Here is a 52,294-nt window from a genome sequence, read left to right as displayed (position 1 = left end):
ACTGCAGCATGCCAGGCTTCCCTGTCCTTCACCATCTCTCAGAGCTTGCTCAAACTCATGTCCATTGCGTTGGTGATGCCATCCAACCATCTCATCCTCTGTCATTGCCTTCTTCTGCCTTCAGTCTTTCCCAGCATCAGGGTCTTTTCCAATGAATTTTCTCTTCGCATCAGGTGGCCAAAGTATTGGAGCTTCAGCATCAGTCCTTCTAATGAAAATTCATGATTGATTTCCTCTAGGATTGACTGGGTTGATCTTCTTGTAGTCCAAGGTACTCTCAAGAGTCTTCTCCAACACCACAGTTCCAAAGCACTCAGCACTCAGCCTTCTTTATGGTCCAACTCTCACATCCATACATGACTACTGGAAAAACCATAGTTTTGAATATATGGACCTCTGTTGGCAAAGTAATGTCTGATTTTTAATACACTGTCTAGTTTTGCCAAAACACACATGAAAAAATGTTCAATATCATTAGTCATTAAGGAAATGCAAATCACACCTACAATTAGATACCTTTCATATCCCTTAGGATTGTTAAAAAACAGAAACCATGAAAAATAGCAAATATTGGCAAGGATGTGGAGGGATTTGAACCCTTGACATTGCTATTGGGGAGGTAAATGGATGCAGGACCTGTTGAATATTCTGGTAGCTTCCCAATAAGTTGAGCTAAGAATTCCACTCTTAGTTATATACCTAAGAGAATTTAAAGCAAGTGTTCAAATAAAAATGTGCACACAAATGTTCATAGCAGCACTATTCACAATAGCTAAAAGGTTGAAACCATCCAAATTCCCATCATTACACTGATTCATATACAAAGAAAGTATTATACATCAAATGATGATATATTTAGCTATAAAAAGGAATTCTTGCTACAGTATGAATGAACCTTGAAACATTAAGTGAAAAGAAGCCAAACATAAAAAGTCACATTTTATATGATTCCACTGATATGAAGAACTTCCCTGGTGGCTCAGTGGTAAAGAATCCACCTCCTACTGCAGGAGACTCAGGTTTGATCCGTGGGTCAGGAAAATCCCCTGGAGGAGGAAATGACAACTCACTCCAGAATTCTTCCCTGGGAAATCACATGGACAGGGGAGTCTGGCAAGCTACAGTCAATGGGGTCACGAAAGAGTCAGACATGACTTAGCAACTAACCAAAAGTTGATATAAAACATCCAAAATAAGCAAATCCATAGAGTCTGGATACAGACCAATAGCTGCCAGAAGTAGGAGGGGAGTGGGGAAGGGGGAGATAGGGGTTAATGGATAGAGAATTTCCTTTTGGAGTGACAAGAATATTTTGGAATGAGATAGATAAGATGGTTACATAATATTGAACACACTAAATATCACTGACACACATGGCACTTTAAAATGGTCAGTTTTATGTTATGTGATTTTCATCTCAATAAAAGTAAATGCAGCCAATTTCAACGACATGGATGATCTCACAAACATAATGGTTATTATACAAAGCTAGACACAAAAATAAACAGTTGATTATTCCTTTTATATAAAGTTCAAAAACAGGCAAAACTTCGGTTAGAGATCAAAATAGAGCTAACACAGGAGACAATGACTGGAAGGGGCATGAGAGGCTTCTGGGTAGGTAGTAATGTTTGCTTCTTTATCTGTGGGCTCATTTATGTGGATTTGTTCTTTGGAAGGAATGATACTAAAGCTGAAACTCCAGTACTTTGGCCACCTCATGCGAAGAGTTGACTCATTGGAAAAGACTCTGATGCTGGGGGGATTGGGGGCAGGAGGAGAAGGGGACAACAGAGGATGAGATGGCTGGATGGCATCACCGACTCGATGGACGTGAGTCTGAGTGAACTCCGGGAATTGGTGATGGACAGGGAGGCCTGGCATGCTGCACTTCACGGGGTCACAAAGAGTCGGACGCGACTGAGTGACTGAACTGAACTGAACTGTTCATTTTTAAAAAATTCATTGGTGCAAGGCCTGCCATTGCTATCTTGATTTGCAGTGCCATGCACAGTGCTTCAGCACACACCCAAACTGCATGGGTCAGCCTCGGCCCTTCACACTCGTGGTCTGAGCACAAGGTGGAGGTCACTGCATGCAGCACCCTATGAGCAAGTGAAACTACAAGAAGCACAAAGGAAAAGTTGGAAAAAAACAAAGGAAAACTGGATAAGAAAAGAGGTTTTGCTAATAAACCCAGGTCATCTTGTTGAAGATCCCCTGAATTTCAATCTCAGAAGATACAGAACAGTCAAACCTCAGACATCACAGAACTAAACTCTTCTTGAGAAATCAAGCCCTGAGCCTTTGGAGTGGGACCACTGACTCCAAGACCCGAGATTACCAGAGAACCAACCCTAGGGGGTATCAAATAGTGAAAACTCACACAAAGGAAATCACTAGAATACAAGACCCAGCAACACCCAACCACCAGTAGCGCCCTGTGCAGGATGCCTCATCTAAGCAATAAACAAAACAAAAATACAAACACAATCATCAGGAGAAAGGATTAGCACCTCAAAAAAGCCTTGTCCATCAAAGGAAAAACAAACAAAAAAAACTCAGCACAAATCTCACCCTATAGGAAGCTTAATAAAAACCACTGGACCAAACTTAGGAGGGAAGAAACCAAAAGGAAGAAAGAATTCAGTCTTGAAGCCTGGGAAAAGGAGATCTCAAACACTACAAGTTAAAAAAAAATAATAATGAAAATGCAGAGAAATACTACACAAATGAAGGAACAAACTAGAAACACAGAAGTCCGAATAAGTGAAGAGGAAATAGGCAAATTACCTGAAAAAGAATTCAGAATAATAATAGTAAAGATGATCCAAAACCTTGAAAACAAAATAGGGAAAATTCAAGAATCAATTAACAAAGACCTAGAAGAATTAAAGAATAAACATGCAGAGAAAAACAACACAACTCCTGAAATTAAAAACACTCTAGAAGGAATCAATAGCAGAATATCTGAAGCAGAAGAATGAATCAGTGATCTGGAAGATAAAATGGTGGAAATAACTTTCGAAGAGCAGAATAAAGTAAAAAGAATGAAAAGAACTGAGGACAGTCTCTGAGACATCTGGGACAATATCAAATGCACCAACATTCGAATTATAGGGGTCCCAGAAGCAGAAGAGAAAAAGAAAGTGTATGAGAAAATTTTTGACGAGATTATAGTTGAAAATTTCCCCAACATGGAAAAGGAAATAGTCAATCAAGCCCAAGAGGCACAAGGAGTCCCATAAAGGACAAACCCAAGGAGAAACACCCCAAGGTACATACTAATCAAACTAACAAAGACTAAGCACAAAAAAAGAACATTAAAAACAGCAAAGGAGAAACAAGTAACAAACAAGGGAAACCCCATACATTTAACAGCTGATCTTTCAGAAGAAACTCTGTAGGCCAGAAGAAAATGGCAGGATATATTTAAAGTATGGAAAGGGAAAAATCTACAACCAAGATTACTATACCCAGCAAAGGTCTCATTCAAAATTGATGGAGAAATAAAAAGCTTTTCAGACAAGCAAAAGTTAAGAGGATTCAGTACCACCAAACCAGCTTTACAAATGTTAAATGGGCTTATATAACCAAGCAATACAAGAGAAGAAAAAAGATCTACAAAATCAACCTGAAACAATTAAGAAAATAGCAATTAGAGCATATATATCAATAATTATTTTAAATGTAAATGGATTAAATGCTCCAACCAAATGACAGGGACTGGCTGAATGAATACAAAAACAAGACCCATACATATGCTGTCTACAGGAAACCCACTTCAGACCAAAAGACACATACTGACTGAAAGTGAGAGGATGGAAAATATATTCCATGCAAATGGGAAGCAAAAGAAAGCTGGAGTAGCAATCCTCATGTCAGACAAAAAGACCTTAAAATAAAGATTACAAGAGATAAGAAAGGACACTACATAATGATCAAGGGATCAATCCAAGAGCAAGACATAAGAATTGTAAATATCTATGCACCCAACATAGGAGCACCTCAATACATAAGACAAACACTAACAGACATAAAAGGAGAAACTGACAGTAACACAATAATAGTAGGGGACTTTAACACCCCACTCACACCAACGGACAGATCATCAAAACAGAAAATTAATAAGGAAACACAAGTCTTAAATGATGCATTAGATGAGATGGATCTCATGGATATCTTCAGGAAATTCCACCTGAATGCAGAAGAATACACCTTCTTCTCAAGTGCACATGGAACTTTCTCCAGGATAGACCACATCTTGGGTCACATATCAAACCTCAGTAAATTTAAGAAAACTGAAATAGTATCAATCATCTTCTCTGACAACAATGCTATAAGACTAGATATCAATTACAAGAAAAAAAAAATGTAAGAAACATAAACATATGGAGATTAAGCAACATGTTCTAAATAACCAACAGGTTATTTAAGAAATCAAAGGGGAAATCAAAAAATTTCTACAAACGACAATGAAAACACGACAACTCAAAACCTATAGGATGCAGCAAAAGCAGTACTAAGAGGGAAGTCTATAGCAATACAATGCTACCTCAGGAAACAAGAAAAACATAGAAGAGACAACCTAACTTTTCACCTAAAACAACTGGAAAAAGAAGAACAACAAAACAACAACAAAAAATTAGTAGAAGGAAAGAAATCATAAAGATCTGAGCAGAAATAAATGAAAGAAACAATAGTAAAGATTAATAAAACTAAACGCTGGTTCTTTGAGAAGATAAACAAAATTGACAAAGTTTTAGCCAGACTCATCAAGGAAAAAAGAGAGAAGAATCAAATCAACAAAATTAGAAATGAAAAAGGAAAAAAAAAGAAAAAGGAGAGGTTACAACAGACAATGCAGAAATACAAAGGATTATGAGACTATTATGAACAACTATATGGCAATAAAATGGATAACCTGGAAGAAATCAACAGATTCTTAGGAAAGTTCAATCTTCCAAGACTGAACCAGGAAAAAATGGAAATTATGAACAACCCAATTACAAGCACTGAAATCGAAGCTGTGATCAAAAATCTCCCAGAAAACAAAAGCCCAGGACCAGATGGTTTCACAGGAGAATTCTACCAAACATTTAGAGAAGAGCTAATGTCTGTCCTTCTAAAATTCTTTCCAAAAATTGCAGAGGAAGGAACACTTGCAAACTCATTCTATGAGGCCACCATCACCCTGATACCAAAACCAGACAATGACAACACAAAAAACAAACCTGGAGGCCAATATGACTGATGAACACAGATGGAAATATCATCAACAAAATTTTAGCAAACATAATTCAGCAACACATCAAAAAGCTCATACACCATGATCAACTTGGGTTTATTACAGGAATGCAAAGATTCTTCAATATATGCAAATAATGTGATACATCATATTAACAAATTGAAAGATAAAAATCATGTGATCATCTCAATAGATGCAGAAAAAGCCTTTGACAAAATTCAGCACCCATTTGTTATTAAAACTCTTCAGAAAATGGGCATAGAAAGAACCTACCTAAACATAGTAAAGGCCATATATGATAGTTTAGTTCAGTACAGTCACTTAGTCATGTCCGACTCTTTGTGACCTCATGAACCACAGCACACCAGGCATACCTGTCCAATACCAGCTCCCAGAGTTTACCCAAACTCATGTCCATTGAGTCAGTGATGCCATCTAAACATCTCATCCTCTGTTCTCCTTTTTTCCTCCTGCCTTCAGTTTTCCCCAACATCAGGATATTTTCAAATGACTCAGCTCTTCTCATCAGGTGGCCAAAATATTGGAGTTTCAGCTTCAACATCAGTCCTTCCAATGAACACCCAGGACTGATCTCCTTTAGGATGGACTGGTTTGATCTTCTTGCAGTCCAAGGGACTCTCAAGAGTCTTCTCTAACACCACAGTTCAAAAGCATCAATTCTTCGGCGCTCAGCTTTCTTTACAGTCCAACTCTCACATCCATACATGACTACTGGAAAAACCATAGACTTGACTAGATGGACCTTTGTTGACAAAGTAATGTCTCTGCTTTTTAATATGCTGTCTAGGTTGGTCATAACTTTCCTTCCAAGGAGTAAGCGTCTTTTAATTTCATGGCTGCAATCACCATCTACAGTGATTTTGGAGCCCAAAAATAAAGTCAGACACTGTTTCCCCATCTATTTCCCATGAAGTGATGGGACTGGATGCCATGATCTTAGTTTTATGAATGTTGAGCTTTAAGTCAACATTCTCTCCTCTTTCACTTTCATCAAGAGGCTATTTAGTTCTTCTTCACTTTCTGCCATAAGGGTGGTGTCATCTGCATATCTGAGGTTATTGATATTTCTCCCAGCAATCTTGATTCCAGCTTGTGCTTCATCCAGCCCAGCATTTCTCATGATGTACTCTGCATATAAGTTAAATAAGCACAGTGACAATATACAGCCTTGATGTACTCCTTTTCATATTTGGAACCAGTCTGTTGTCCCATGTCCAGTTCTAACTGTTGCTTCCTGACCTGCATACAGGATTCTCAAGAGGCAGCCTACAGTAAACATACAGGATTCTCAAGAGGCAGCCTACAGTAAACATTAGCCTACTGTAAACATGGTGAAAAACTGAAAACATTACCCCTAAGATCAGGAATAAGACAAGGGTGTTCACTTTCACCACTATTATTCAACATAGTTCTGCAAGTCCTAGCTACAGCAATCAGAAAAGAAAAAGAAATAAAAGGAATCCAGATCAGAAAAGAAGTAAAGCTCTCACTGTTTGCAGATGACATGATACTGTATATAGAAAACCCTAAAGATAGCATCAGAAAATTACTAGAGTTAATCAGTGAATTTAGAAATGTTGCAGGATACAAAATCAATACACAGAAATCACTTTCTAGAAAGTGATTATACAGAAAATGCATTTCTATATACTACCAATGAAAAATCAGAAAGAGAAATTAAGAAATCAATCCCATTCACGATTGCAACATAAAGAATTAAATACCTAGGAATAAACTTACCTCAGGAGATAAAAGAACTGTACACAGAGAATTATAAGACACTGATGAAAGAAATCAAAGATAACATAAACAGATGGAGAGGTGTTCCATATTCCTGGGTAGGAAGAATCAATATTGTGAAAATGACTATACTACCAAATGCAATTTACAGATTCAATGCAATCTCTATCAAATTACCAATGTCATTTTTCACAGAACTAGAACAAAAAATTTCACAATTCATATGGAAACACAAAAGAGCCTGAATAGCCAAAACAGTCTTTAGAAAGAAGAATAGAGCTGGAGGAATCAACCTTCTTGACTTCAGATTATACTACAAAGTTATAGTCATCAAGACAGTATGGTATTGGCAAAAAAAAAAAAAAAAAAAGAAATATAGGCCAATGGAACAAGAGAGGAAGACTAGAAATAAACCCATGCAACTATGGGTACCTTATCTTTGACAAAGGAGGCAAGAATATACAATGGGGCAAGGACAGCCTCTTCAAAAAATGGTGCTGGGAAAACTGGACAGCTACATGTAAAAGAATGAAATTAGAACACTTTGTAACACCATTCACAAACTCAAAAAGGATTAAAGACCTAAATGTAAGATCAGACACTATAAAACTCTTAGAGGAAAACATAGGCAGAACACTCGATGACATAAATCAAAGCAAGATCCTCTATGACCCACCTCTTAGAGTAACAGAAATAAAAACAAAAGTAAACAAGTGGGACCTGATTAAATTAAAAGCTTTTGCATGGAAAACTATAAGCAAGGTTAAAAGACAACCCTCAGAATGGGAGAAAATAATAGTAAATGAAATGACTGACAAATAATTAATTTCCAAATTATACAAGCAGCTCATACAACTCAATGCCAGAACCACAAACAACCCAATCAAAAAATGGGAAAAAGACCTAAACAGACATTTCTCCAAAGAAGACATACAGATGGCTAACAAACATGAAAAGATGCTCAACATCACTCATTATTAGAGAAATGCAAATCAAAACCACAATGAGATATCATCTAACACTGGTCAGAATGGCCATCATCAAAAAGTCTTCAAACAATAAAATTCTGGAGAGGGTGTGGAGAAAAGGAAATCCTTTTGCATTGTTGGTGGGAATGTAAATTGATACAGCCACTATGGAAGACAGTATGGAGATTCTTTAAAAAACTAGGAATAAAAGCACCATATGTCCTAGCAATCCCACTACTGGGCATATATCCTGAGGAAACAAAAATTGAAAAAGAAACATGTATCCCATAGCTCACTGCATAACTATTTACAATAGCTAGAACATGGAATCAACCTAGATGTCCATCAACAGATGAATGGATAAAGAAGTTGTGGTACATATACACAATGGAATATTACTCAGCCACAAAAAGGAACACATTTGAGTCAGTTCTGATGAGACAGATGAACCTAGAACCTATTATACAGAGTGAGGTGAATCAGAAAGAGAAAGATAAACATCATTCTAAAGCACATCTACAGAATCTAGAAAAATGGTACTGAAGAATTTATTTATAGAGCAGCAATAGAAAAACATGGAGAATAGATTTATGGACATTGGGAGAGGGAAGGAGAGGATGAGATGTATGGAAAGAGTAGCATGGAAACTTTTATTACCATATGTAAAATAGACAGCCAACAGGAATTTGCTGCATGACTCAGGAAACTCAAACAGGGGCTCTGTATCAACCTAGAAGTGTGGTATGGGGAGGGCAATGGGATGGAGTTTCAAAAGGGAGGGAATAAATGTATACTTATGGCTGATTAATGTTGAGGCTTGACAGAAAACAACAAAATTCTGTAAAGCAATTAGCCTTCAGTAAAAAAAAATAATAAAAATTAAAAAATCCATTGTGCTGTAGAGTCATGACATGTGTATTTTTCTGTATGTATGTTTATACCTCAATTTAAATTGTGCCTAAACAAAGATTGTGAGTTACATGAAACTGGAGTTTTTTTTAAGTTCTGAGTACATCATGCAAGATGCCAGGGTGGAAGAAACTCAAGCAGGAATCAAGATTTCTGGGAGAAATATTAACCACCTCAGATATGAAGATGGCAACACCCTAATGGCAGAAAGTGAAAAGGAACTAAAGAGCCTCTGGATAAAGATGAAAGAGAAGAATGACAAAAGCTGGCTTAAAACTCAACATTCAAAAAACAAAGATCATGCAATTCAGTCCCATTGCTTCATGGCAAATAGATGGGGAAAAAATGGAAACAGTGACAGACTTCATTTTCTTGGGCTCCAAAATCACTGCAAACTGACTGCAGCCATGAAATTAAATATGCTTGCTCCTTGGAAGAAAAGCTATGACAAACCAAGACAGCATATTAAAAAGCAGACACATTACTTTGCCAATAAAGGTCTGTATAGTCAAAGCTATGGTTTTTCCAGTAGTAATGTATGTATATGAGAATTGGGCCACAATGAAGGCTGAGAACTGAAGAACTGATGCTTTTGAACTGTGGAGCTGGAGAAGACTCTTGACAGTCCTGTGGACAGCAAGGAGATCAAATCAGTCAGTCCTAAAGGAAACCAGTCCTGAATATTCATTGGAAGGACTGATGCTGAAGCTCATGCTCCAGTACTTTGGCCACCTGATGGGAAGGGTCGACTCACTGGAAAAGAACCTGATGCTGGGAAAGACTGGTGCCAGGAGGAGAAGGGGACAGCAGAGGATGAAATGGTTGGATGGCATCACCAATTCAATGGATATGAGTTTGAGCAAACTCTGGAAGATAGTGAAGGACAGGGAAGCCTGGCGTGCTACAGTCCATGGAGTCACAAAGAGCTGGACATGACTGAGTGACTGAACAACAAAAAAAATTGAAGCATCAGGTGGGTGTTTTGAGAATATGATCTTTCATAGCCTAAGGAATCTGACTGTGAATTGTTTCAAGTCACTGACATAGAACTATGACAGTTTGAAAATTTAGAGTGAGGTCTGCATGTCTTGGGGGCTTCCCAGGTGGTGCTAGTGGTAAAGACCCTGCCTACCAATGCGGGAGGCATGAGAGACACGGTTTGATCCTTGGGTCAGGAAGAGCCCCTGGAGTATGGTTGGCAACCCACTCCAGTATTCTTACCTGGAGAATCCCATGGAGAGAGGAGCCTGGCAGGCTACAGTCCATAGGGTCACATAGAGTCGGACACAACTGAATCAACTTAGCACACATACTGCATGTCTTTAGGAAAGAAAGGATAGTCAGCCTATTCCACAAGGCTTCCCAGACTGACTCTGTTTAGGTGAACTCACTGAGATTAAGAGTCTCTCTTCTCCATGTATATCTGAATATTTGATTGAATGAGTTTGTGCTTTAGGTTTCATGGTCCTCAAAAGTCTATCAAGCTGAGAGAAATTAGAGGATAGTGATATATTTACACTAGTACCCCAGTTTTCAAATTTACCACATGAAATATAGCTCACTGGCGGGCATCCTTATTAAGCCTACCCACTCAGTTAACTTTTTCTTAGTCTAAAAGATTCTTGGGGAGTATGAATTCAGAGGTATGGGAGTGAATTATATGATTTTAACATCTAACATCATTGGGATCTAATAGCATTAAATGCCAAAACAGAGATTTACAGGTAAAAGCATTTTATTTGCCAATGGGCACCATCTCTTACCTCAGTTAATCTATCTTTAATGTTTATTTGATTCACCAAAGCATCTGAGTGACATGTTATACATTCACTTTATAGACATGTTAAAGACTTCAGTTAATCGAAGCCTTGGAATCCATCCAATCTCACCTATTGTGTTTTGTTATTATAGCTTTATCTCTCAGGCTATTTCCCAACCAGGGAATTACCCAGGTACTCTATGAACAGAGTTGAGATCTTAGTGGCCAAAGTTGAGTAACATGAACTATCCAACATGACCAGGAGTGTAATGAGTCAAGACCAAGGGAACACTACAAGCCAAACTGGGAATGCTAATTTCCTTCCTCAATAAAAAGAGGTTTTACAGGAAGGGGGGTGAACAACAAATTAACTCCTCAGTTTCTACTGGAAAACAATATATAAGAATCCAAAAGAGAAAGGAAAATTACATCTACTGAACTGTAGAAGGTAATAAATGAAGACAATACTAAAACATCCCACTGATTCCCCTAAATGAGATGAGGGAGAGATAGAAGATTGAGTGAGCTTACAGAACAGAGAACACTAAATTTGATGTCTGACAATATCTCCCCTATGCTCTCCCTCAGCCCCAGCAATGTTCTTTAAGAAAAGCTGAGATAGAGTGTGGACCAGAGATTAGAAGAGAAAACATTTTACTAAGCAGGGACGTGTTTCCATCCTAGAACTAGCCTAAGAATAAGAGGGACAAAGACAAAAATGTCATGACATGGGTGACATCATTAAAACATCACATGTAGATCAGTGACAGTGAAAGTGTCAGTCACTCATGTCCAATTATTTGTGACCCCATGGATTGTAGCCTGCCAGGCTCCTCTATCCATGGGATTCTTCAGGCAAGAATACTGGAGTGGTTTGCCATGTCCTTCTCCAGGAGGTTGTCCCATCCCAGGGATAGAACCCATGTCTCATTTGTCTCCTGCATTGCCAGATGGGTTTTTTACTATTAGTGCCACCTGGGAAGCCAGACTGGAGTGGTTAGCCATTCCCTTCTCCAGGGGAACTTCCCAACCCAGGGATCAAACCTGGGTCTTCCACATTGCAGGCAAATTCTTTACCATCTGAGCCACCAGGAAAGCTCCATGTACATCAGTAGATCATGGTATACCCAAATTGGTCTCAATTATTTAAGTGAGGTTTGTTGCCTGATACTTCTCCCTAGACCATTTGGCTGCATTTCGAGGAAGAAGAGAAGAGGATCCTGAATACTGACTTTCACAATTTCTGAGTTTTCCATAAGAGTTGTACACTAATTATTCTGGATGTATGAATATAAGTAACTGACAAAAATTCAGATATTTGAGGAGAATTAAAAATTAAGCAAATAATTCTAAGTGAAATATTAGTGAATCAAATCGAGGAGCATACTTCAAGAATACACCATAGTGAAGTAGAGTTTAGGCCAAAAGCATAAGGATGAGTCAGCATACCAATAATGTAATTCAATACATTTAGTATGTAAAAATATGCCATATGATTATTCTTAGATCCCCAAAATAAACAATATTCAACTTTTATCCCTGACTTGAGAAAAATTCTGAAATTAAAAAGACAAATTTCTTAACTTGATAAATAGCATTTTAAGAAGTCATCTGAAAGTATATTTAAAGATGATACATCAAATCCATTTCTAGTAAAGTCAGGAAAACGACCAGGCTGTCTCCTATTCCCACTATTATTCAACATTGTTTTGAAAGTTCAAACCCTAACAGTAAAAGTACAATAAATATATAAAGAGCATTATAAAACTTAACTGAGGTACACAAAGAAGGCAAATGGAGAAACTTACCACATTCCTGGGGTGAAAACCCAGTCCTGCAAAAATGTCAATTCTCCTGATATTAATCTACATATTTAATATAATTCAAGAAAAAATGCAGAATTGTCCAGGAAGATTTAGCAGATGAGCTGCTGAGAGGGCACTTCCCTTACCATATGTTAAAGCTAGTATCAAAATAATTACAAGTCTTCATCTGGGAAAAAGTTCATTGCAGCACTGTTTATAATAGCCAGGACATGGAAGCAACCTAGATGTCCATCAGCAGATGAATGGATAAGAAAGCTATGGTACATATACACAATGGAGTATTACTCAGCCATTAAAAAGAATACATTTGAATCAGTTCTAATGAGGTGGATGAAACTGGAGCCTATTATACAGAGTGAAGTAAGCCAGAAGGAAAAATACCAATACAGTATACCAATGCATGTATATGGAATTTAGAAAGAGGGTAACAATAACCCTGTGTACGAGACAGCAAAAGAGACACTGATGTATAGAACAGTCTTATGGACTCTGTGGGAGAGGGAGAGGGTGGGAAGATTTGGGAGAATGGCATTGAAACATGTAAAATATCATGTATGAAAAAAAAAAAAGAAACATGTATATTATCATATGTGAAACAGATCGCCAGTCCAGGTTCGATGCATGAGACAGGGTGCTCAGGGCTGGTGCACTGGGATGACCCTGAGGGATGGGGTGGGGAGGGAGGTTGGAGAGAGGTTCAGGATGGGGAACACATGTACACCCATGGCTGATTCATGTCAATGTATGGCAAAAACCACTACAATATTGTAAAGTAATTAGCCTCCAATTAAAATTTTAAAAATAAAAAAAAATTATATTTGCTAAATGAAAAAAAAAAAAAACTGCAGAAACAGATACACATATATAGGAATTCAATACAAGATGAATATGAGATTTCAAATGAGTGGGGAAAGGATAGGTTGTCCAATAAATGATGTTAATAAAACTGACTATACATTTAAAAGAAATATTAAATCCCTACCTCTTACTGTACAAAAAAAGAAAATATAGAATAAATAAAAATTTAAACATTAAAAAGCCTAAACTAAAACTATTTCTACAATTGGTAGTGTGAAGTGTTTAAAAATTGAAGCAACAACAACAAAAAGAAAGAACTAATATACTTAATTTATGAAGATCTCTTTTTATCAGTGCAAAAAAAATCCCTTAATAGACAAACGGGCTGAGTATGAACAGCTTATTCATATAAACAGTAATACAAATGGTCATTAAACACATAGAAAATTCTTAATCTTACACATTATCAAAAACATGGAAAGTGAAATGCCAAAGATGTATTTGTTTACATATAAAATGATCACTGATGAAAGCAGAAAAAATCTGGAGAAAGAAATTCTACGTTTTTGGTAGGGGTCTAAGTGTATAGTGTCTTTCTGAAGGGCAATATGGTATTGTCTGTGTATCTTTTAAATGTATGAACATTTTTTACCCAGTCATTCCACATCTAGGAATTTATCCTACAAAAATAACTGGAGAGGCAAACAAAATTAAATGCATGATAACCAGAGCAAGCCTTATTCAGAAAAATCGAGACCATCCTAAAGGTCCATTAACAAGAAATTAATAATGATGAAAAAGGAAGTAAAACTCTATTTTCTGACTTGGAAAATTTTATATTTTTATATTCATATCATTTTATCAATGTGAAAAAATAATATCCTAATAGGAAAATGGAATGTAAATATGGCATATATATATATATATATATCATACATATCACATATATTAACTAAAATGTTAACATGTTTCCCCATATTCTTGTTGTCCTTGACCAACAAAGGTCCATATAGTCAAAACTATGGTTTTCCCAGTAGTCATGTAAAGATTCAAGAGTTGGACCATGAAGATGAATGAGTATCAAAGAACTGATGTTTTCAAAATGTGGTGCTGGAGAAGACTCTTGAGAGTCCCTTGGACTATATGACAAACCAGTCAATCCTAAAGCAAATCAACCCTAAATATTCATTCGAAGGATGTTGCTGAAGCTATAGCTCCAGTACTTTGGCCACCTCATGGGAAGAGCCGACTCGTTGGAAGAGACTCTGCTGCTGGAAAAGATTGAAGGCAAAAGGAGAAAGGGGGCAGCAGAGGATGAGATGGTTAGATAGCATCACTGACTTAATGGTCATGAATTTGAGCAAACTCCAGGCAATAGTGGAGGACAGAGGAGCCTGGCCTGCTACAGTCCATGAGGTTGCAAAGAGTAGGACACGACTTAGTGACTGAACAACAACAAAGGATAGGATTTTCTCATTTATTCAATTCTGAAACTGCTTTTGTTTTCATAAGAAATATAAGGCACTTTTTAAATTTAAAACTGAAAATCTGGGAATGAAAGAAAAATGTTTCTTTTTTTTTTTATTTTACTTTACAATATTGTATTGGTTTTGCCATACATCAACATGCATCTGCCACGGGTGTACACATGTTCCCCATCCTGAACCCCCCCTCCCACCTCCCTCCCCATACCATCCCTCTGGGTCATCAAGCTAAATTTAATATTTAAAAATTGTATTTATAGTATATAAAAAATTTTCCTTCATTATATTTTAACTTTTAGATTTATTTTAAAATGAGTATATATTTCTTTCATAAAAAAGTAATTATTTTTTAAAGATTAAAAAGTAAGTGTGAATTTGGAAAATGGGAGATAAGATGAAAAAGACTGTAAATATTTATAGCAGCTTTATTAATGATCATCATACCCAGAAACAACCAATAAGTCTCCTTCAACAGGTAAATAGGTAAACAAACTCTAGAATACTAATACAATGGAATGTGATTCAGAGATTTTTAAAAAGTGAGGTATCAAGCTAAAAAGAGACATCAATGAATCTTAAATAATTAAATGCAAATTGCTAAGTGAAAAAAGCCACTCTGAAAAGTCTGCATAATGCATGATTACAATTATGTTATTATATATAGTGATACCAGAAACTATAAAATTCCTAGAGGAAAACATAGGCAGAACACTCTTTGATATAAATCACAGGAAGATCCTCTATGACTCACCTCCCATAATAATGGAAATAAAAACAAAATAAACAAATGGGACCTAATTAAACAAATGCGACTAAATAAAAACTTTTGCACAACAAAGGAAACTATACGCAAGGTGAAAACACAGGCTTCAAAATGGGAGAAAATAAGAGCAAAGGAAGAGACTGACAGAATTAATCTCAAAAATATATAAGCAGCTCATGCAGCTCAATTTCAGAAAAATAAATGACCCAATCAAAAAATGGGCCAAAGAACTAATTAGACATTTCTCCAAAGAAGACATACAGACGGCTAATAAACACATGAAAAGATGCTCAACATCACTCATTATCAGAGAAAGGCAAATCAAAACCACAATGAGGTACCATCTCACACCAGTCAGAATGGTGGCTATCAAAAAGTCTACAAACAATAAATGTTGGACAGGGTGCAGAGAAAACTGAACCCTCTTACATTGTTGTTGGGAATGCAAACTAGTACAGCCACTATGGAGAACAGTGTGGAGACTCCTTAAAAAACTGGAAATAGAACTGCCATATGACTCAGCAATTCCACTGCTGGGCATACACACCAAGGAAGCCAGAACTGAAAGAGACACATGCACCCCAATGTTCACTGCAACAGTGTTTGCAATAGCCAGGACATGGAAGCAACCTAGATGTCCATCAGCAGATGAATGGATAAAGAAAGCTGTGGTACATACACACAATAGAATATTACTCAGCTATTAAAAAGAACACATTTGAGTCAGTTCTAATGAGGTGGATGAAACAGGAGCCTGTTTTACAGAGTGAAGTAAGTCAGAAAGTAAAACACCAATACAGTATATTAATGCATATATACGGAATTTAGAAAGATGGTAATGACAACCCTATATGCAAGACAGCAAAAGAGACACAGATATAAAGAACAGACTTTTGGACTCTGGGAGAAGGCGAGGGTGGGATGATTCAAGAGAATAGCATTGAAACATGTATATTACCATATGTGAAACAGATTAACAGTCCAAGTTCGATGAATGAAACAGAGCACTCAAAGCCAGTGCACTGGGACAACTCAGAGGGATGGAATGGGGAGGGAGGTGGGAGGAGGGTTTGGGATGGGGCACACATGTACACCCGTGGCTGATTCATGTCAATGTATGGCAAAAACCACAATACTGTAAATTAATTAGCCTCCACTTATAATAAATAAATTAAATTTTAAAAAGAGAATAAACAATGGGACCATACAAGGGCAGGACAAGCTAATCTCTTTATAGCCAAAAAGGTTCATAAACCTTAACCCAGTGACCCATTTATTTCGAGTAACATTTAGTACATAGAGTGTTTTGAGTTGGGAGAACCCTTCTTTTAAGGCAGGGCTTAGAAATACTAGGAGTTCAAATATTAGGATAAAAAGTAAAGCTCGTATTCAGTGGGAAAAAAAAGTTCAATGGCTTCCAGGGGCTCAAAGGAGTGAATAGATGATGCACAGAGAATTTTTAGGGAAGGAAAACCATTCTACATTTTACTGTAATGGTAAATCTTAATGCATATAAATTTAAAAAATCATTTAGGATGTTGAGGCATGCGAGGATGGAATGTAGAATGTGACAAAACAATATTAACTGTATTACAAATGTATGAAAAAACCTCACTGAAATGTATGGGATAATGGTGCTGTCTCAAGTAACTTTGAAAATAGGTAGCATCTGTAAGACTAAAGGCAAAATAAGCTATATATAAGCATCTTATTCTAGCTAAGAGTTGTTTCCCACTGGGGTGAAAGTGAAGTCGCTCAGTTGTGTCTGACTCTTCGCAACCCCATGGACTGTAGCCTACCAGGCTCCTACGTCCATGGGATTTTCCAGGCAAGACTATTGGAGTGGGGTGCCATTGCCTTCTTCGATAATTATGGTTGAATACTATCAAATGAAAACTGAAAATAAAAGTAAAAGCATTTTACAGTAGAAAACTTTTGTAAAGATAGGGCTCCACATAATGTGTTAATTTAAGTCTTTATATCACTTTGTTAGTAAGTTTTGTTCTTAACACTATTATGGAGTAGCCTACTTTGCATTAACAGACATTTGAAATAACAGTCAAGCATGCCATGTGGTGGTCTAAATATCAAACAATATACTTATTTATATATACAGCATCACTCAGTACCTGCTAAAATGAATGTGAAAATTACAGAACCTAACATCTTATACTACAATAATAAAAAACAAAAACAAAAAAGTGACCAATGAAGGCAGAAAATAGGACTTAAAAGAATCTAATATCAATTGACTTTTAAAACATTCATAAAAGGAATAAATGCATATTTCACAAACAGTGAAAGCAAATGTTTCAACAAGCAATTCAGTTCCAGGTGCGGACAACAGCATTAGCCTAATATATGACAATGACTTCAGAGAAGCAAGTGTTCTTTTCTATAAATGAGAAAGCTGTGAGACGACAAAGTCTGCCACGTGAAGAGTTAGAAGGAAAAGATACAAACCCAAACTTAGATGTAAAGAAAAAAACAAAATAAAATTAAATTAAATATTGAAAAACTGGAAACTGTGGCACATCAAAAAATGCTGAATAACTGTCTTCTGTGAGAGCTGAGTTTTTGTTCACACAAAAGTATTTATGTACAACACCACCCTTATGGCAGAAAGTGAAGAGGAACTAAAAAGCCTCTTGATGAAAGTGAAAGTGGAGAGTGAAAAAGTTGGCTTAAAACTCAACATTCAGAAAACAAAGATCATGGCATCTGTTCCCACCACTTCATGGGAAATAGATGGGGAAACAGTGGAAACAGTGTCAGACTTTATTTTTCTGGGCTCCAAAATCACTACAGATGGTGACTGCAGCCATGAAATTAAAAGACGCTTACTCCTTGGAAGGAAAGTTATGACCAACCTAGATAGCAGATTCAAAAGCAGAGACATTACTTTGCCAACAAAGGTTCGTCTAGTCAAGGCTATGGTTTTTCCTGTGGTCATGTATGGATGTGAGAGTTGGACTGTGAAGAAGGCTGAGCACCGAAGAATTGATGCTTTTGAACTGTGGTGTTGGAGAAGACTCTTGAGAGTCCCTTGGACTGCAAGGAGATCCAACCAGTCCATTCTCAAGGAGATCAGCCCTGGGATTTCTTTGGAAGGAATGATGCTAAAGCTGAAACTCCAGTACTTTGGCCACCTCATGCGAAGAGTTGACTCATTGGAAAAGACTCTGATGCTTGGAGGGATTGGGGGCAGGAGGAGAAGGGGACGACAGAGGATGAGATGGCTGGATGGCATCACTGACTCGATGGACATGAGTTTGGGTGAACTCCAGGAGTTGGTGATGGACAGGGAGGCCTGGCGTGCTGCGCTTCATGGGGTCACAAAGAGTCGGACATGACTGGGCGACTGATCTGATCTGATCTGAAGGCTTACTGGTTAAATATCTGAGGCATATCTGGCCTTGAACACTTTCCTTATATGCTGGAGCTGTAAACAAGTTTTCTCAGTCATAAAAAAAAATTCTCAGCAGTTGCATTAACATGAAACAATGGTCTTAATACAAGGAAAAAAAAAGAGAGAAAATTAAACAAAACTCCTAGATAAGAGGGCATTTGGCAGGATATCCAAAAACGACCCCACTGGGGTAGGGGTTAACAATTTAGATAGTGATGTACATATATACTGGAATTAAACAACTGTGTAAATGTATGGCAGATGGTAGGAGCTAAGTTTCTCACTTTTGGAGTGGAATGTTACAAACAAGTAAGAGGAGGAGACTTGAATGATCCATATGGATTATTAATGTTCCTTTTGATGATGGATTAGAATTGAAGATATCAGCAATATCTCATGTTTAGCTTAATATAGATATAATTCTTACATATGGAACGAATATTTATAGATACATATATATACGTGGTTTAGTATACACACACATTTCTTTGCTCAGTCTGCTGAGAGGACCTCAAAGCAATGGAGTCCTAATAATAATGAGCACATCCAGCACCAATGTCATGGTTTTTAATATCATTCTCCAATAAATGGAACTATGGTTCCCAGAAGAGGTTGACCCAAGAAATATATAATTGAGCTTAGAGTTTCTTGCAATGCCAGAAAGTAAATGCTCAAAAATAAAATGATGGAAGTATGTCAAAAGGCCTTGAGTCAACCCAAGAGCATTCAATGGTCAAAGCTGTAACAATTTTGACCAATGAGATAAAGTGGTATTGGATTATAATCCAAAGTATAAAATAAATATCCATGAGTCTGTACTGATATAAATACATTAGTTAATAAATTAGGAAAGAGACAAATCTCTCATGCAGAATAATTTCTGATAAACTGTGTAGATATTTCACCTTCAGAGAGTTGGAGCACAACTCTCAACTTTGTGTGGGCTGCATATAATAAATTCCTTCCAAAGTGTACAGTACTGAAAGGAGGGGGAAAGTATCTTTGCAGTGGATAGAACTGATACACATTCACTCAAGCTAGGTGATCAGATCATATAAAAAATTATACATCATAATGATAATATGTATACTTGACATAATGTGATGAAAATGGTACTCTATTGCTGTGATCTTCCTCCTCAAAATCTTTAACTCTAGATTGATCATGAGGAAAATATTGGACAAATTCCAATTGAGGGATACTCCACAAAATGCCTGTCTAGTACTCTTCATTCTATCAAGATCATCAAAAACAAGGAAAGTCTGAGATATCAGAGGCAAGAGCAGCCTAAGGAAACAATGACTAAATGCAATGTGGTATCCAGGATGGGATAACTAGAAGAGAAAAAATACATTATATAGAAACTAAGAAAATCTGAATAAAGTATGGACTTGAGTTAATAGTAATGCTTCATTAGTGCTTCATTAATTGTAACAAATATACTATAAGATGTGAAAAATAGGGGACATTTAGTCTGGGGTATATAAGAACTTTCTATGTTGTCTTCCTAATTTTTCTGTAAATTGAAAACTATTTTAAAATAAAAAGTTTATTTAAAAACTATCTAGACATAGGAATACATCCAGAAATGGAAGCAGGGGTGTAAGGGAAGCAAGAAGGCCAAGACAATTTTGCTATAGCTTCTGGTCACATGATATGTGGTTAACCCAGGTTAAGGCTCATGGAGAAGGCAAACATCTACATGGGGAATGTATCAGGAGAATTTATCAGAAAAGGCATATGTGGAGGGGACCCTGATTTAGCTGGCAAAAGCAGTTTTACACATACACACACATTTGAGATTCAATTTACATTTGTTTAATAGGGAAACTGATGTGTTTCCAGTACGAGGATACTCTTTTCTAGACTTTTTGGAGTCCTAGGTTAACTTATAAAGAATACAAAGCATAATAACTCAAAATCTTGATGTCATTCATCTGATGGAATAAAATCCATGGTATCATGTAAAACGTATCAGTACAAACATTTTTATGCTCCAAAAGGATCACTCTAACTAAAGAATTATATATGGAATTACATACACACACACACACACACACACACAGATACACACACTGCTATCATATCACATCGTACATACTACTGTTAATTTCAACTTCCACATATCACTTTAACCACCATGGTGTTTATTATCAAGAGAAACAGGAGGTCAGAATGCCACTGTAATCTTCATTTTCAAACCAGAATCCTTTAACTTCAGGCATCCACTCCTATTTCCTCCACCCAAGCTCTCAGCATGTTCCGATATTCATTTTAAGATTGTATTTGAGTCCTTTTCCAATGGTAGCATCATGAAATAAAATAGTGAGTTTATCTAAATTTGTTGTCAACAAAGATGTGCTGTCTGATTTGTATTTATTAAAGTAGGAAATTCGGGATAGAAGTTTGTAACATGACTTCATTTGGGAACAACTTTGACCTCAGACCTTGCAAATTCAGTGAGAAGCTGAAGAGTCCATTGGGAAAATATTAGCTTTAGAAGGAATCTTGAAGGTCTTCTAATCCAGAGTTCTACCTAATGTATGAAACTATTCTTGAACATTTCCAGCAAATCGGCTTCCATTTAAACAGCTCCAGTGAAGAGGGTTATCTTCAATTTATTGCTAGAAAGTTCCTAAAAGTAAGCCAAAAATCCGACTTATTGTAAATCTGTAATGATTTGCCCTCTGGAGCTACCCAAGTAAATGTTACCCCTCTTCTATCTGACAAGGCCTTTAATTATTTAAAGAAAAATATCCACAACCCCAGTCTTTAGACTAAAGCACTCTTGAAGCTTTTTATAATTGTTCTGGGTCTATTTGTAAATGAGTTACCATCTCGGTCACTTTTCACGTTATCTGTGTCCATCTTAATTGTGGCACTCTGAAATGATCCAAATCTCCCAACATGAATGGTCAAGTACAGAATAAAACATTATGAAGGACTTCCCTGTGCTGGACATCATGCCTCTACTAATAAAGCCTGAGACTTTAGTACATTTGTGTGCTCACATGGTGGGCTCATGTTAAACTTATAGTAAATTAAAACTACTGAGTCTTCTTCACAAATGCTATTTTTAAGCTACATAATCCTTTTCCTTTATTAACTGAAGTTTTGATACAAGCACAGGGCTTTACATTTTATCCTATTCAATTTAATCCTGTTAAATTTGTCTATATTTCTTTCATTCTACTAAGGACTTTTGGATCTTGTTAGTGACATCCAGTGCATTCTGCTTTCTAATGCTATACTATTTGCCATGGGATGGGCAAGCTATACTTTCATACCTAGTCATAGAAAAATAACTTCAATGGGACAGAACTGAAGTTAGAAACCTCTTGTTTACATTGACACATCATTTGGCACTTTCAATTTACTAACCCATCTACTGGCCTGTTATTATCTAGCTCATGTTACTATATTTTTGCTCTTAAGGGCATTTTGAGAAACTGCCAAATACCATGGTGAGGTACACAATGTTTACTGCCTTGTGAGGTCTCTGGGAGGCAGCTCAACAAAAAGGCAGGCATCCTTCAGAGCAGCTGAAGCACAAGTGGCCCATGTGATTGCCAATTTGGAGGCATACCATATGTATTAGGACACTGGACAGATGTACTAACGGATAGTCTTAAATATTAGCCATAACTCAAAAGTCAGAAAGCCAAACCTCCAAACTGCAGTTTTGATAATGACAGAGTTGATTCTCACACATGCATTTTTATGTAACCTGTACCAGGGTGAACAGCAGCAGAGATGCTTCATTTAAAAACAACTAATATGTTGCCACAACACCCAGGAGGTAAGTGAGTACATAATTTATAATAAAATCTTTTATAATAATAAGCTAGTGTATTTTAATAGGTTCAGGGGAGAGCAAAAGAGTCAATTGGTTCAGTACACACTCTGGAATCTTAGAATTGGGCTCAAATTTTGACTCTATCACTTAATAGCTATGAGACCCCAGAAAACTAACCTCTTTTAGTTTATTTCCTTATTTGTAAACCGGGGAAAATAATAGTAGTACTATCTTATAGGATTGCTATGAAAATTGAACATAAGCATGAATATATTAGCTATTTATTGTCCTTCTAATCTGACAGAAACAATCTTATGAAATCCATGCTAGAGCTGAGTAATCAAGCTCATCAACTATTTTTTAATAATAAATTACAGCATCTTCCCTGAAATTACCTTAAACTCGCTAATCTTCACATTGGGCTAAGAAGTTCTGAAGTTGAATTTTGGAAGTGTTTAGGGAATCCAAATCTGTGCATAGATATCTCAGTATAGCTGAAGCTATATGCATCAATACATATCCATCTGATGAATAATGTTGTCTATGTACATCAGGACAAACAATTCCTTATTTGAGAGTGGCTCACTCAAACTTTGGATGTGTTGGTTTAGAATTAACTTTTGCCAATGGTAATTAATATCAAAATGTTTAAAGCCTTGGTAAGAATGTACACCACCTGACAATGTTGTTCTTTGAGGTGGTTTCAGTCTGATGTCTGCCAAATCATTTTTCACCTTTCTATTTTTAGAAAATTGTTTTTCCCCTAAGTTTCCTAACAGACTTCTGGGAAGATGGTAGCAATGGAACAGGTCCCCAGTTCTTGCCTCCCTCCCAAAAATCAATAGAAATTACCACAGGCAAACAAAAATTGAGCAAAACTTGTACAAACAACAAGGGCATTAGAATTCTCAAGGAATATCTTTAAGACACGATATTGATGGGGCCATATTGAAAGATATCACCAATCTGAAGTTCTGTGATATATTTACAAATCAAGAAAATCCTGGCAGAAAACCACTAATACAATCTAGCTTAAAGGAGCAAGGAATGAAGGTGGGGGCAGGCAGTGAAAAAATTGGCATGGGAACCACTCATAAATTGAGGTAAGCCTGAGTAACTTCCTTTATCTAAATCTCCCAATGTATTCTTTAATAAAATAATACCAAGTTGGGAATATAAAAATTGCCACATAGTTTTAAAAGTTTATATTTACTAAATTAAGCCGTATTATGAACATTTTCTATCAGGTCAGTCTTAGTTGTATGGCTAGAATAATAAATTCATTAGAGAATAATGTTAAAATTCTGAATTTGAGATATTCTTGTGGACATGAAACACAGGCCAAAGGCTCTCCTAATACCCTAATCCCAATTCTTGGGCTAGGCTCTGACAGGAATTACTCCTCTTGTTGCTATTTTGACATTGTACATGAAGAGATTTTGGAGCAGGCTGCCCCTTCTCAGAAGGCAAATTCAGTGTCTCTGACCATGGTATATCATTAAACAAGATGGTCTCAACCTGATGTGAGTCCTCATTAACAAACCAGCAGGACTTATTTCAATGTTGTATATCCATTCCATGACCCCATCCCCAACTGGCCACACACAAGTGGTTACTGTACATGACATCACACACCTGAAGTAGAGGCCAAAAGAACAAATGAGGAATGCAATCTTAAGGTGAACCTTTCCTGTTGGGATTGCCCCTGAGCCTATCTCCCTCCCCACTACTTCATCCTGCTGGATCACAAAGTCAGTACCATTTAGCCATCTAGTGTAAGCTTAGGGAGGGGGTGACAATCACTTAAATAATGAAAGCATAAGATAATTACCCCACTCTTATTGGAGGGACAGAAAGCAGGTTAGGATATCCCCTTCTTATTCAATGGTGAATAAATGGATAAATTATGAATTAATAGTAAATACAGAAAACCCAAAACAAAAACAGAGCCTATAAAATGAACTTGTAAGATAATAAGAGGAAATTATATCATGTAAGAGATGGAGAAAGAACAGTATAAAAAATTTTAAAAGAGGGAGTAGAGTTACAAATAAGAATTAATAAACTGGAAAGCAAAATACAACAAAAACAGCATTAATATATTAAAAGACGTGGACTTTTTCAGGGAGAAAACGAAACATATTAAAAGGCAGAGAAACATCTGGTAAGAGTAATTCCTTCAACGCCTGAAAGAATTTTACCTGGTAAATTATCTGAGCCAGGCCTCAGAAAACATCCATCCACTTTTTCCTATGGCTACGATTTATTGCTATTTTCTATGTTATTGGCTTATTTTTGTACTGATATGATTCGATGTATAAAATCATTCATCATAATTTTAATTTACTGTGGAAGATTTTGTTATTATAATTACCATAAACATACAGCTTCATACAGCAGTGAAATAATAAAACACCATTTCCTCAGTTGGTGTTCTAAGCAATATTGATATGCCGGATGTTATTGTGTTTAAAAGGGAAAAAGTAGTTCTTTACTCAAGTAAGTTTAGGCAATGTTGAGTTAGGTAAAAGTTTAAATAGTTTTTACTCTTTTAAACTGAAGAACATACTCCTTTTAAGAAAATAATACTAGGTCAAAATTTACTACATAATGACTGTCCAAGAGGGGCTATAGTGTACAGCATTTTGCAAACTTATTAGACCATGTCCCAGGGAAATAGTTTTTCAAAAATTGAAACATGTATAATATCATGTATGAAATGAGTCGCCAGTCCAGGTTCGATGCACGATGCTGGATGCTTGGGGCTGGTGCACTGGGACGACCCAGAGGGAGGGTATGGGGAGGGAGGAGGGAGGAGGGTTCAGGATGCGGAACACAGGTATACCTGTGCCGGATTCATTTCAATATTTGGCAAAACTAATACAATATTGTAAAGTTTAAAAATAAAATAAAATTAAAAAAAAAAAAGAATTGCTGCAGCAAACATAGTCTGGTTAAAATGAGAAATAATACAAGAATGTCACTGCCACTAATTTTTTCTTTAGCATGAATTGTTTAACCCATGCTGTTAGAATCTATGTTATAAATTTTGAAAATAATCTATCATTATAAATTTTCCATTGGTATGATTGATTACCAGAAAACACTCAAAAGGATCAACTGAAAACCTTTTAATAGATTTCAGTAAACTGTCAACTTAAAACTAATCTATGAAAATACATTCTTCCCTTATAAAGCAAAAATGCACAACATGGGTAACACACTAAGAACTCCCAACTCCAGAATTGTTTCCTATATATCTGTATTACTAGGAATATATTTATTACAAATTATATGGGGCTTAAATAAATAAAACTCTTGAAGGATGTAAAAAGTGTTTTTTTTTTTAATGAGGCAATATATCATGTTTCTGGAAAGCATTGTAATTCTGTACTTCTCACTATCCTATCAATTTAAGACAATCCTAACCAAATCACCAATTTATTTGGGGGGAGTGGCTATCTAGTAACTATAAAGTTCATCTGGTAATATAAACATGTTGGAATCAGTAGAAAATTGTGAAAAATAAAAGAGATCAAAAGGAGGATGTGCCCTAAGAGATATGAAGTCATATTTCTAACTCAATAACTACAGGCTGGTGTACTGGGGCTACAATGTTCAGTGGTACTAAAGAGAATTCAAACAGAATAAAGTGTGTGTGTGTGTGTGTGTGTATGACATTTCAAATGGAGGGGGAATGTGGACAATGAAATAAATACTAGGTAACAACAGTCTAAACTTGAGGGAAAAATGGTAAAATATGTAAATCTATTCACCAAAATAATTCCAGACAGGGCAAAGGTACTTTTTTTTTTTTATAAAAAATGAAACCATTAAAATTAGAGAAATACAGGACAAGATTTATATAATCCTTGGGTTGGGCAATCCTTCTAAACATGATCCTATGGACAGAAGGCAAAAAGAAAAAAATTTATTCATTTTTTATTTTTTTAGTCATTTTTAATGCATTTTCCCTGTGCACAAGAGAAATAACTGATGGAGTCAAAAGATACAGTTTTCTTTATACACAGCAGTTAAAAGTAATGCAAACATCACATGACACTTTCAGTGAAAGTTACATTTCCAATTACAAATCAAAATGCGTACTGGGATCTCTTTATGGGAGAAGCTGAGAAGGAAGTCTTAAAAAAGCACTTTCCTGGCATTACTATACTGATCCTTCAGGCTGCACTAAGATTAAGTTCATATACAATCAATTTGCAAATGTTGACACGTCACACTGTTTTCTGTACAATTAAATGTATACTTAGAGATACCAGGATAAACATTTCTACTATATTTTAACTGAACTTACCTAATCAACATTTTCACTGAGAAGTTTATCAAAGATGCTGTAAGATTCTACAAAATTGTGAGATATACCGAGCTCCAGAAATATTTCTTATATTCTTTCTCATTTTGGTTATACATATCTGCTCAGAGATTCTGCTGCAATTTATCGAGATGTACAGTTCCAATTGTGCTTACTGTACTGTGTATAAATATATCAAAAAAAGATCAAATAGTATAAATCTTACAGCATTTTGCTAGCAAAAATACATGCCAAAGTCACAATAAGCAATATTGTACCACAAATTATAGAGCTTCAATTAATCTGTCTCTGTTTTTAATATTTTCATTCTACATTAAATTACTATCATAGGCTAATGTTTAATGCAAATAAATTGGACATCTGTAGGACAAAACTTGTTCACCCAACTGTAAACGTTGATATCTGTTTCCAAAAATCACAATAAATGCAGAATAAAGAAGTGTTTGCATGCAACACCTTTGAGTAAAACAGCATTGATTCTCACCATTCAAAACAGAGGAAGGGAGGGAAGGAAGGAGAGAGGGAGGGAGGAAACAAAGAGGGAGGAAAGGACTCCACCTTAAAATGCATATTAAATTTATAACTAGACAAAGTTGAAAGAATCAAACTGAAAGTAAAGCACAATTTTGTGTGTGTTTAAAGATTTAAGAGCCATTATCAAAAATAAGATACATTTTTTCCAGGTACAGAAATGTAATTACGATGGCTGGGAGCCCAGCAGCCTCTCAATGGCTGCATTGATGTCGCCTCCTGTTGCTATTAGAGCCTGCAAGTTTGCTTCCCGGTTTAAGAAGCCCATTGCGTTGAGCTGTTCCAGTTGTTGTTGAAATCTGACTTCTGGATTTGGCAGCTGCGGAGGATTTGCACCAGCCAGAGCCTGCACCATTTGCTGAATGAACTGCTGGTTGGGTCCAGATTCCGATATTGGGCTCGTGGTTTCACTGGGTGCAGAGCTAGACACAGTAGGCCCAGGGGGTGCGCCTGTGCCAGTGGAGCCAGGGGGACCTGCAGGGCCAGTGGGTCCTATGGGCCCAATGGGACCTATGGGCGTAAACGGGACTATGGGGCCAATGGGGCCTATGGGTGTGACTGGGCCTACAGGGCCTATAGCTGTTCCCAGCACCCCCACCCCCACACCTGGAGTGAAGCTTGGAATGAGGCCAGGAGCTTCAGTGGCTAATGTCTGTAGCCCCTGCTGGATCTGCATTAAAGCCTGCATTGCTCTTGGGTTTGACATGGCCGATAACGTGTCTGGATTCTGCATCTGCTGTAAAAAAGTCGGGAGCTGTGGACGCATCTGCTCCTGCAGCTGAGGATTTGTAGTAAACACAGGGCTATTCAGCATCATCTGTGCAGCCAAATCTGGATTCTGGCTCAGAGACTGCATCATGCTTCTCATATATGGTGCAGACAGCATATTCTGGATCAGCTGGGGGTTTTCCGTTATCTGTTGCAGCAAGCTCTGCATTCCTGGGGTGCTGAAGATACTGGCGACATAATTGGCTGCAGCCACTGTGTTTCCGGTAGCACTGCTGGAGCTACTGCCAGATCCACTGCCACTGCTAGTTGTTGTGCTAGTGGTCGCAGAACTCTGGGTAGCCGGTGGTGGCGCCCAGGGATTGGGTAGTGGATCACGATTTTCTGTGCGGGAAGGTTGTGTGCCTTCCCCAGAAGAGGAACTGCTCCCCACGGAGGCAAATGGGTTACCACCAAACTGCTCTTGTGCAGCATTAAGCATGGGTTCTTGAATGTCAGTGTACATGCGCCGTAAAGCATTGTAGCCACCTGGGATGCTTTCAAGATTGCTGAGAGCCAGGTCTTGATTTCTCATCATTTCCTGCATCATAGCTGGATTCCTGGCGATTTCGAGGGTCTGCCTCATTATATCTGGGTTGTTTAGCAGGTGACTGATTTCTGGGTTTCTTTGAATCAATTGCTGCATCTGTGGATTGGCCATAATGAGCTGCCTCATCAGATCAGGATTCGAAAGCATGCTCTGAACAAAGGGATTTTCCATGATTTGGATCATCATCTCAGGGCTGGACAAGAGCTGCTGCTGCATCTGGTTCTGGAGCTCAGAGAAGTTAGTCGAGCTCAAGCCGAGGCTGCTAAGGCCTGCAAGTCCTCCAAGGCTCCCCAAACCAAACGGGTTGCTATTTGTGGAAATAGGTGTGGAGTTACTCCTGGGAGTCGACGCGGTGGTAGTATTAGTTCCCGCGGCATTACTAGGCTGTGTGGACTGGCCCTGAGGTCGGTTCTGGCTTTTGATGACAAGGTGAACAGTCAGTCCATCATGGATGCCATGTTGGATCAAGGTATCTTGATCTTTTAAGATTTTTCCGGCAAAAATCAGCACTAACTGATCTGTTTGGGATTTGAAGCGTTTCGAAATCGCTTCCTTAAACTGCTGGACTGAGCTGTTCTCGGGCACTGCGAACTCCTCTTTCTCTTTGGGGGTCTTCACAGTGACTTTGATGATTTTGGGCTCGGCCTGGGTAGAGGCTGGGCCTTGGGCCGCAGCAGAGCCGCGGGAGGGGCGCGGGGGGCCGCTGCTCTCGCCATTCTCAGCCATGGCGGCCGCGGTGACGCAGGCAGTCAGGGAAGGCGCCGGCAGGCGAGAGAGAGAGAGAGAGAGAGGAAAGAAGGAGGCACTGCCACTGCAGGTTGGGCCGGACCGGGCGGGGAGCGCGGAGCACGGTACCTCTGTGTTGAAGACTGCAGATCACTGGTCCTCCGGTGAAAAGAAGGCTCCGTGTAGGCCGCGGTCCGCGGTCTCGGCGCTCCGGTCTCTGGGCCGCCGCCGCCGCCGCCGGGCCGCCGTGTGATCCCACCGCGCGCTCTCCCAGCAGCTTCTGCAACTGCTCCGCCCGCTCCTCCCCGCCCCTTCCCCTCCCCCAGCTCCGCGCTCTCCTCCCCGCTGCCCCCCCTACTGAGGCGGCGCCAGGCCCAGAATGATAGCTGCAACTCGGTCAAAATTAAAAACTTATGTAGTAAAAAAAGAAAATAAGGGAGAGAAACAGAGAGAAAGAAACGAAAGGACAACAGCAGACAAGCGAAAAGAGAGGGAAAGAAAGAGAGGAAGGGAAGCCAGCTTCTATAAAGGACATTAAAAGCTAATGGAAAAAATATATATACATATATATATTCCATTAAGCAGTAAAGTGAACAGGTGAAAGCCTGAATCGAACCGACCCCAATTAAAAGATCAAAAATGAAAAATAAAGAGCACTGACAAAGCAAAAAGGGAAAGGTGAACACTACCCTTAGAAGGGAAGAGAACTGGGCAGAGCCTGCATTTTACAAAAGAAATGCAAATGGCCAATGGGCATATGAAAGAATCATTAAGCTCACTGGCAAGCAAAGAAATTAAATTGAAACAATGAGATTCTTCCTCTGTCTTATATTGGAAAAGATGAAAAATAATAATAGGCCTTATCTTCAGGAGAGAGAGAACTGAGAAAATGTCCTCTAATGTTAATTTTGAAGTGTAGGTTGTGTAAGGCAATTTTAACATATATATCAATATTTTAAATATTTCCACCTTTATTTGGAAGTGCCTCATTTAGAGACCTCATCTATGAAAATAATTGGATAAGGATGCAAAAATACATATGTAAAAATGTACATGCACTACAGCATTCAAAAAATTATTTTAAAAGATAATCAGTATATCTTTACACAGGATTGGTCAGATATATTATATTACCATACAAATATGCACTGTTTAAAAAATAAGTGGTTATTTGTATGATATAAACTGTACATGAAATAGGGAAAGTACATAGTATTTTCACTGTCAGCTTTATATTTATATTTCTGTACAGTTAGAAATTATACAATCATTATGTCTCAATACCAAAAAATACAGCAAGTATATTTTTATTTTAAAACTATTTCTAAGCAGTTAGTATGTGTAAACTGTCTTTAAAGATGGTGAATGTGTAAAAAGAACCCTGAAACACTATACACCAGTATGTTAATGGTGGTTATTACTTGGTACTGAAATTATGAATAATTGTTCCTTTTTTAAAATAAAAGTATTAATTTTCTGACAGCTTTTATAAGTATGCTTTGCCTTTACAATTTTAAAAAATGAGAAGTTATTTTGGTGGGAAGTTATAGGTAGAAATTGACAGGCATACAATAGTAGTGGCAGCTATTAACATATTTGTCTAACTTAATTACAGATTAAGTAGAAGAAATAAAGATCTAGCACTTGAATAATAAAACAAATAACTTCAAATTTATGTATAAATTTCTAATTCTGGTTTATACCATGCAAAAAAGTACTTTTCCCCCTAGTTTTCTGCCAGCATTTAATAGCATTTGAAGCATTAGGACACAAATACTTTAGTAACCTTCAAGAAAAAAAAAATAGGTATGTGATGTCTATCAAGAGGGGAATGTATTAATATAGTGTGATTAATAGAATACAGAAGATAAAGGGAATGAACTAGATCTAAATAAATTTATATATGTAGATCTCAAAAACCTAATTAAATAGAACAACATTCTATGGTGTGTGTGTGTATATATATATATATGAAGCTATTGAAAATATACTAGAATGGTTCATACCATAAATTTGCACCCATGAGGAAGAGGGAATCAAATGGTACACAGGACAGTAATTAAAAGGAAATTTAATTAAATCACTAAAAATGTATTTCCTCTTTTATATGGAAGCAGATATGGCAAAAAAGCAAGAGTTAATTCTAGGTGATAGGGACATTTTTTGATTAAACTGTTGTGTTTTTTAGATTTTTAATTTTCAAAAAAAAAAAAGAAAAATTAAGCAAATATCACAGGTCATCTTCTTTGATCTCAGTAGAATAAAACTCGACATTAATGAAAGTGTGAATGAAAAACCATTTGAAAATTAAAACAGAATTAAACACTTTGGGGACAAAATACAAGTGAAAGTTCTTAGAGTGAATTTAGGGAAATAGTAGTAATAAAAATAGTAGTAATGAGAACATAAACGTTCATAATATGATGGGATTTCCCTATGTGTGATCTGAGGATCTCATTTAAAAATACAGATTTCTAGACCCCACTCCAAACCTATCAAAATATAAATGGTGCTCAGAAATCTGCATTCTTACCAAGCTTCAATTTAATGGTATTTGATTTACTGGGTAATATGTAAATGAACTCAGAGTCAAATCTATGCACTCAAAGATCTTAACTTCCAAAGAATAAATAGAAAATAAATTAATTAGATATTCAAATACAGAGGACCAAAAAAAAAAAAAAGAGTAAAGAGAGAAGCAGGGTGATGGCTACAAAGTGATAAAATCAAACATTAATGAATTAACAAATTCAAAAAATAAAATGTGTTAAGAAAATCTAAGAAGTTCTTTGAAGAACAAGTTAAATAGATAAACTATTATAATTAAGTGATTCTCTTAGAAGTCTCTCACAAGAATACAGCAAAACATAGGAGCACAGAATAGGAGCAGAAACATACTCTCTTCTTGAATTCTCTTATAAGCATATTTCTTTTTTTTCCCCTACTGTAAACTTTTTCTTAGAGAGCAGAAATAAAAATAAATAGTTAAATAGCAGTCATCCTGAATTCTTCCATAGAGGGTAGTATCTGAGAAGTTCAAAGACTTTGTCAAAGAGATTCTCCCCATGGGAGATGGAGGTGGACCACAGTTTGGGCTCAGTAGATACAGATTTAGTGTTATTTTGGCCATTGTTTTCTCCCTCCACCTCAGATTCATTGAGATATAATTGATATATGCTGCTGCTGCTGCTAAGTCGCTTCAGTCGTGTCCGACTCTGTGCAACCCCATAGACGGCAGCCCACTTGGCTCCCCCATCCCTGGGATTCTCCAGGTAAGAACACTGGAGTGGGTTGCCATTTCCTTCTCCAATGCATGAAAAGTGAAAAGTGAAAGTGAAGTTGCTCAGTCGTGTCCGACCCTCAGCGACCTCATGGACTGCAGCCTACCAGGCTCCTCTGTCCATGGGATTTTCCAGGCAAGAGTATTGGAGTGGGGTGCTATTGCCTTCTCTGAATTGATATATAACACTGTGTAAATTTAAAGTGTACAACTCATTGATTTGATATATCTATATAATGAAAAATGATTACCATTGCAACATAATCAGATAGATCTCAGGTGGTTTCAACCTGCAACAGATTGAAGTGAGTCTTTGGTTCTCAACTGGAGACTGATGTTGGGTTACAGCAGTGAGAGCACAGAATCCCTAGCCACTGGACCAATTGTCAGTGACAAGGTCCTGGCTCTTTGGCTTCGCTAAAAAGAATTTCCACAAGGACAAAAAGTAGTGAAATAAGTAAAGTGCTTAGGTAGGTGGAAAAAAGAGCACAGTACATGTGTATAGACACACAGGCAGACTCCAAGAGAGAGAGAATTGCAGAGTTGTGCTTTCGTGATAGTATGGATTGTTTTTATGGGGCATTTCTTCTGGGTTTCCTTTGGCCACTCATTTTGATTTGCCTGGTTCAAAGTTCATATTTGGTATATCTCAGGATCCTCCCATGTGTGCACACACATTGCTTATACAAAATGGGTTCCACCAAAGAAGCCTATAAGTAGCTTGGCATCACTCCTCTTCCGAACTCCAAGAAGATTTTCTGTGAATGTATAGTTGTTGAGGTCCCATGACTTCAAGAATGAGAAATATGTGGTTTCTTATCTTCTATCTGGGCAAGGCCCAGCTTCCTCTCTCAATTGTCCTGCTACTGATATTTTGGAGTTTTGGTTCACAGGGAATGAATCTCCAATCACTTTACCCTGGTGTAGGGGCAGCTACTTCTTGCCTCAAATCCCCCTTGAGAGACATAGATGCCATGAAATATTTATTGGGAAAATGAAAAGTGAAAGTCTGTCTTCTGTAGCTTCTTCAAGCTAGTCAGGGGCTCATAGATCCTACCTAGCTGGAGTCACAGAGCTCTCACCCTGTCTCTTTAAATTGGCCCCATAGTGATTTCTATTGTTATTTCAGCAGTATCTGCTGTGGGGAGTGGCTGGAGTCCCTGCATTACCATTGTCCTGTGATGTCCTAGAGAAAACAAACTAAATAATTAGATTAGAGAAGCTGGAGCTGAAGACTGGTTAAAGACTATTATAACCAGAGGCTCAAGCAAGGGTAGGAATCTGGTTATACAAGGTCAGCATATCTTTGTTAATCTCGAGCTTAAAATTTAGTGTATTTCTCTATGTCTAAAATGGAAGGTCTGAACCTGTTTGTCCCAGACCTCCTTCTTGGACTGAAAGGTATTAGTTGCAGATTTGCAATAGTATGGGAGACAAGAAAGCACTAGGCAAAATATAACATAAAGCAGTATGGCTGAGAAAAGGAAGGTTATAAGAAAATGGAAACCTCCCATAATAAAGTTTTTAATACCTTTTGGGATCAAGGAGAACAAGTTAGAGAACCAGTTTTCAATGTCCTAGCCCATACTGAATTGCAAGGATTGATGGTTAATTGTTGAAGCCAGGTGGTTTGTTGAGTTTTCTCAGTGTTGGTCTCTACTTAGAAAGAGGTGTTAATGTATGTGCAAAAAGAAGTGTTGGCAATTGCACATACTCCTCCCTGATCTGCCAACAGATAATCCAGGGGCAGATGGTTGTTAAGTGTCACCTTGAACAGACAATCTAGAGACTTCTGTAAATTAGTAAGAGAATTAGCAGTATTAGTAATAGCAGTGAGAGTAAGAGATAAATTTTGAAGAACATGTTGGTGGGCAGCTACCCCCTACCATCATAACAAGATGTACCCAAAGAAATAAGCACCTCTGTCTGGGATGCCACCAGGTTAATTGAGTAAACAGTTTTAATGAACTTGCCCAGTACTTGGATTCATTTAAGAAGTGGATTAAGATAAAAGTAATCAAGGTTCCCAGCTTACACTGTGTGAGAGTAGAGTTATTACATAGGCAATTATTAGCCATGGTTTCTTATCTATCTGACATAAGAACATGTATCCTGGTGGAACAAAACAGACTAACTCACCCAAGGTTTTAAAACCTAGCCATTCAATGCTATAGTTCTAAAAATGTTCTTCAACTACATACTGAAAACTTTCCATCCATGTCCATCCTGATAACTGTTCCTTAAATGTGGATCCTTCTTCCATTGGGTAGCAAGTTAGAGTTTGAGTGCAAATAGGTAACTAGAGTTCTTGTTTATGAGGGGCCATTGTAAAACTCTGGGATGTTTAAATGCCAATTCTTCATCCTTCCAATTTGACTTCATATTCTCCTTCTGTTTCCAAGGAGAGGGTTAGGCAAGAGACATTAGAATTTTCTTCAGTAGGAAAATGAACAATTCTGACTCTGTACATTACTGTTCCTGAGCCTTGGATTCTTGGTAGAAAACCATTTTTCCATTAGGAACTTGTTTAAAATTCCTTATGGGATGGAAAATGGGGCCGCTATGACCCATAATGGTCTTACCTCAGGGTAAACAAATCCAGCATTCTGTCAACCAAGTGGTGGAAGCAAGAGTTTGTGCAATGCAAACCAGAGAGTTGTCTGCCCATCCTGTGGCTAAAGGAAGTCTGCCCAGAAAAGCTAAGGCAATTAATAGATTCATAGTAACACCAATCATGGTCATATATAAATCACCTAGCGTGAGCAGAGAAATTCAGTGAATTCAAAGAGAAAGGGTGAGAGTGAAGAAGACAGTAGTTATCTGAATCTACTGAAGCCCAGGGCATGGGCTTCCCAGGTGACACCAGTGGTAAACAACCAGCCTGCCAACACAGGAGACATAAGAGATGCAGATTTGATCCCTGGGTCGGTAATATCCCCTGGAGGAGGGCATAGCAATCCACTCCAGTATTATTGACTGTAGAATCTCATTGACAGAGGAGCCTGGCAGGCTACAGTCCATATGGTCACAAAGAGTTGGACATGACTGAAGTGACTTAGCATGCATGCACCAGAGCGTATCAATTATTCTGTACGTTAATTAAAGTACTTAGAAGCAAAAGGAAAATAGTAGCTATGCGTACTTAGCCTAGGGTCTAAGAAGGTGTTTTTTTTGTTTGTTTTTTTTTCTTTTGTCTTTTTGAATAGGAGCTTCAGGTCTTGTAGTGGCTCACCTGGGAATTTTCAGGCTGTCCTGTGAATTCCATGTCCTGTAGAGACTCAGAGGAAGGGATGGACTCACAGAAATAGCTGGAATGTGGAACTTCAGGTTCCTGTAACGTATCAGTGGAGACAAGTTTAATCCTGGACAGAAGAACCCAGCTAGTGACTCCTTAGAGTTTAACTGCTGTAGGGGTGCTCAACAGGACATGGTAAGGACCCTTCTATTTTGGGAGCAGCTGTCCACCAGGTCTTTAAAAATACCTAGTCCGCAGGGTTTTTAACTGGGACTGTCATCTAGAGCAGGCTGTATTCTTTTGCCATATTCTTGTATAGCTTTCTGGACTTGGCTTAGGTTTAATTTATACAAAATCCTGACATACCCAAAAGGTATGGAGTTGTTTGTATTTGGGTTGCTTGGGCCTCATATATCTTGTTTTCTATTTGGAGATAACTGTCTACTTCTAGGGTTTATAATATATCCCAGATATTTAACTCACTGCTTTGAGATTTGTACCTCTGTCTGACAGGCTCTGTAACCCTGAGTTCCAAGGAAATAAAGAATTTCAATGGTATTTTGATCTGAGGTCTCTATGCTGCTGCTGCTGCTGCTGCTGCTAAGTCACTTCAGTCATGTCCGACTCTGTGCAACCCCATAGACGGAAGCCCACCAGGCTCCCTCGTCCCTGGGATTCTCCAGGCAAGAACACTGGAGTGGGCTGCCATTTCCTTGTTCAATGCATGAAAGTGAAAAGTGAAAGTGAAGTTGCTCAGTCGTGCCCAACTCTTAGCGACCCCATGGACTGCAGCCTACCAGGCTCCTCCATCCATGGGATTTTCCAGGCAAGAGTACTGGAGTGGAGTGCCATTACCTTCTCCGGAGGTCTCTATGGAGGGACTAAATATTGAAATATCATCTATATACTGTAGAATAGCACTTTCTTTTAGGTGTATTTCACTTTGTTACTTTCCTAGGGCCTGGGTGAACAAGTGTGGGACTGTCCCAAAAGCTCTGAGGCAATACTGTCCAGGTATATTGTTGCATTTGGCCTGAGTTGGGGTTAGTCCACTTGAAGGCAAACAGACATTGTGATAAGAAATGAACTTGGATCCAAAAGAAGACATCCTTGAGGTTGAGTAGAGTAAATCATTTAGCATCCTCAGGGATTTGGGTTAAGATTTGGGTTAATATGCTATAAGGATTGGCCATGAGGAAATATATAGGGACCACTGCATTCACTGCTCTAAGGTCTTGAACCATCCTAAGCAATCCATTTGGCTTAACAACTGGCAGAATAAGAGAATTGCATGGAGACTGGCAGGGTACTAAGAGGCCATGCCTTAAGAATTTATCTGTGAGGTGTTGTAAACCCTTTTTCACTTTCAACTTTACGGTTGTCTCGTCTTAGGTTAAGCATTTTCTGGCTAAGACTAATTCTTACAGTTTGGGCATTTATGGCCTTTACAGGGATTTCTTTGTCCCATACTGAAAGGTTCACTGCTTGTAGAATATGGCTAGGAGTAAGACCTTGCTTTTCCAGCTGGTCTGTTTTAATCAGAGTCAAGATAAGGGGCTTGCTTAGAGCCTCCTAACTGGAGTATGGCCCTGAGGGATCTCAGAAGGTCTCTCCCCAGTAGTGGGGTGGGTTACTCAGGTACAACTAAAAAGGCATGTGAAATCAACCTCTGCTCAAATTGGCAAATGAGAGGGCAAGTAAAATGGTGGGTGTGAGGCTTTCCGTTGACACCAGTCACAGTACAGCTTTTGGAGGAGAGAGATTCAGCGTGAGAAATTAAGTCAGAATAAGTGAGTTCCGTATCAATCAAAAAATCAATTTTCTTACTTGCCACATCAAAGATTACCCAGAACTCCTCGATAGAAATAGACATCTTGTTATGGGAAGCTGCCAGAATCCCTGGGCAGCCTCAGTAGTCCAGCATGGCCATCTTTGCAGGCTGGGCATAGCCTGGGGAGTTCTTTCTGGCAATCTCAGACCAAGTGGCCTATTGACTTGCATTAGTAGCATTCCCTCTTATTGGGCTTACCTCCATGCAGATAGTTGGATGTTCTTGGCTCCCTCAGGTTGTCCTGAGATCACAAAGCATGGCTGACAGCAACAGCTATCAGCTTTTCATTAGTCTTGGCCTATCCTTCCTCACGTTGGGCTCTCTCTTCCTGCTGAGCTTGGTCACAATTATTGAATACCCCAAAGGCTACATTTAGGAATTGGGGCATGGGCGTTTGGGTGCTAAATTATAACTTTTGGAGTTTTTGCCTAATATCAGGGGAAGATTGACTAATAAGTGCTGTCCCAGTAGGACACTGACCTTCAGAAGTGAAGAGATCTATATTAGTATATTTCCTAAAGGCCTGCACAAGCCACCCGTGAAAAAGGACTGGATTTTCTTTTCCTTCTTGGGTCATTCCTTTAACCTTTTCATAGTTAACTGACTTTTTCATACACTTTCTCATACCTTCTAATACACATTTGATCATGTACTTCCTGGCTTCTGTTCCCTCCAGGGAATTATAATTTCAAAGGGATTCCTGTTTGGGACTGCATCTCCACCCATAGCATAACATTTGGGTTGGTCTCTGGCAAGCTTCCCCTGAGCAGATTCTCTGTTTTTCCTCATAAGTGAAACAAGTAGGTAGAAATACTTGAACATCCTTCCAAATTAAATCACAGACCAGAGTTAGGGCCTGAAACACTTCAACAAACTATTAGAGTCTTCAGAAAATTTCCCCAATACCTGTTTGCTTCCGGCTAAGTTGGTCAAAGAGAAGGGCTATTGTTTTTCAGTTTCTCAGTTGTTTCTGACTCTTTACACCCCATGGACTGTACACCAGACTCCTCTGTCCAAGGGATTTCCCAGGCAAGAATACTGGAGTGGATTTCTATTTCCTTCTCCAGGAGATCTTCTCAGCCCAGGGATCGAACCTGTGTCTCCTGCATTGGCAGTCACATTTTTACCACTGAGTCACCAGGGAAGCCCCTAAAGACAAAGGCACATGCACTCTAGTTTATTTTCATCATACAATTACCTTTTCTTGTTTGTGGAGAGAACAGTTAAGATCTACTCTCTTAGTAACTTTCACATATACAATATAGCATTATTAACCATAATCACCATGGTGTAAATTAGATCCTTGGAACTTGTAAGTTCATACCCTTTGATCACTATCACCCCATCTCCCCTCATCTGCTAGCCTCTGGTAACCATTATTCTAACTCTCTGTTTCAACACATTTGGCCAAAAGCACATTTTCTTGAGTTCTCTTCTTTAACTTAAATATCATGGTTTTTTTTTTTTTTCCATTTTATTCCAAAATCTATCAATTTTAATGTTTTAAATTACAACTAAGTAAAATGAACATTTCAGCAGTTAAATTAACATGCCTCAGTTACTGAGAATACAACATTAATTAGTTGAAACTTAAGAAAGGAGCAACAAGATAACATGAACACAAGAATTCCGTAAGTTGATTTAATTATAATGATGTATTTGTGAAAATTATGAGGCCATCAGTTCAGTTCAGTCATTCAGTCATGCCCGACTCTTTGTGAACCCATGGAAGCACACCAGGCTTCCCTGTCCATCACCAACTTCCGAAGCTTGCTCAAACTCATGTCCATGGAGTCAGTGATGCCATACAACCATCTCATCCTTTGTCGTCCCCTTCTCCTCCTGCTTGCAATATTTCCCAGCATCAGGGTTTTTTTCCAATGAGTCAGTTCTTCTCATCAGGTGGCCAAAGTATTGGAGCTTGAGTTTCAGCATCAGTCCTTCCAATAAATATTCAGGACTGATTTCCTGTAGGATTGACTGGTTTGAAATTATTGTGGTCCAAGAGACTCTCAAGAGTCTTCTCCAACACCACAGTTCAAAGGCCTCTATTCTTTGGTGGTCAGCATCTTTTATTGTCTAGATCTCACATCCACACATGACTACTGGAAAAACCATAGCTTTGACTAGATGGACCATTGTTGACAAAGTAACATCTCTGCTTTCTAATATGCTGTCTAGGTTGGTCATTACTTTTCTTCCAAGGAGCAAGCGTCTTTTAATTTCATGGCTGCAATCACCATCTGCAGTGATTTTGGAGCCCCCAAAATAAAATCTGTCACTGTTTCCCCATCTATTTGCCATGAAGTGATGGGACCAGATGCCATGATCTTAGTTTTCTGAATGTTGAGCTTTAAGCCAACTTTTCCACTCTCCTCTTTCACTTTCATCAAGAGGCTCTTTAGTTCTTCACTTTCTGCCATAAGGGTGGTGTCATCTGCATATTTGAGGTTATTGATATTTCTCTCAGCAGTCTTGATTCCAGCCTGTGCTTCATCCAGCCCAGCATTTCTCATGATGTACTCTGCATATAAGTTAAATAAGCAGGGTGACAATATACAGCCTTGATGAACTCCTTTCCCAATTTGGAACCAGCCTGTTGTTCCATGTCCAGTTCTAACTGTTGCTTCTTGACTTGTATACAGATTTCTCAGGAGGCAGGTCATGTGGTCTGGTATTCCCACCTCTTGAAGAATTTTCCAGTTTGTTGTGATCCATACAGTCACAGGCTTTAGCATAGTCAATCAAGCAGAAGTAGAGCTATTACCTTCCAATTACAAGTAAATTTTAAAGAAGACTGTGGGTATTTACTTTTAAATAGCCTAAAGTCTTCAGACTGACATCTGTAGATGACATTTATTTGTGGATTTTAATGTTGCAGTCAAAAATCCATCAGATACTGAAAATGTTACAGGAAAGAGCCAATTATGACTCCATGTTGGATCTGTTTGTTTTACTTTAATCTTGCTTTCTGTTGCTTTTGTTCATAAAAGGATATTGTCTATACACAATGGTCTGCCTCTGGTACCCTGTTTCTCTGCTTGAATGTTAAACTGAAATGGCTTTTTTCAGAACTCTGTCAACCTGTGAATGATTACTGGAAAGGAGAAATTAACACATCCATTCCCGGAGGCTTGCCATTCCAGGAGATATTTGCAAGATTAGTGGCCTTTTTATTTGCTTCCTCATCTTCCCACTACCCACCACTCTGTTCTATAAAAGAACCTGGGATGCAGACTCAGACAAGATGGTTATTTTGAGACATTAGTCTGACATCTTCTGGGTTGACTGGCCTTCAGAATAAAGTCTTATTCCTTGCTTTAACACTTCCCTTTTCAGTTAAATGGCCTGTTGTGTGGTGAGCAGAGCAAGCTTGAACTCAGTAGCAAAACTTTGCAAGTACAAATCAAAGAGAATGCAATGATTATAGGAAAACTTTGTGGTCTGTAGATGGTTGGAGGATAAAACAAAGATACTACAGTTAAGAAAGGTGAACTCTTACAAAAGTATGGTCAATTTTTGATGGTATAGCCAAAACTTGGCCTCCATACTCTGGTATCAAATTTATCTCAGGGACGGTTTTAAGTGAAGTAGAAAATAATAGCTTTATTACTTTGCCAGGCAAATGCAGACAACAATGAACTAATGCTCTCAAAACTGTGTGTCCCAATCTGGAGGAGGTAGTGAGGAGCTTTATAGTAATGGTTCAAGGAGGAGGGCACAATCAATTCATAGACATTCTTCTAATTGGTTGATTGTGAGGTGCTCGGGAGTCAGCATCATCAACCTGGTTCCAACTGGTCTGGAGTCTGTGTGCTTGTGGGCAGCATACTTCTTCCACCTGGCAGGGATTTCATTACCTGCAAAATATCTCAAGTATATTGCTATGTATATCTCTTTAGGGAAACTAAGACTCTGCCCTAAGACTGCATATTGTTCCTTGACTGTTTCTCCCTTGTCTCTACATCCTCTCCTTTGCCAGATTAGCATCTGTTTGAATCAGCCCTTTGGAACTCAGGGAAATCCATGGAGGTGGAATGAAACCTATTTTCTACAAAAAAGAAACAAGGGACACAGAAAGGCTTTTGTGATCCAGAGCCCCAAAGGATTCTATGTGATTTCAATGGTAAAAATCAGTTGTGACAGCAGATATAGTAGTGGTAGCAGTATTATCTATGGCAAGGCTTCAAATTGAGTTTGGCTACAAAAAGTCTTTTCAAGTTGTAGGAGATTAAAGACAGTAGTTTAAAGAGAATCAATTTCTAGATACTCAATTTCCATATGGTTTCTTTCCTAAAATTAATCTGCCAGAAAATGCCCCTCAGTTAAATGCATTCCTTTTTCTGCAATTTACCTGTTCCCACTTTATAAATTAAAGGCATATTTCTATCATGTATCTAAGATTTGACAGTGTTGCATTGCCTCTGGGGATGAAAACCTTGAGTTTATTTATAAAGGGGAAATTTGAAATATATTTGTGTCCATGTTGAGAAGGTGAATGATTCCAAACACTAGGTAATAAATTGTTTTGCAAGTCTGTAATTTCCAATTCTTTATCTTGGACAAAGTTGAAGGAGGACTGAATTGAACAGTCAGTTGATAAGTGAGTAAAGTTATTTATGAAGAAGTATCATTATGTGATTTTTGGCATATTATCTACCACTCTATGTCTTTTTTGATTGGAGCATTCAGTCCATTGACACTTAAGGTAATTATTGATACATACGTATTTATTGATATTTCAAACCTTGTTTTCCTAGTTGATTTTTTGTTTCTTTTTTTTCCTTTTTTTTTTTTTTGTGGTTTAATGATTTCCTTTTATTTTATGTTTGTGTTCTCTTCTTTGTAGGTTTTGTGAATCTACTGTATGTTTCTGATTTGTGGTTGCCCTGTTTTTCAAGTATGTTAACCCCCTCCTGTATCTGCTTGCTTTAGACTGATAGTCATATAGGTTCAAACACATTCTAAAAAGAAAAAAGAAAAATTCTTTGACTTTTCTTTACCCTTCTTCCCCATATATTATGATTTTGATATTCCTTTTTATATCTTTTTTTTTTAATTTTTATTTTATTTTTAAACTTTACAATATTGTATTGGTTTTGCCAAATATCGAAATAAATCTGCCACAGGTATACATGTGTTCCCCATCCTGAACCCTCCTCCCTCCTCCCTCCCCATACTATCCCTCTGGGTTGTCCCAGTGCACCAGCCCCAAGCATCCAGTTTCGTGCATCAAACCTGGACTGGTGACTCGTTCCATATATGATATTATACGTATTTCATTGCCATTCTCCCAAATCATCCCACCCTCTCCCTCTCCCACAGAGTCCAAAAAACTGTTCGATACATCAGTGTCTCTTTTGCTGTCTCGTACACAGGGTTATTGTTGCCATCTTTCTAATTTCCATATATATGCGTTAGTATACTGTATTGGTGTTTTTTCTTTCTGGCTTACTTCACTCTGTATAATAGGCTCCAGTTTCATCCACCTCATTAGAACTGATTCAAATGTATTCTTTTTAATGCTGAGTAATACTCCATTGTGTATATGTACCACAGCTTTCTTAGCCATTCATCTGCTGATGGACATCTAGGTTGCTTCCATGTCCTGGCTATTATAAACAGTGCTGTGATGAACATTGGGGTACACATGTCTCTTTCAATTCTGATTTCCTCAGTGTGTATGCCCAGCAGTGGGGTTGCTGGATCATAAGGCAGTTCTATTTTCAGTTTTTTAAGGAATCTCCACACTGTTCTCCATAGTGGCTGTACTAGTTTGCATTAGCACCAACAGTGTAAGAGGGTTCCCTTTTCTCCACACCCTCTCCAGCATTTATTGCTTGTAGACTTTTGGATCGCAGCCATTCTGACTGGCGTGAAATGGTACCTTATAGTGGTTTTGATTTGCATTTCTCTGATAATGAGTGATTTTGAGCATCTTTTCATGTGTTTGTTAGCCATCGGTATGTCTTCTTTGGAGAAATGTCTATTTAGTTCTTTGGCCCATTTTTTGATTGGGTCATTTATTTTTCTGGAATTGAGCTGTAGGAGTTGCTTGTATATTTTTGAGATTAGTTGTTTGTCCATTGCTTCATCTGCTATTATTTTCTCCCATTCTGAAGTCTGTCTTTTCACCTTGCTTATAGTTTCCTTTGTTGTGCAGAAGCTTTTAAGTTTAATTAGGTCCCATTTGTTTATTTTTGTTTTTATTTCCAATATTCTGGGAGGTGGGTCATAGAGGATCCTGCTGTGATTTATGTCAGAGAGTGTTTTGCCTATGTTCTCCTCTAGGAGTTTTATAGCTTCTGGTCTTACATTTAGATCTTTAATCCATTTTGAGTTTACTTTTGTGTATGGTGTTAGAAAGTGCTCTAGTTTCATGCTTTTACAAGTGGTTGACCAGTTTTCCTAGCACCACTTGTTAAAGAGATTGTCTTTAATCCGTTGTATATTCTTGCCTCCTTTGTCAAAGATAAGGTGTCCATATGTGCATGGATTTATCTCTGGGCTTTCTATTTTGTTCCATTGATCTATACTTCTGTCTTTGTGCCAGTACCATACTGTCTTGATGACTGTGGCTTTGTAGTAGAGCTTGAAGTCAGGTAGGTTGATTCCTCCAGTCCCATTCTTCTTTCTCAAGATAGCTTTGGCTATTCAAGGTTTTTTGTATTTCCATACAAATTATCCTCTTGCTGTTCCTTGTGTTCATTGTTGTTTTCAAAAATAGCTTTTTTTTTTTTTTGATCTGTATACTGGCTAATTTAAGCGATTTACTTTCCTATTGTGATTTCCTCCTTCTTATATCTTTTTGATTCTTTTCTATTTAGAGATAACCTAGTATTGCTCTTTTCTTTTCTCAGACAAGTTTCTGCTTGTCTGAGAAATCCTTTATGTATCCTTCTAATCTAAATGATAAGCTTTCCGGTTAGAATATTCTAGGTTGCAGATTTTTCTCTTTTAGGGCTTTGAATATATTTTGACACTCCTTTCTGGTCTGCTGTGTTTCTCTAGAGAAATCAGCTGATAGCCTTATGGAAGTTCCCTTATAATTAACTCTTTTTCTCTTGCTGCCTTTAGAATCCTCTCCTTATTTTTAACTTTCTCCATTTTTATTATGATATATTTTGTGTAGACCCGTTTGGTTTCATTTTGTCTGAGGCCTTCTATGCTTCCTGTATCTGGATAACTGTTTCCTTCTTTACGTTTGAGAAATTTTCAGTCGTAATTTCTTCAAGTACATTTTCAATCCACTTTTCTCTTTATTCTCCTTCTGAAATCCCTATTACAAATAAATAGGTCCACTTTATATTATCTCGTATGTCTCCTATTGTTGTCATTTTTCATTTGGTTTTCAGGCTGCTGTTTTGACTGAGTATTATCTATTATTCTATCTTCCCGGTTACTTATTCTTTCTTCTGTATTATTCATTCTACTATTCATTGCCTTGAGCTAAGCTTTCATCTCAGCAAATGAATTTTAAAAATTTTCTTGTCTCCTCCTTATAGTTTCTAGTTCATTTTTACAGTAACTTGTATTTCTGTCAATAGCCTCTTTTAATTCATTCAGTATTTTCATTTTAATTACCTCCACTTTAAAACTGATATGTTAGAGCCTCTTGATGAGGGTGAAAGAGGTGAGTGAAAAAGCTGGCTTAAAACTCAACATTATAAAACTAAGATTATGGCATCCAGTCCCATCACTTCATGGCAAATAGAAGGGGAAAAAGTAGAAGCAGTGACAGATTTAATCTTCTTGGGCTCCAAAATCACTGCGGATGGTGACTGCAGCCATGAAATTAAAAGATGCTTGCTCCTTGGAAGGAAAGCTATGACAAACCTAGACAGTGTATTAAAAAGCAGAGACATTACTTTGCCAACAAAGATCCATATAGTCGGACCATGTTTTTTTCCAGTAGTCATGTATGCATGTGAAAGTTGAACTAAAAAAAGAGCTGTGCACTGAAAAACTGATGCTTTTGAACTATTGTGCTGGAGAAGACCCTCAGAAGTCATCTGGACTGCAAGGAGATCAAACCGTTCAATCCAAAAGGAAGTCAGCCTTGAATATCCGTTGGAAGGACTGATGCTGACACTGAAGCTCCAATACTTTGGCCATGTGATATAAAGGGTCAAGTCATTGGAAAAGACCCTGATACTGGGAAAGACTGAAGGCAAATGGAGAAGGAGGGTGACACAGGATATCATTGGATAGCATCACCAACTCAATGGACATGAATTTGAGCAAACTCCAGGAGATAGTGAAGGACAGGGAAGCCTGGCACACTGCAGTCAATGAGGTTGCAAAGAACAGGACACAACTTAGTGCCTGAACAACTACAGCCAGCCAGCTGAACAATCTAGCCAACTTTGCTAGATTGAAGAGGTTTGTTTCATTATTTGCTCCTTCAGAGGAATTCTTTTGGTCTTTTAACTGAGAGTGATTCCTCTACTTTTTTATTTTGCTTATTCTCCTACTCTGTGAGTTTGGGAGAAAACAAACATTGACTATAGTCTGAAGGGCTATTTATATGTGTGAGTATCCCTGAATACGGAGAAGGCAATGGCACCCCACTCAAGTACTCTTGCCAGGAAAATCCCATGGATGGAGGAGCTTGATAGGCTGCAGTCCATGGGGTCGCTAAGAGTCGGACACGACTGAGCGACTTCACTTTCACTTCTTACTTTCATGCATTGGAGAAGGAAATGGCAACCCACTCCAGTGTTCTTGCATGGAGAATCCCAGGGACCTGGGAGCCTGGTGGGCTGCCATTTATGGGGTCGCACAGAGTCGGACACAACTGAGGCGACTTAGCAACAGTAGCAGCAGCAGCATCCCTGAATAGCTTGTGTGAGTTTAATATTAATATTTTTTGACATGAGGGCTCTTTTTGGTTTGGATGCTTGCCATCCCTTTCCTCAGCATGTGTTAGCCATCATCCCCTTAATAGTGGGTGTGCAGGTGCATGGTCAGAACACTTGCTTTCAAGAAGGTACTGGTAGCAGTTGGCTGCTGGTTGAGGGTCCCTAGGTAGAGGTAGCTGGCTGCACATACTCCTGAGCAGGTGGGAGCAGAGATTGGCACCAGGTCACAGGACCCTTGATTTTGGCAGTTTATGCACACTCCTGGGACAGTGAAGGCTGTGACCTGTACCTCCTCACAGGACCCTCAGTGGTGGCAGAATTCCTTGTCACCTCTGGACTCTGAGATGGCAACAGTGGCTCATGCTCTCCCCATAGTTCATTCAGGCAGTGCCCTGCCACAAAAGAAGCTCCTATGATGGTCCTGCCCATCTCCTCATGTGCCCCTCAACAACAGTACCTTGCATCTCTGCTGGGCCCAGGATTCTTCCCAGACTTCCTCTGTTGTGGTGTAGTACCTCCCAGCCACCTCAGGCTATCTTCGAACAGCCAATCCTAGTCCTCTCCCCTCACCTACCTTCTGAAGCCCCAGTCTCACTACCCAGCTTGCCCTGCCCCAACGGACCAGCATCTCAGGCTAGGGAGTGCCAGTCAGCACTAAATCCTCTATGAAGTCTCTCTATGCTTTGCTTTCATAAACCTGTTACTGTGCTCTCTTCTGAGGCTCCAAAATACACGCCCCCATACGGACTGACCTCCCCACCAATGAGTGGACTTCCCTGTGTGTAGAAACATTTCATCTTTCACAGTTCCCTCTCAGGGGCACAGATGACATTGCAATTTCTTTCTCTTTCATTTTTCTTTTGTCCTACCCATCTACATGGAGATTTTCTTGCCCTTTCAGAGGTCTGAGGTCTTCTGCCAGTATTCAGTAGGTGTTCTGTGAGAGTCTTTTCACATGTAGATGTATTTTTGATGTATCTGTGGGGAGTAGGTGAGTTTCACATCCTACTTCTCCACCTTCTTGATCTACTTCAATGATCACTAAATTGTTAATAGTCACTTTTCTAATTATTATAGGTAAGGTCTGAAAGGTTGTTGTTGAAACACAAAAAGATGCCGGGATTCTTGGCCTCTGGAGGAGAATAATTCAATCCTGGGCCAGAGACGAGGCTTGATCACTCAGAGCTTTTGTGAAATAAAGTTTTATTAAACTATAAAGGAGATAAAGAAAGCTTCTGACATAGAAAGCATATATATATATATATATATATATATATATATATATATATATATATATAAAACAAACTAGAAGTTTGTTAATGAAAGAACGGAATGTCTTAAAACTCAGAATGCACCAGGCCCCTCATCCATAAGATGTATTTTGGGATAATCTTGGCACCAGAGAGTCAACCAGGGCCAGAAAATGATTGACTTGAATCTTGTAGAAGGGCAGATAACTATACAAGTAGTTTCGTTTACATAGATTAGGGGAACAATGTCTGAGTATAACATACTGGTTTGTCACGTAGGTTCCAAGCCATTAGGTGGAACCGACTTGAAGACAGAGTCTGGGGTAAACATTTGCCATGGTACATTACCATAGCTTAAGACAAACATTTCCATAAGAAAAATGCATTGGTTAACTCCAGGTTTGAGAATAGTTAACTTCAGGTGAAACCAGGTGTCATTATGGCAACACAGTATTTTAAGAGAAACCTCCTTTTAAATTTGTATAGAGAATGACAAAAAAAATATCGCTAGTTTGTTTCCTCCTGCTGCTTAAGAGAGATAAAAATGTCTAACAGTTGCAGCCCATTTCCTCCTTTTGGAGACCCCTGGCCTTCCTGCCTGTTACCCTCTCATCCCCCCCTTTTCTTTTAAGAGAATTGTGTTGTCTAGGGAAAACGGGCGTCATTTTCGTTCTGTAACTGCTTGCAAGCTGACAAGGGGCATTGTCCCCAAATTGATGAGGCAATATATTCTCCAAACCCTCATACTGAGGATTTCTGATCCAGGGGCCCCAAGTAGTAGTTGGAAAAAGCCGCAGCAGTAGCAGGAGTTTGAGCAACCATTTGTAACTTAAAAGCTTTCATGCAACTAAAAGCAAATCCAGTTACAGAGTTACAGATGCAGGGAGCAAACAGCAAAAGCAAAACAATCAGAATTATTGTAATTAAGATAGTTTTCCACCATGGGGAACTAGTTAATGTCTCCCAAAGTGAGGCAATTGAAGCTTCAGGAGTAGCCATATCCCCAATCATCTTGTTCATGTGTTTAGTAAAATGAGTAACATTAGTCCTCATATCAGGTATATATGTATAGCATTGGGTATGAATATGGCATAAGTTCCTCCTTGTGCAGCTGTCAGAATATCTAAAGCCAATCTGTTTTATAAAACCACCTTTCTAATTTGTGCTTGTTAAGCATTAAGAGCTGAAATAGCTTTTTGAGAATCTTGTAATGTCTGTTGAGTAAAATTAGTCAGAGCATCCACTCATAGCATAACATCTGTAGTTCTCAAAGAGGGAACAAACACTGTAGCCAAATAATCATACCAGTGAAATACAGACCTTGCCCACCGAGTTTTAAGGTGGAGTAAATTAGCAGGCTCTTCTGGAAGCTCTGAAAATATAAAGCCATGAGTAAAGGCTAGATCCAGGGTGCATCTCTCTATCCAACCAAGGGGAAGCCATGCCCATAGGTAAGAGCCACATATCCAATAAGTCCTGTTTGGAGCAAGCCAGCATAACTGAGATATCTAGTCCCAGTCAGTGCCTGGCCAGACAAAGGGAGGACCTGAACTGGGGTTGGAAAACGCAGGAATGATTACATTGTATATTTTCTGAGGCAAAAATCTCAATTGTTTCCAATCATTGTGATTAAGTTGTTGGCTAACTTCTGGGGATGGCTCTGTTTGTTCCCAGCATATAGGGGCAGTATACATTAGATGTCCTTTTTCAGGAATTACCCATATAACCTCATCCCATGTTTGATAAACCTCAGGTAAAAAACCATTAGCTCTAGACCTAATTGTCTTATGTGTAGCAAAATAGTCATTAAACAGAGACAGTGTATAATCAAAATTAAAAGTCACCTTATGTCCATAGTTAAAATACAAAGTGTTGCACCTGTCCATCTTAGGGTTGTTAGATGTCATCAGATGAAGAGGCATAACATATGATTGTTCTAGAAGGTATTCACAGACTTGGAGAAAGCCTTTTCCTTGAAGTGGAAATGTCCACCATGGGAAGTCTTTCACTGATGAAGAGGGGAGTGCTCTGGAGACTAAGCCGTTAGACTGATTGTGGAATGCAGTGTAGGAGTAAGCCCAGGACAAGAAGGCATTGTCTGGAGGATCAAACAACAGACTCAGGATTTTTGGAGTCAGCAGAAGTAGACTCACATAGATTATCAGGCCCATCTGAAAGACTTAAAATGAAGTCACTGAATTCTAATCAGGGTGCCACCTCTTAACTCGAGTGTGATGTACACGTGAATCAATTCCTGGCACTATGACAGCTGTGGGAGAAGAAAGAATAACCTGGTAAGGGTCTTTTCAGAGGGGCACGAGGGATGGGCCCCCAAACCCCAAAGTTTTTATGAGGACCTCGGTTCCTGGCTCGAATAGAGGCTTGTTTGACTCAGAGGCTGGGTCAGGAGTCGTCTCTCGGAGTTCTGTTAATGCCTGTTGAAATGCTGAGAGCTGAGTTACATAATTAGTTAATTCCAAGGATTCAGGGTTTATAACAATGTCTGTATGTAAGAAAGGCCATCCATAAATACATTCAAAGGGGGACAGTCCCTCCTTCTGGGGGGAAGTTTGAGCCCTCATTAAAGCTATGGGTAGAACTTGAATCCAATTGTCCTGTGTCTCTTGAATTAATTTGTGCAGATGTCTTTTGATAATGTCATTAGCTTTTTCAACCTTTTCTGAGGATTGGGGTCTCCGGGAACAGTGTAAGTGATATTCTATTCCTAGAGCTTCAGATACCCCCTGAGTTACAGCAGCTTTAAAGGTGGAGCCATTGTCACTCTGAAGGCTCCGTGGCAGCCCAAACCTGGAGATAATTTCATGGATTAAAATCTTTATAACCTCCTTAGCCTGTTCACTATGACAGGGAAAAGCCTCAACCTATCCAGTAAAAGTATCCACCCAAACTTGTCAGCAAGAATATCCATAAGATTTTGGCATATGAGTAAAATCAATTTCCCAGTTCTCTCCAGGATACTTCCCACTTAGTTGTAATCCAGATTTTGCTAGCTTTTCAGTCTTTGGGTTATTTTTCTGACAAACCTCACACCTTTTGATAATGTTCTTTAATGTTTTCATTCCATTTTTACCGTCAAACAAATGAGAAGCCATCTGGTAAGTACTCTCTGCACCCAAAGTAAAACTCTGGTGTAAACTCTTAAGAATTTTCCACTGAGCATTTTCAGGAAGTATTAATTGTCCATCCTCGGACTGTAACCATCTTTTATCAGTAATCTTTGCTCCTCTTTTCTCATATCTTTCTATTTCTTCCTCAGTATATTGTGGTTTTTCCTGTTCCACAGGACCTGTCTAGATCAAAGGCCTCTGCAGTGAAGGGGTTTTGTAAAGTGCCGTTTTTCTGGCTTGACAGTCAGCCAACTGATTGCCTTTGGCAACTTTACTCCCATCCCTGCTGTGCCCTTTGCAGTGCATAACAGCTACTTTTTTAGGAAAATATATTAGTTAAAGTCTCTGTATCTCTCTGAAATGCTTAATAGGTTCTCCTGTTGCTGTTTTAAACTGTCTTTCTTTCCATAGTGCAACATGAGCCTGTAAAGTCAAATAAGCATACTTAGAATCAGTGTAGATATTTACTCGCTGCCTTTGCTTAACTCTAGAGCTCAGGTCAGTGCCACAAGCTCCACTAACTGAGCACTGGTTACCTGGGGGGAGAGATTTTGCTTTTAAAACCTGTACAGCATTCACCACGGCATAACCTGCATTATGCTTTCCATCTCGAACAAAAGAAATGCCATCTGTAAATATTTCCATGTCAGGATTGTCTAATGGGGTATCCATTAGATCTTCCCAAGCTGCATAGTTTAAAGTTAGAAATTGGGAGCAATCGTGATCATGTGTTTCATTTTTCTTCTCAGGAAAGAAAGTGGTGGGATTTAAATTTCCACAAACTTTAAGCTTAGTTACTGGTCCTTCTAACAACAATGACTGATATTTAAGAAGCCTACTGTTTGTCATCCAAGTATTAACCTTAGAATTTAAGATTCCACTCACATCATGAGAAGTCAGTACAGTGAGGTTTCATCCATTAATTATTTTTAAAGATTTGGGTGCTAATAAAGCTGCTGCCCCAATTACTCTTAGGCAGTGGGGCCACCCACGTGAAATTACATCTAATTCTCTGCTTAGATAAGCAATAGGTTGCTGGTGAGGCCCTCGGGGTTGTGTCAAAACTCCCAAGGCCATGCCTTT

The 52,294-nt window shown here is 38.3% G+C and overlaps 1 protein-coding gene and 1 pseudogene across 1 annotated transcript; both read right to left on the bottom strand.

Annotated features, from left to right (window-relative positions):
* Window positions 1-26,647: 26,647 nt before the first annotated feature.
* On the bottom strand, window positions 26,648-29,905 carry UBQLN2 (ubiquilin 2). Its single transcript, XM_061410275.1, has one exon. It carries the CDS (start codon window positions 29,624-29,626, stop codon window positions 27,752-27,754), a length of 1,875 nt encoding a protein of 624 aa, XP_061266259.1. The 5' UTR covers window positions 29,627-29,905; the 3' UTR covers window positions 26,648-27,751.
* An 18,919-nt stretch (window positions 29,906-48,824) lies between these two features.
* On the bottom strand, window positions 48,825-50,307 carry LOC133242537 (endogenous retrovirus group PABLB member 1 Env polyprotein-like; annotated as a pseudogene).
* Window positions 50,308-52,294: the final 1,987 nt, after the last annotated feature.

This window comes from Bos javanicus, chromosome X, assembly GCF_032452875.1.
Source record: "Bos javanicus breed banteng chromosome X, ARS-OSU_banteng_1.0, whole genome shotgun sequence".
NCBI lineage: Eukaryota > Metazoa > Chordata > Mammalia > Artiodactyla > Bovidae > Bos > Bos javanicus.
Note: the sequence above shows the minus strand (reverse complement) of the source record. Positions and strands in the feature narration are given on the sequence as shown.

Bases quoted from the DNA above. Each gene is read 5' to 3' on its own strand.
- UBQLN2 (XM_061410275.1), bottom strand. From the start codon at position 29,626: ATGGCTGAGAATGGCGAGAGCAGCGGCCCCCCGCGCCCCTCCCGCGGC.